Source organism: Diadema antillarum, unplaced genomic scaffold (assembly GCF_040938485.1).
Source record: "Diadema antillarum isolate AM-2024a unplaced genomic scaffold, OU_Dant_1.0 seq00000570_RagTag, whole genome shotgun sequence".
NCBI lineage: Eukaryota > Metazoa > Echinodermata > Echinoidea > Diadematoida > Diadematidae > Diadema > Diadema antillarum.
Window position 1 is genome coordinate 214884 of NW_027271508.1, and position 60948 is coordinate 275831.

The window sequence follows — 60948 nt, forward strand, 5'->3', positions numbered from 1 at the left end:
TTACAAACCAACACAAGTTATTCGGATTATATGGTCTCAACAACAGTGCATTAAACTGTATGATGATTGTTATAAGAAGAGAAATTTTTTCAGCGAAATTAAAAAAGACCGTTCCGTCATTCGAACATATAATATCTGAGATAAAATGTTATTTTGAGATGGAAAAATGTATAAGTCAAATGAATAGTAGAGAAAAAACTTTTGTGAAGAAATGGGCTTTATTTATTAAGTGCTTTTGAATATTAAAATTGCATGATATTCATAGTGTTTTCAGGGTTATTTCTGCCAATAAAATAAAAAAAATGATATAAGTTATATGTTATATGTACAAGTGCAGTAGGCCACTCTTTGTCGATGTTTTGTATTTAAAAAATTATTTGTAAATGTGACTTTCTGAATATGTGTATGAATAAAACACCCTGTGGAAGGGAAAAAAAAAAAAAAAAAAAAAAAAGAAGACACCATCCTTTCAATACGCATCATGACTTACCTTTTCAATTCAATTCAATTCAATTCATGCTTTATTTCATTTTTCGAAAAGAACATAAACATTTCACTTTCTTTGGTAACAGAGAATAAGGTTGCATAGTCAAGACAAAGTAAATTGAGAAAAATAAAATCGAAGAACCTTGGAATAAGAAATACGTTGTAATGAAACTTGACTGAAGTGATAAAGACGACATAATGCGTAAGACATCGAAAAATGGAGGGACCCACTAAAAAGACAATGCTTGTAGAATGTGGGCCCCTCAAGTACAGAATGTCAATAGAAATTGAACTGATGCAAAAAGGGGAAGAAAGACTGGGAATAAAGTAAAAAAGAAAAAAGTCTGGAAGCCCTCTAGGAAGATAGAGTATTAAACAGACATACATACTCAGGCGAGTAAACAGAAAACGAAACTGGGACGGCGAAACTAATAAAGGGGGACTCATAGACAAGACAGAACGAGACAAGACAGAACGAGACAAGACTAATATAACAGGAAGACAATACAACGGACAGAAAGACAGAGCAGATCCAGTGATCCTCGACAGAATTCATTGAAAAAAATGATGGGATGCGTGAAAAGGATACCATTATATAGAAAAGTATAGAGAAATAGATGCAGAAATAATATAAATGAAATCAAACCTACTCTGTAGGTGTCTCAGGACAAGAGAGACGAGAAAATACGGTATATCACTTGTAAGCCAAGTTCTTCGAAAAGGAATTGAAATAAGCCAACAGGCTAATTCAATTCTGTGGGATCATAAAATTGCAATAAAGAAAACTTTAATCTTCTTTTAAATGAATATATAGAGGGGGAATCTTTTATATCATTATTCAGGGAATTCCAGTAAGTTGGGCCAGTGTAAATAAGTGTGTTCTTAGCAAACATCGTTCGTAAAAGAGGTAAATGAAATTCATTGGAGCGTCGAGTGGGATACTCATGGAATGATTGATTTCTTTGAAACATAGAAGCAAAAATGGACGGGAGTGAGTCGTTGCTGTACATGTACATAAATTGCCCCAAATTATATAAAAACAAATCTTTAATTTTTAATAGCTTATTGGAGGAAAATAACAAATTTGAGTGGGAGGGTATGGAAGGATAACAGATGATACGGAGAGCTTTCTTTTGTAGGAGAAACACTCTATCCAGTAGATTCTGATGAGTGTTACCCCATACTAAAACACCATAATTAAGATAAGGCAATATCAATGAAGAATATAACATAAGTAATGATTTTTGTGGAATATACGAATTCATTCTATTTATAACGCCTATATTACGCGAGATTGTGTTGGATATATAATCAATATGTAACTTCCAGGAAAGTTTGTCGTCAACAATAATTCCAAGAAATTTAAGATGTGAAACTCTTTCCAACTGAATATCATTCAAAACTATAGCTGTACTCAGAGTATCAACAGTATTACTGAAAATCATGTATTTCGTTTTTTGGGCATTCAAGGATAATTTGTTGGCTCTTACCCAATTACTCACTTTTTGTAATTCAGAATTAACTTTTTGAACAAGAAAATTAGCATCATTGTGGGCAAAAAATACATTGGTATCGTCAGCAAAATGGATGAAAGAAAGTACTTCAGATGCCTGACAAAAATCATTAATATAAACAATAAATAACAGTGGCCCTAATAAACTTCCCTGCGGAACACCACAATTTACTTCTCTTATCACTGAACAATTATCTTTGATTATAACAAACTGTCTTCTATTTTCCAAATAACTCTTGAACCACTCCAAGGCCTTCCCACGTATTCCGTAATGTGATAACTTGTGGAGTAGAATATCGTGATCAACAGTGTCGAAGGCCTTGGAGAAGTCCAAGAAAATACTAATTAAATGAGAGTGATTATCAATTGCGTGAGCCACTTTATCAATAAAATATAAAAGAGCATGAGTTGTATTATGCTTCTCTCGAAAACCGAATTGCGAATTAGTAAAAATATTATGCAACTTCAAAAAACCAATAGTTCTCTTATAAATGAGTTTCTCTAAAACTTTGGACAACGATGATAATAATGAAATTGGACGATAATTACTGACATCGGATTTATCACCCTTCTTAAATAATGGAATTACTTTGGCCAGTTTCATCTTGTCAGGAAACACACCGTTAGAAATTGACAAATTGAATATATGAACAAGTGGATCAACAACTGAAGATATAACACCTTTTAGAATGAAATTATCTATATCATCATACCCAGAACTCCTCTTGTTCTTAAGAGAAGATACAATATCAATAATCTCATGTCTATTAGTTGGAGTAAAATAAACAGAATTGGAATTGCGCTGGCCTAAATATTCAGTAAAATGATGCTCTGACGCAGGGATATTTTGGGCGTAACTTTCACCTATCTTTGAAAAGTAAGAATTGAAAGCATTTGCAATGTGAACAGGGTCACTGATGATTTCATCATTCAACTTAATGTTGTCGAAACCAGATTTTTTACTCGAGAAATTCATAGCTTGCTTTAACACATTCCAAGTATTTTTCATATCAAACTTGTATCTTTGCAATTGCTTAAAATAGTATCTTTTCTTTTCAGAACGTAAAATCATAGTTAGAGTATTTCTATATAAAGTGTATTTACGTTTTGATCGCTCATTTTTTTCCAATTTGTATCTATAATACAATCGATTTTTCCTGTTAATCGACCGAAGAATTGATTTTGTAATCCACGGCAACCTAGGTGTCTTTTTATAATCTGGTTTATTTTTTTGTTTCGGAATTACATTATCCAAATGATAATTAAATGTTTCCATGAAATAATCAAAAGACAAATTAATATCATCACTTTCAAAAACTCTTGACCAATCAACAGTTTCGAGAACCGCATCAAGACTAGCTAGCTTTTCAGACGAGACTCTACGACTCAATAAAGGAGATGAGAAAAATTTTACATTATTAACTGAGGTTTTAAGCGCAAAATGAGTCATAATTGGATAATGGTCTGTCATATCTGAAAGAATTATATAAGAATTAATAAGGGGTAGGGTATTACAAAACATATTGTCGATCAGAGTAGCAGAGTGATCAGTGACACGCGTAGGTTTCGAAATAAGCGGAAGAAAAGAAGAGGACAAAAATGTTTGAAGAAACTCGTGTGCGGCAGTATCATTTTCCAACTTGAGTAAGTCAATATTGAAGTCGCCGAGGAAGAAACAATCCTTATCTTTAAAAACTGGGGATTTTATCAAATCTGAAAGGTAAGTTAAAAAATCCTTGATATTGGAGTTTGGAGGTCTGTACATAATGCCGACCACAATATTCCTAATTCCTGGGATGTAAATTTCTAAAAATAATGATTCAACAATATTATCCATTCTGGAAATATCATCATGAACAATACATTCAAAAGCATTCGATATGTACAGTGCAACACCTCCACCACTCTTATCGGGCCTGTTATTAGCAAATATATTGTAGCCGTCAATGTTGAAAAAATTTTCAGTGTTGGAATTTAACCAGGTTTCACTTAAACCAATAACAGAAAATGCCTGATTTGCATCAGTCTCTAAAAATAATTTTAACTCATCAAAATGCTTATTCAAACTCCTGATATTTAAATGCAACAAAGAAAATGTATCTTCAGAAAAACTTTCGCAAATATCTTTACATTGATTCACAGTAATATATTTACACAACATATTTTCAGTTAACTCTCCACCAAAATCATAAGGCAATTCATTTACAGATGAATTTAAGTTTTCAGCGACAGCATTGTCATAAAAAATTGCTCGTGAATTAGAAACTCCACGAACCGGATCTGAATCTAACCTTATGTGCCTAAATAACTCAAAAAAGTCATTATTTGAAAGAGAACTAAACGGTGCATTCGGGAAATTAGCCATTATAAATGTGGAACATATCTATGAAAGTTTGTATTACCGATCGAGCCTCAATGACAGGAACGAGTGCATACTGCGAGAAAATAAGAAACCAACAGAGTGAGGTAGGACACTGGAGAAGCCGAAGAACATGGATTCTGTCAAAATCATAATGAGCAGAGGATCGCTGCGAAGAAGTCGAACAGGGAAGAAAAGAGAGCAGTACAAAGTAGACGAGAAAGTTCAGTAACAACGAAGAGAAACATGAAACACACATAACATGTAAACAGGACAAATTGGTTGTCTCCGAGGGCTTCCGAGACGATAACAATGGAATATATACAACACAGAAATCCGAGCGGACATTAGGAATGACAGGCTAATAGTTTTTGACTGGCTCCCGCAATGTAAAGCTGGTGCGCTGTGAGCGCTCGAAAAGGTCCAGTTGTGATGTAGTGGATGGATAAAAGAGAAAAAAGAATCACTATGCTGAAAATAATAACAGGATAGAAAAAATACAACCTGTTTGACGCTTATCAAACAAGGGCATTTGTCCATATAAATTAGATGCATTTAAATATGACATTGCGGGGGCCCATGGAGTTCCTATAATAAACCAGATCACTAACATGAACAGTATCACAAACCAAGGCAGTGTAAAAATAACCACTAAACGCATATGGAAAGCTGTGAGTGGTGCGATGTTTTAGCCAATCGGGTTGCAGGGACTCCCATTATGCATAATCAATATACAAGGAACACATATGGAAAGATTTATAAGCATTACAGGGGTCGGTGACTGAGTGAACCAACTTCAAGTCACTGATGTCTTTCAACGTGGGCTCACTAGAATAAATCAATAGGTGACCGGACAAAAGCCAAACAAACAAAACACAGGCGTGATCGAGAAGGCTAAAAGTAGGGTAAAGCACTTAAGGTATTCAATAGTTTGTCAGACTGTAGAAAACATGAGTGCGCATAGTGATAACACATAATCAACAACTGATGTGTAACAAGAATAATCAGCTGTGGTGCTAAGAACGTAATAAACTATGATAGATTATGCATGACTCAGAGGAGAAGGAATCTGATGGAGCAGGGTTCACGACCACAGAAGACTGTACACTATCAAGCAGACAAAGAGTAATTTGAAATCATTTAAAGGATCAAATTGCCAATTCTAAAGAATTTGGTGGACTAAAAGTAGGCAGGAGCACCTGAGATATCCAACAGTTTGTTTGACTGAAGAGAACATGAATGCTCATGGTGATTACACAAATTATCGGAAACTGATGAGAATAGTCAGCTCTGGGTGTTAAGTGCGTAAATTGACTATAATAGAGGTTATGCATAACCATAAGGAGACGGAATCTGGAACAGGGTTAACGATCACAACAACTTGTGTACAATATTATACAGGCAGGGAGTGATTTAAAAGCGCTTAAAAATCGGTTTGCCTGAGTGAATAAACTCCGTGGATGGTTGAAAAAAAAAAACACCCGGGAATCTGGAACAGAGGAATTTGATTTGTATAGTTTGATTGTGTCTATTACATGCATGGAAAACATCGGTCACCTATTTGGTAGTTGTAACAATCAACTCGAGATTAAGCAGACCTTCAGACCATACACCCCTTCCCAGCTACGTCTTCTCACTAATGATACACAACCCTTGCCTCGGGATAATGGAAATTAAATATCCCAAAATCATTATAGATATAGTTACTGAACAGTTGAAGCGCCATGAGAGCCCTTCAAAGGCCGATACTATAAAAAGGAGCCATCATCATTTTCATTTTCATCATCATCATCATCACATTTTTTTTTCTAGAGCAGGAATGTTAAAAGAGCTGGGCCATGGCCATGACGTCATCAAATCAGCTGAAATCGTAACATATATCACTATTTCGTGGAATAATGTGACCATTGATATGCCCTTTAGGATTCAGTAACTTTTTTATGTCATCAGTCTTTTTTTTTAAAGAGAACTTCTACACTCTATTTTGCTTGATATTACTTTTATCTTTACCGTCAGCCTGAATGTGTGTAGTGGATGGTTACTTTGAATTGTTTGTATAGTTTTGGTTGAGATAGGGGATTCAGATTTCAACGTTTTGCGGGATGATTAGAAACAGCTTATGAAATATGAAAGAACATAATAATTCTAAGAGGAATACAAAATTGATTTGAAGAAAATTTGTTTTGAAATTGCTGATATATGCAAAAACAAAGTAAAACAAAGTGTTCATAATAAAAGGTGGGTCCCACTTTTTATTAGGACTGCTTTGTTTTTTAATATCTAAGGCATTTCAAAACCCATTTTCATCAAATGAACTTTGAATTCCTCTGAGATGATGTGAAACCCCTTATAATATATCAAAGATTATACAGTTCAAAGAGGAGTTTAAAAGCTTATTTGATGAAAATAGATTTTGAATTGGCTGAGATATCCAAAAACTACGAAATCGTAATAAAAGTTGGGACCCACCGTATAGGATAACTTTGTTTTACGTTGCTTTTGGAATGTCTCACCAATTTCAGAACTAATTTTCATGAAAGTTAAACTTTGGATTCCTCTTAGAATTGTATGCTCCTTCATATTTCATGAGTGGTTTCTAATCTCATAAAAAGTTAAAATCTAAATCCCCCATCTCAACCAAAACTGTACCATCTCTTTAAGGCATGAACGTACCCGGCTGTGCAAACAAAATGATGTTTCGGGGTTTTTTCAGTTGGAAATATAAGTAGACGCTAGCTGAGCCTGTCTGCTGGCTGGTTTCCATGAGATGAGAAAAAGATTTAGAAAACTTGCGAAATCACTTCTATTCTGAGCTCTCCACTAGCTATAATTACACGAGGAAAGCAAAATTTGGCTGACTCGCCTACGCTAGGAGGCCACGGCAAGTGTATGAATTTGCACTTTTCCAATACTTGTTGAAAAAAAAAAAAAACCTAGAAAGTATATCGCATGGTGAATCAACATTGACTTTATTACAGAAATGATCTTGAGGTTAGTCGAGGGGTAGAAATAATAGCATTGCTATACGTATGCTATTTTCAAGGTCTGTTTCTGGTTTGGCACGGCCCTGCACCCATGAGATTAACCGCATCCGGGTTAACATGTAGCTTGGGGTAGACATGCAGTGAGTCACGGAGCTGTCCTGGGCTCAGCCTGAACGGAAAGCAGAAGGCGGGAGGGGTCAAGAGGATAATGGGCTGACTTCAGTGCAAAGTTAAGATATAGAACATTATATAAATACAGTGTAAAGTACCCCTATAGCTCATGTGTTGTTATGATATGGTAGTGGAAATTTTGACAGAAATTGGACAAACTGTCGGTTTGATGGGATCTCTTGGCACCTACACTATTCCAAGCATGTCACATTCTTGGACTGAAGTATTGCTGAGCAGGATTATTAAGATTACTTTCTTGCAAGGCAGAGACACCGTTTTCTTTCGTTCATAGGACTCAGTTCGTGATCATTATCTTTTTTTGACTCGATTCATTCAACAGCACTTGGAGGTGTAGATATGTTGAAGTCTACGATTCCTCCTTCGTAATACCACGCAATGGTTGCAAACTTCAGGAGAGATTACTGCAGCTTAATGATTCTGCATCCTCGCACGTCTCTTCTCGCCGGAGCTGCGGCGTTGGGACACCGGGCCTGAGTCAGAATCTATGACGAGCTTTCTGCCGTCTTCAATAGAACTCCTTGACCGGTTGGAGAGATAGGTCTATCATATTCTTTCTAGATATATGAAATGAAGAAAGAAAAAAAAAGAAACTTATAACATGTTTCCAGACAACACTAGAAAATGACAAATTGGTTCAGGCAAACATAATGAACAAACAGGCATATCATTTTTTTTTCAACAAACAGATTGTTGAATGTTTTTAGTCACAGTGTAGTGGCATGAGAATGGAATGAAATTGACAGTGGATTGAAATTGCATTCTGACACAAGTACCAATGATAAAATCATCAATCACGAAACTGAAATTGAAACAAAGTCATCAAGGAAAGGGCATCCCGTCATGCCTGTGAACTCTCTATATCATATGGCTGCCGTCTTGTGAAATTTTCTTAATTTTGTTCCCGATATGATTCGTGGACAAGTTTGCATCACTGACGTCATGTTAGTTGTTATTGATTTACTGGATATATTTACAACATGGCATCATGGAAACCATACACGAAACGTGCCATTATAAGTATTATTAGTGTGCTTTTATAGTCCTGAAAATGTTCTGACGCACGGATAAGTAAGGCTTGTGATGAAGGTTAAAGAATCTTATCTTTTAGAAATGAAATTGATCTATTTGAAGAAGGAGTGATTTGCAACAAACATTGAATTTTGTGGAAGTCCATCTGAGAGTTGTTTTCCCGCGACATTTGGTGTATCAGGCTACATGCGACCATACGATGACAGGCATTTCGAAAAACAATGGGAGGTTCTTAATTTGGGCGAGTGACGTCAGTGGTTGACAGAGACGTCAGTGAGGGGTAAGTCGCGCGTCAGTGAAAGTGATTCGTCATTGTCTTAACATCATTTTGAGCGGCGTTGGCCCCATCCAGGGTTTCAACCCAGCTAACACGGAGCACCCTTGCAGTGAGGACGCAGACATCATCGAGATGAAACCTTGGCAACCTAAATTAAACAGCTCTAAGAATGATTTTAGGCTTAGGAAAAAATAAAACAAGGTGTGTCTCACTCCGTTATGAGATTCTTTCTCCGTCCTTGTTGTCTTCCACATTGCCATTATTGAAGCCTTTTCTCTCTCCTTCTCCTTCTACTTTGAATCTCCTTCTTCTCCCGTTTCTGCTTTGTTTCCTCTCGATTTTCCCCCGAAACTCGTTAAAACCTATTATAGAAGCCATAAAATCGACAGCGCGCTAAGAGTACACAACTCTAAAAGAATTGAGCTTATATGAGACATTATTTAGACTTTGGAAATAAAACGAACAATGTTTGTCAGGAAGGGCAGAGCATAATAATGTTAAAGTGAAGTTAGGACTTTACAGTGCCATTTTAGCATTTATCTTACACAAGATATCTTAGCTATCTTACACAATCTTAGAAGGATAAGGCTGCACCTGTAACTGATCTTATGGACGCTGGTACGTGAACCAAATCTTAATCATAATTACATACTAGTCAGTGAAACTATCACGTTGATCATAATTGTTTTTGAGAGTCTAGGAACCGCACGCTTTGTCATCGCGGTGCTTTGCTGTGGTATACATTGTTACTCCTGACTCATCTTTCCCAGGTCTTCGGCGTCCTCCTTTGCCTTATTCCATGCAGTTGGTTTGTTTGTATCAAGAATTCTAGATCTTATCACAGCTGCTAGCCATGACATGCATTTAAACACTAACCTCAGATCAGGGTTGAGTCTTGCTAGCTCTAGAAACCCTATAGAGGGTACGGTATTAAAGTCAGACGTGGACAAAAGGGATTAAAATATATATTTTTCTGCACTTCACCTTATTCCCACCCGCAAATAATCTTTGCCCGTAGAGGGCGTACATGCGAAATTGCGACAGTGCCTCTAAACTTTCAAACACGAGCGAGGGCGCCGATAATAAGTAGACATTATTAAGACCATGTCCTTACAAATTGAATGATCTTTGAATGACATCGTAAGGATTCTTTGTTTGACTGCTTGCTTACTTGATTGTTTGTTTGTTTGCATATCTTTTTTCTTTGTTCGTTTCTTTGTTTGCTTATCTGATAGCAGTTGAAAATGCTGACATAGGAGTCCCAGAAATTATACACAGATATACATTCATACACACACACACATATACCTCACTCGTTTGTAGCTCCATGGTAGCACTGACACTCCGTGATCGCATAAATCGATTTTTTAAACAAAATAATGAGAGTCGTTCAAGTTTGAAAGTTATGTAAATGTTGCAAGTGTTGTGATTTTGTTCGTTCATTTGCTGTTCCTGTCGTTGACTATAAAGTTTCCACCCTTGATTGCTTGGCTGGAGTGGTTGTGAAAAGAGTCATGTTCCTTTATAAACGTGGGCTCGCAATGCTGTATCAAGCAGTGCAGTCAGGATATCGAGAGGCCCCGATTCTGCTGATTCCGGCTCAGGTTTTGTGCACGAGGCGTCGATTACGTGCACTTCTCCTCGGCCTTCTTTGTAAATTTTGTAAATATATTTAAAGTTTGTAAATATATGAACATTGACAAATCCAAAGCCAAGAGGATTATTCCTTATCATCTACGTTACCTTTAAAAGAGAGATATTTAAATGTTCCATGGTTGTATATGTATATAAATATGCTATATATATATATGATTATACATATATAATTATATATATGTATATATATATATATATATATATAATTATATATATATATATATATATATATATATATATATATATATCGAGATATATGCTTATGAGCTTGATCAAAAACGAGTTAACTCAATCTTTGTCAATTTGAGATATTTCCGATTAGAACCTGCATTAAAAAAGAAATTGATAAGAAAATATGGGCTCTGTTTTAATATAACGTCAAGAATATTTTTTGTCATTTACCAAATGAGCCATCTATATGGGAAGGTTTTCTTTTGCTCTGTCTGATGATGAGCTTTCTTTAAAATGTTTAAAAAGATGAGTGTGTGTGTGTGTGTGTGTGTGTGTGTGTGTGTGTGTGTGTGTGCACATGTGTGCATTCGTGTGTATGTTATGTATTTTGTTAGTAAGTGTTTATTGGCAGGTGTCGAGATATAATTCCTCGTTCATAGAGAAATTGCGAGTTATCAACGTTAACCTCTTTAAACTCATGTTCAAAGCAAGAGAATGTTTGATTTTGTAGCTATTTTTAGACAAACCGCAGAGCAAGGCGCGATGTATAGCGTAAGATGACTGGATAGAAAAAAATGAGAATAAATGAAGTGGCGTCTCAGGAACACGGGAAAAGGAAAACCGTAGAGCGCATGGACGGATCCTGCTGTGTACCTGTATATGGCCCTTCTTTAGATATTATGAGGTTTAAATACGACCCTTTGTGGCGATCCGCAAGTGATTACCTTCTAAGTATAGACAAGTGGGATGCTGAAGCACGCAAGAAAACACGCGATATCTTCTGCCCCTTCAATGAACAAGAAATGCAGCACGCAAAAAAAAACAAAAAAAAAAACACCCTTCCCACACACATGCACAAGCTCACAGTACCACTCAACTGAACAGACGTAAAGCATGCAGTGTGTGTTTTTTGTTAGTCTTGTTTTGTTTTATATTGCTTCCATAATTGTACCATATACGGGAGATGATTTAAATGCTCCTCCTTTTGGTTCAGGGGGAGGCGTGGCAATCAGTGGAAGGTGACTACAAAGCCCGCCTTCTATCACAAACATCCTCTGATGGGCAAAGTAGTGACCTAACTTCCAGTTTTACCTCCCCCCCCCCCCCTCCCCGACATCAGATCTTTAGTAACCAATTATGGAATAATATGGACGGCCGTGTAACTATTTTTGAATTGACTGGAAAAGTTTTTTTGTCAGCGTTCCCGTCTCGCTGTACGCAATTGTGTGTGTGTGTGTGTGTGTGTGTGTGTGTGTGTGTGTGTGTGTGTGTGTGTGTGTGTGTGTGTGTGTGTTGTGTGTGTGTGTGTGTTTTGTGTCGTTTTGATGCTTTCATGTTGCAAAATCCTCACCAAAAAAAAAAAAATACTTTTTTGATGCTTAGTTCATGTTACAATAAGTCCCTGGAATTCCAACACTGTGTTTTGTAATCAGATCACAAACAAAATAATGTATAATAATGATTTGAAACGTCCGTGTCCATCGTAAGCGGAGATACGTGCAAGTCTTCTTAATCGTCCTGTGTAGAATGATTACCTTTGATTTGTGAATTGTGCTTAAAAAATAAAGGTAACTCCATCCTTGATATAAGGGACTGCAGTTTCGTACATTTATTGATACATTCCAAATTGTCATTTATGCCTGATTTGTTTGTCTCATTTCCACTGAAACAAATGATAGCATGATGAAATCTGGTGACATCATTTATAGATGAAACCTTCATAACGTTATCAGAGTTAATCACAGAACACCCCTTGAATACTGTACTCGCAGTGAAATTGCAGCAAACAAGAAAAAAAAATCATATTGGGGAGAAAAGTCAATGTGTGTATTGAATATGCCTGCCCTTCCTTGGTAAAAGGTATCATGTATTATTAAGATTGAAAATCAACAGATGACTTCGGCATTTCTATAATAAGTTGGATGAGCGTTTATGCTCAAAAGTCTAGCTAAAGTAAATGATGGCAATAATAATGATGATGATGATAATAATAATAATAATCATCATCATCATCATAATAATAATCATAATCATAATCATAATATGTATAGATTTATAGCAACACATTTGGATAATCATATTGGGGAGAAAAGTTAATTTACAGATCAGCAGTTGCGATCTTAACCAATTTAATTTGTAGAGGGAGACAAACTGAAGAAACTCACACCTGAACCTTCACCCCTCTGAATAATATCCTTCTTTTATTTAACATTTGGATAACTTGTCACCTGCTAATCACCTGCACTATCATGTCCAAAATTACTCGCGGATTTGTACTATTAGTGTGCTGCAAAATAGATGCAAGGGTGTAAGTCATGACACAACTTGTGTACTGCATATCCTTGCCTTTGGATTGCTGCAATAGATTTTGCATTCTGCATTTCATAAAGAGAGAGACGAGTATCTGAACGGTATGGAACTTTTAATTTCATATATCCGTGCACATACGTGACATTCCAGGACAAAATCTTATATAATCAAATGAGAAATAAAGTTACATATATAAGAACAGGAAATTTCTTCAATGACATGAACCGTCCACGACTTATCTCTAAAAATGTCATTTTATGTTTGATGTGCGTGACACGAAAAGTGTCTCGACAGTTTCGTTGCAATCGGTGACATTATCTTCTTATACTTCCGAATCACGTGTCCACGATAAGGCATAGAGTCCATGCTGCTTGGCGTTTAATGACAGGCACCAACCACATCCATCGCGGCACCTGCTACTTGTAATTGGGCCTCATGCTGTATTGTGAGCACGGACATATACCACCAACAGAGATTCACTATGCACAGATATGAGTGGTTCGAGCCCGAGGAATGAGGTGTTTCTACTATCTGCCCAAATAGCCTTCCTCTCACTCAGCTATCATTTCCTCTACACGGGCTTCGCAACTGCTACATAACTCCGGGAGTCGGTGTAATCCACCGTTTAAGTCTTTGCAAGCCGAGGCAGGGCTGGATAATTATTCGTTTATCTCCTTTTCCTGTCGAAACCGTCGCTTCGTGTAATGTGCAAAGCTGTGTGCATGTGCCATTAAATGTCTCTGTTTTGTGTGTGTGTTTTGTGGGAAATAACGGAGAAAGAAGGAAGAAAGATTGAAAGAATAAGGTGGAAAGAGGGAGATTCCAAGGGAATGATGATTTGAGGAAGAACAGATAAACATAAATCATAATATTCCGTGCAAGAGTGCGATTAGATGTATAACTTTAATAAAAGTTAGACGAATCCGACGTAAAACGAATTCTGTAGAGCTGACCACTTGTTTGCAGTTCGTTAACGAGTTGTTGAACGTACCACACTTTTTGTTAATTCCTTTATTATTGTGCACGGTATACATTATAATGATGCTACAGTCCGGGGACTGTTAAAAAAAAAAAAACAATGTACTGAGTAAATGAAATCATTAGGAAAATAAAATGATAAAAATAATTACATCATACAATGATCATTTTTATAGCTATACTGTACAGATGAAAACAAAGACTAATGAAATAGGGCCTTTAAGTGCGTAGCTTTTTTACAGCGGGGAATAAACCATTAATCATTTATAGATATCTAAATCTCTGGTAATATTCACTTAGCCCACATTAAAATTATGATGATGCACACTTCATAAAAACTTCCTTCATCGATTCATAGTCTGACTTGCGTTCGTATTTCGTCCTTAATTATGTTCGTATGTTCATGAAAATCATGTATGTTCATAGTATGTTCGTATGTTATACCGCCTCCATGAGCTTCGATCGCCGCGAATTACGATTGTCATGTTTTCTGTATGGCAGTTACTGCAAGAAATTTATGTATCCACTTTGAATTACTCATCTTCCTTTCAACGGGATGTATCCTGCCTGCAAGACAGTAAGTAAATCATAAATGGAGCAAGCGTGTCATACAATGGCTCTTCAAAATTTTACTGTACATTATTGGTTATTTCAAGGGATTGCGCATTTGGTATTTTTAGACCCTTTGATGGCTAGATGATGATGATACAGCGTTCGCAGAGGGGGCTAAACCTAAAACAGGGGTATACCACTGATCTCAAATCAGTGGGGTATACACCCCAGAAGAGATACAGCACGCGGGATAAAGGGCTGAAATAGTGTGCTCTGAAAGCGAACCTGGTTGGCGTGACGTTTGAAATCCAGCGATGCCCCTGTCTTGACCCGATTTTATCATACGCGTAATGCATGCTGACAGATGTACCTTAAATCGTACCATCATCACAGTCACTCCCCCAATTTTAGAGGGAGACATCCGCCCTGCTTGAGATTCTATATATCTTTAGTGAAGGGAAATTTATGACCTTCTTTTCTCATGTATATACGCCCAACATACACGAAAGCGACGAGATATGTGCCCTTTGTGACAAATTCCCTGCGCGTACATTGGAGAACAGATAGTATTATGAGCAAAATCAAGAACTTTAGGAAGATTTAAGTCTTTGAATTCAAATCTTGTATTAATGTTCATTATTATCATCAGGTGGTATCTCTTTTTTATTTAGGTTGTTTTGATCTTTGTACAAGGTGTTAGATTCAAGCGATGGAGGCCAACACTACCACCAACAACACTAATATGTTACTCCGAGGTATGATTTGCTATCCATTCACATGGAAATGCAACGCACAGGATAACCAACGTATAAACTTCGAACAAAGTAGCAGAGCGATAGAATTGTTTGATCGTGGATATGAAAAATTAATTAATAATTCGGGAGAAAAAAAAGTAAAAACCCTGTTTCAAAAGAGAAATGTTTATCATAAAGCTTCACAAAACGTTTTTAATGAATGTTGAGCATCCTTTTTACTCATGCATAATTACACACATGCAGGTATGCAACCCACGAAAATGGATTTTACACAAGTAAATCAAACATGAAGATAGAGCAGTACACTGTTTATTGGTATAAAATTGATAAAAACTATAAGAAAATAATGAGAAATGTAAGAGCATGCACTTCACATGTTTAGGATAAATCGCCAATCAAGAGGGCAACTTGCAGTAGTCACGATCCCACAACAATCTACATGCGTTGTAGGCAACATTATGATAGAAAAAAAACCCCAGACAGAAGGTATTCTGCTGATGTTTTCTTTGTGAAGTTATTACTCGCCTTGTCAATGCTTGTGAAGCTAACAAGAAAATATGCAAGAAAACATACTCGTGTTGATAACGAGATGGTTTTTTTGTGGAGCTGATAACGCCATTTACATGTAAGTATTTTCCTTTTCTCCCCTTTTCTTGTTGTAAGCACTATAACTAGTTGAACACTACTTTTCTTCCCCCCCCCCCCATCTCTCCCTCTCTTTCTCTTTCTGCCAAGCCCTTGCCATCTTCTCTCCGGAAGATACCATATCACATGGCGGATTGACGCATTTCCATTCAAAGGATGCGACCGGGGCTATCACCTTGGCGACGCAAATTAAGCAACTCCTTAAAGAGGTATGAGAAATATTACCAACCTACCTCAGACTCAAACCTACCTCAAAGTCTCTGGTGACCTGTAATTAAACGTCAGGATATACCCACGCACGACCACTCTTACTCATTCTTTTGCGATTTCTAGACTATTATGCGGAAATCTCTCCAGTTTTGTTCCATCTTTTTTTAAGGTAGATAGACAGATAAATCGCAAAGATTGGAAGTGGTTGATAATAGTCATTAGCCATCGGATATACACGGACGAAGACTTATTATACAACTCTACACTGAAACTTAAAGGGAAATTCTTCAGCTTAGTCTTGGGTATGAAAATAAATAGAATACTATATATAGTAGAGTGTGATTACAGAAAGAAATTCAATGATGTACATATATTGTTGTAAGACTTTCTAGTCATAACTATATTCACATTCACAGTGACTTGAAGAGAATGATGATAAAAAACAAAACAAAAACAAAATGCAAGAATGCAAGCGCAGTCTTGGTTACGTGGATACAGAGCGATAAATGCCTCCCAGGTCCGGATCCTAAACGACAGTATGTAGATGACTCACTATCATTCAATCTTTACATAATCATTATCTGTTGTTGTTGTTCTTGTTCTTGTTCGGAACCGTCTGCCATTCCTCAGACGTTTACTCTGATTTATCGTTTTCTTCTCCTAAAAGAAAAGAAAATTACCTTCTTTTCAGGGTAATTATAACTCCCTCTTATGATCACCAAATTGATATAAGAAAAAAAATGAAATGAAATGATATAAAACTGTCGAAAACTTGTTGGTGCTAGAACTAATTCGACACAGTCATGAGATGACAGTGTCGGGATACAAACATGTTGAGTCTTAAATGTAGGCAATAAAATGGTATAGGAGAAACGCAACTGTACCAAATAATAGGTTGTGTTTTTTTTTTTTTCAAGCTTGCAGAATCTGTGAAGCGCTAGTTTTATTGGCCCGGTTCGTAATTATGATTTCAATGATTCTGTGTTAACGAAAGTTAAGACTGTATATGATAATCATAAATTAATTGTATACAGATTACTATCCTGTAATGTTTGTCGTTTGTTCTGAGTATTGACTCGCACGACTTGGTATGGATGCAATAAATGGAGGGTAAGATTTAATCGTGTGGACAAGTGCTGTCCTTTGGGAACCGTATGACGCTGAAAATAATTTCATTACGTATTTTCATTCTCTATTGCTTGAAATAAGTTGATTGATATTTAGAACCTTTCTTAAAAAAGAAAGACCTTTGATGATTTATGTCGCTAGACTTCTTTCCCTTGTCATTAGTCGTAAATTGAATTATGAAGTATCCTCTCATCAGTCAAAAATTATTATGGAAGAGTCGACAAAGTTTCCGTCGTTATTACAGAGTTTGGTTTATAATACGTTTGCTTGCTGTTTGCACATTGGCTGTAGACCCTTTATCATATGACTAGACGTGTGTGTATCATCGATGCATTTCTTCGACCTTATTCTTGAAGTTATTGTTACTACTTTTATCATTATTATTATTTATTTATTAATATATTATTATTATTATTATTATTATTATTATTATTATTATTATTATTATTATTGTTATTATTTACTTATTTATCTATTTATCTGCTTATTCATTTATTTGACCAGATAAAGAAAATGCATATTATGATAAACATTACAAACATAAAACAAAAATAATAGAGTGAACATTACAAAAGGATATGTTGTAATGCTATACATGTAAGTATACATGTAACACAGTGGGGAATGATAGAGAGATGGTGACAACGTGTGGGTCAGGGCATACATTAAAAAATAGTAAAGACATAATTGTTTTTGCTATTTTATGTAGGCATGGGCATTGCGTGAGCCCACACATACTGCCCCCAAGGAACATTGATAAAATACATGCATATTCTTTGTTACTTTAATGTCATCTCTTGATTTTGTTTGATTCGTTGTTGTTGTTGTTGTTTAGTTGCTCGTTAGTTCAATTTGTCAATATATAAAAAGATACCCGTTTTCGGCTGTTTCCTTCCCCCACCTTTCTAACAGCCCCCCCCCCCCCCCATCCTACGTGTAACTAATATCAAATATTGTAAAATATTTTGTGCCTTCAGTAAGACCTGGGCCCCATTTCATAAAAGAAGTTAGGATGGCAACTCTTGCTGGAATGGCAACTTCCAATGGCAACAGCCAATCAGGAAGCTGGATTCTTGTCATTACTATGACAATTGCCATTCCAGTAAGAGTTGCTATCATATCAACTTTTTATGAAATAGGGCCCTGCTCCTGCAGATTTTGAAAATGATATTCAACAGGTATACCAAGAAAACTGCATTCAAATTAATAAACTTGTAAAATAAAGGAATCGAGGCTTTAATCGTTTATTTAGACATGTTTGCCAAAGTTCGTCTGAACGGGACAATTGATTAATTTATTTTGAGCTATTATCATTTTGTCGTACAAAATCATATGACAGGATGAGAGGGGCCGGGGAGGAGGTATAAAAGTCTGTACCCACCTCCCCTTCGAGGACAAGTTCTCTTTTTCGCACAACACCTCTTTTTTTTTCCAGCACAGTTATAGGACCCTTTAGTAACCGCATACGGATATTCATAGTTTTATACTCAAGATAGTAAATCAGTGGTTCCTATTTAGCTCTAACAAAATAAATTCTCTAGTTAGCGCTTTTTACTTTGAGATGTGTTTTTGACCTATAGAGTATTGTAATAACAGTATTATATACTCTTGGGTTTTTGATAACATCTCTTTAAAATCCTTGCATTTCATAAATAGAAAATACAACTTTTTCTTTGATCACATCAATTGGAACATTGAAAGACTTGTCTACTAAACAATTGAAATAGTCGTTTTCCTCCGTGAAGTTAAATTGAAACGTCTCATGCAGATAGGATGAACGTATAAAATACGTTGGAAAATTTTATGGTAATCACATGCACTGTATCCGAGTAGACGCCAGTGACAATGGGGGTATTCCTTACCTAATGTTGTTTTTTGTCTAACCAATAGCTGGCGCTATGCGATGTCAGTCGTGGGAAGTCAAAGGAAAATGGCGGAACACATGGCGGTTAATTTAGGTGAGCAGTGAGTAATTGATATGGTGTCGTTTTGTGGAGCATGATGAGTCGGAAATTACAATGTTTGAGAGGGAATAACACTTACAATAGCTTTTGATTCAAATGCTGATGATCGAGTGTGGTGAAGTGAATGTGCATTTCCTATGTGGTATTACGAGAGATAACCCCGGCGCGGGGCGCTGTAGCCAGACGTGTTGGGGTCGCTGCTGCGGTTAGAGAGATGGTAGCCACAGCACAGTGCCAGTGGACACAGTCCATACGCATGTGTCTTAATTGAGTTGAGGGGAATATACCGTGTCTTGACCATTCATATAATACCTCATACCTGTACGCTGTAGCATACAATGTAAGGAGAAAAAACGATGAGAATGTTTTATGAAGTGGAGAGTGCGAGACCATTTTAAGAAGATGAAGTTGTCTAGGATTTTTCCACTAGAATGGAAGAAAAACTAACGTTACATGTATGATGGGGGGTTGTGTTTCCGGACACTTAACCTCTACTCTTAAGTTCGCGCGTGAAAACTAATCTATTTTACATAGAATATGCACCCTTCTTTACCTCAAAGACTTGATATAGACTCCTCATATACTAGACAACACACTGTAAAAACGGCGTGAGAATTCCTGGGTGCATCATTTTCATTACAGACGCACTTACAATACGCCTCCGGTCTCACAACCTGTCGCTGTCCGGTCCCACAACGCTTGGTCATACATGTAGAGTCAGTGACTTTTTTGGTTTATGAACACTTTGATGAATATGACAATGTCAATGATTGATGGTGGTGATGTGATAAATGTCAGGAGCCTAGGGCCTACATAATTTCCATGATGTTGATGTGGCTGTTACTGGTTACTAACTGACTGACTGCCACTTGCACCCCAACAGCACGTTCTGCGGGGTTAGGACAAGGGGCGGGGTCCGGGGAGCTGTGCACGTACGATACATCAACATGGAGCATATATGCATTGTAACGTTAATAGTATTGTAGTGCACAGCTCCCCTTTGTCCTAACCCTGGGGCGCTGCCACCAAATTTGCGGCTGACATGCAAGTGTACACCTGAATTGATTACTAGCTCTGTTCGTGTTGAGATCTTGCAGGCGCAGGCTTAGCATCAGGTCTATGTTGTGCTACATACATGTAGCTCTCCAGCCTTCCCGGCTTGCGGCTCCCATCGAGCAAACCATATCTATACATTGTATATGTGACCCTGCATCACAAAACCAAGAAAAGTCACCAGACATGGATTTTTGATTACGGAAAGATTCTGTAAGACTAAGAGCAGACTCTTAAGCTTTAAAATGGTGTAAAACTCAATTCAAATGGACTCTCCTAACCTATCTGAATATTGGGAAGACAGCACACACTCTGGAAAAGTGTGAACTGAGAAAAGAGGCTCTGAAGTACAGGGTGTATTCAAGCGCCTCATCTTTACTAAGCCATCCGAGCTGTGCGATGAACAGGACATAACACAGGACGTAAACCACTGGAGCAACAACAATGAAGGGATTGTCAGATTAAACTGAAATTAAGCATGCTCTATTAACACATTCTGTCCATGATTAGTGCCAAAATGTGCAAAGGATATTCAAGAAATGAAAAGGGGCCTCTAAGAAGTACCTGACCACACTACCAAAAAAAAAAAAAAAAAAAAAAAAAGGTTGTAGAAGAACTGCTGAAAACACACTTTACCCTTCATTTTATGATTCCAAACTTGGGAATAATGTAGAAGAAGAACAGCTCTTACAGAAAACATGAAAAACTTAAGATTGACTTGGTTGACCCTTTTCACCCTTTTTGAGTCCTCACATAAAATCAAGGGGTTCGACTTTTTGGTGGTTTTGTGATACACGGTCACATATGATATGTCTACTAGTGAGTACTACTGATTCTCTGTGTTTTGCAGGCTCTAGATTATGGGGACCATACAAGGAGTTATATCACACCATCTCGTTGATTGTCTCAAAGCGCTGCCCAGACCCGTACCAGGAGCTTGAGGCTGTCCTCCGAAAACATAAGCCAGATCTTGTATCTCTCCTGAAGAATCCGGTATGGCCAAGACTCTATTTCTCCCTCAAATTGGCAATATTCAAAACATTTCATTTTGTTTTTGTGCAGATTTTATAACTTAATCTAGTTCCATCTAATCTTTCCTTAGTTATGAGATACACAGCCAAATTCAGGGGTGCCAATTTAAATGTTTTATGACATACAAATGCATGTTGATTTGTATTGATTCATGATACCTTCACTTCAACATTACTTTTGCGGTGACACAAATATGTACAAACAATCCATATATTTTTGAATAATTTTTCTTCTATTTTTCTTCAGATTACTTGAATACGCCAACCAAAAAAAACAAAAAAAAACACACACACAAAACAAACCTTCCAAACCAAGATTCTGGTTGTGACCTCATCTGTCAATCATTGCTAAAGTACTAATATGATTAACAAAAGACATTGGAATGCACCCTCCCCGAGACCGAGCATAACTTGGATGTTCCCTCATCATGTCTTTCGTTAGTCGCTTTGATATCACAGAAATATGCAAGTTATGCTGAGTCGTAAAACCTTTAAACTAAGGCATAATTTACCATTTGCAGATGAAATAAAAACTCAGCATTAGTGCTTCAAAGTAGTTCTTAAATGTGAGTTAGGGGTAAAAACAACCAATGTACAAATTTGAATAAGTATAATCAATGTAATAGATACATGTATTGTTAAATATACAAAATGTGAACAATAGTTATAATAAAAATGTTTCCTGACTAAACCATCTACAGTTATATGGTTTATGGAGAAGAATAGGAATTGATCTCCTTATATTTTAGGTTTAATTGCACAATTTTTATATGGTAGGATGTTTTGTGATACAACTGACCTATATCAAATGTGATATCTTGAACATTTTTTTTTAAATCACTGCTCCCAATGGTAAACAGGACCTGTAGGGGTGATCAGTGAATTTCCACCAGAACTTGATGGGTGAGATCTTATGTTCCAATTGTTCTCTTCAGGCCAAGAATGCCCAGCACAGAGAACAGGTCAAGAAGGCAGATGTGGAGGGCATCGTGGTATTGGGTCAGGCCACGAGTCGTCTCCTGCCCAGGCAACTCATCAAGGAATCTCTCATTGTGAGCGACCTGTTTGACTTGAATGAATATGCTGCAGTTGAACTTCTTCTCGCCGGTAAGTCATCAACATTATGCTGCATGGTTTTCAGATCTTCTTCGGCCCTTTATTGATCATACGTGTCAAAGACTACCTTTGTGCATATATGACAGAAAGAAATTCACAAACCAGCCAGAAATATACAAGACGGCTGTCAGATTGTTCATATGTTTCGTGAGTAAAGTGTTGCCACATCCATTTTTCATTCATTTACCAATGTGATTAGTGTATTTCCGTGAAAAACATATATTACTAGCTTTGTAAGCTAATGATTAATGGTGTGAATAGTTTTTACACTAAGTGTATTGTGAGATACTAAAATCGTAATACTCGTTGGATATTTAGTACAGTGTACTGTGTGTAATGTAAAATAGTACTGTGATGACATGATGCCAGAATAATTTTCATTGTAAAAATAATGGCTATGTTCTTAATGTGATGCCGTATTTCATTTTCACATGTTCTTCAACTAAATCATAAATTTTCAACACAAACTATGCAATGTTTAGCAGGAATAGAAAACAAGATAGTACCAACAAAGCCACAGGGTTGAAATAGACAGTTGTAATCAAGATGTAAAGCACCTCATGATGCCTTGTAGCTATGCTTCATGGAAAAATTGACCACCAAAATGTAAACCAAATCATGTTTGTGCCAAATTTCCCCATTTTACCAGGTGACCAGCAGCAGCCCCATTTCCCAGGGCTGACCCGTGGTCGTGTGGCTGTTGTGCTTTACTACGACGGCCGATGCAGCTTGATCAACGCTCTCCAGCTCCTGATCCAGGCCAGGCAGGGACGGACGTGGACCTTTGACCTGGAAGCAGAAGTGGTTACCCTGGCAACCTCATTTACCAATGACCTTATTTCCGAGGGCCTAGTTAGGAAGGTGCTGGACTTTCTGAAGGAGGTGGACATTAACAAGGAGGTGAATGAATTGGCCAAAGAGAGGACGACCCTAGGTGACTCCACACACAAACATGATGTAAGTTCATAGTAACACATTCCAATACCCATTCTAATATCTTTGCGAGTATATCCTGTTGTATCTAAAACATAAGTCTCAGATGGGCCACAGATTCATCTTCCACCATTTGGAATTTGCTTGCAATATATCGAAAGGCTCTGCCTAAAAGCCTGTCTGGCTGACGCGATTTTCTAGAATGATGAGTTAGTTTGAAGCATTTTGACATCAAAATAGTGAAATAATGAAAATCATTGTAGGGTCAATCCACGTCAAATCAACCATTGGTGTTAACCCGACCCCCTTCAATTTTCTTTAAACTCGCACCAAATGTGCCCCCAAGTGTCTGACGGAAGATTCTACAATATTTTGCCCCAAGGTCAAACGGTTGCTAAGATAATGCCTCCCATAGCATCCAATGCGTGGCCAAACAACCGAGTTTAAATAAAATTTGCTATTTTTGATTGACTGCTGCAGTCAAGTTATATAAGATACATTGCTCATTTTCTGTAAACTTGAAGAACTTTATGATGCTAACATGCACAATATGTTACGGCACGGATCTGACATTCGGTTATTGCGCAAGAGGTCACCGAAAATGGTGTTAAGCGTCAACGTTAATGTTTTTGGGTGCATGTTTGGAAGCTGATAACTTCAAAATTCAATTATCTTAGAACCCAATATTATGCATATATAGAGACTCTCACTTGCTCTACACACCTACCAAAAATCGGCTAAAAAGTATGCTCCGTTTTCTTGAAGGGCGCCCTCAAAGTTGGCTTTTTTCAAAAAGTTGCCAAGTTCAAGGTCACAAATCACCACTCGTCCCATCGAGGAGTGACACCAATTTTTGTGTATTGATAGACAGTTACCTATATTTTCATGGGTTATCAAAAAACTTTTGTAACCGGAATGTTTAATAGCTTTTTTATGCATTCGAAAATAGTCGTAAACACCCAAAAATCGACGTAAATTGACATATAGGGTTTTCAGCATATTTCAAATGGTGATAAATCAGAGATGAAGTGTCAAGACACAATGGTATCTTCTGTGATGATGGTCTGTAACTAGTACCAAAAGGACATACATCACAAATTGTTTTGTCTTATTGGCAATGACCTTGAGAATGCAGCTGAAAATCACAAAAAACAGTAAATTGCTCAATTTTCCGTGACCATAATGGTGCTAAAGTGTGTTTACATCAATTTTTAGTTGTGTGCCATTTCAGTACTCATGGTGACTTTAAGCTGAAAACTGCTAATCATGTTCCATTTCTATTCTATTTCAAGCTACAAATAATATTTGAAGTCATCTCCAGATATTTTGACCTTGACATTGTTCTAAACACAGAGCCAATTCCTTAATATTAGCATTATTCCCAACACATAGTGATTTACAACTTTGCACACCATTTCAAACTTGAATTTCTCTCAGACAGACTGCCTGATCATATTTATATTTACAGTACTGGTAGTCTGTAATGAGCATTTAGAGGATGTAGTATCAACTGATTTGTCTCAAATGACATTGACCTTGAAAATACAGCTGAAAATCATAAAAATCAATAATCGTTCAAAATATTTTGCAATACACATTATTAGAGCCTGGTGTTTACAGTGACTCTGAATTGTGTATGATTTTTATATTGATGATGAGTTACAGCTGATAATTGCAAATTATTTCTTCCTTTTGTTCCATTTTGAGCCAAAAATAATATCAAAAATCATATGACCTTGACATTATTCTAAAAACTGTCATAAATGCCTTTGAGCATAAGAATATATTCACAACACCATAAGATACTGCTCTACAACATTATTTCGAAATTGATTTTCTCATCGACAGAATGCCTAGTGTATGAAATTCAGAACCAGAAATTCGAAGTAAATGACATTATTAGGATGGAAGTAGTCTTGAAATTTGTTCTTTTGGTCATTCTATTTTTATGGCTAAAATGTTAATGGTGATTATGCATCCATTTTCTATAGGCATACAACTTGGATAAATTGGACACTACTGTAAGTGTGTGCACTGAGCATCATAAATCCTCAAAGTACCCATTACAGACTACCTTTATGCAAATATCAACATGACTAGGCATTCTGTCTATGAGAAAATCAATTTTGAAATGTGCTGTAGTGCTCAATGTGTGGTGAATATGCTCATTTTGAGGCATTATGGCTATTCTAAAATAAGGTCAAGGTCAAATGATATGTACATATGACTTTTGATATTATTTGCAGCTCAAGTGGAACAAAAGGGAAAATAATTAGCAATTATAGGCTGTAACACATCATTGATATATAACAATTACACACAATTCAAAGTCGCTGTAAACACCATTTTTAATTAAAGTGTGTATTGCAAATTTGAACGAATATTGATTTTATGATTTTAAGCTGTATTTTCAAGGTCAATGTCTTTGAGACAAATAAGTTGATACTACATCCTCTAAATTCTCATTACAGACTACCAGTACTGTAAATATAAATATGATCAGGCATTCTGTCTGAGAGAAATTCAAGTTTGAAATGGTGTACAAAGTTGTAAATCACTATGTGTTGGGAATAATGCTAATATTATGGAATTTACAGCTGTGTTCAGAACAATGTCAAGGTCAAAATATCTGGAGATGACTTCAAATATTATTTGTAGCTTGAAATAGAATAGAAATGGAACATGGTTAGCAGTTTTCAGCTTAAAGTCACCATGAGTACTGAAATGGCACACAACTAAAAATTGATGTAAACACAATTTAGCACCATTATGGTCACGGAAAATTGAGCAATTTACTGTTGTTTGTGATTTTCAGCTGCATTCTCAAGGTCATTGCCAATAAGACAAAACAATTTGTGATGTATGTCCTTTTGGTACTAGTTACAGACCATCATCACAGAAGATACCATTGTGTCTTGGCACTTCATCTCTGATTTATCACCATTTGAAATTTGCTTAAAACCCTATTATGTCAATTTACGTCGATTTTTGGGTGTTTACGACCATTTTCAAATGCATAAAACAGCTGTTAAACATTCCGGTTACAAAAGTTTTTTGATAACCCATGAAAATATAGGTAACTGTCTATCAATACACAAAAATTGGTGTCACTCCTCGATGGGACGAGTGGTGATTTGTGACCTTGAACTTGGCAACTTTTTGAAAAAAAGCCAACTTTGAGGGCGCCCTTCAAGAAAACGGAGCATACTTTTTGGCCGAATTTTGGTAGGTGTGTAGAGCAAGTGAGAGTCTCTATATATGCATAATATTGGGTTCTAAGCTAATTGAATTTTGAAGTTATCAGCTTCCAAACATGCACCCAAAAACATTAACGTTGACGCTTAACGCCATTTTCGGTGACCTCTTGCACAATAACCGAATGTCAGATTCGTGCCGTAACATATTGTGCATGTTAGCATCATAATGTTCTTCAAGTTTACAGAAAATGAGCAATGTATCTCATCTAACTTGGCTGCAGCAGTCAATCAAAAATAGCAAATTTTATTTAAACTCGGTTATTTGGCCACGCATTGGTTGCTATGGGAGGCCGTATCTTAGCAACCGTTTGACCTTGGGGCAAAATATTGTAGAATCTTCCGTCAGACACTTGGGGGCACATTTGGTGCGAGTTTAAAGAAAATTGAAGGGGGTCGGGTTACAAATTGTCTGAAAATTGGTTGATTTGACGTGGATTGACCCTGTAATCAATTTTGAAAAATCACATAGCAACCACGATCGGGAATGCTCTGAGATTGCAATACTACTGGTGTACCTTTTGTGGTAATATTTCGTATTATCGTCATTACCCAAATGAAGTTGTGTTATCATGGTGTTATTTCACACATTTCTTTTTCATAGATCTTCATTTTAGATCAGAAATCAATAGTTTCTGCAGTCATATGGAAACTATGTTTTACATCTAAACAGGAACGAGCACTGTCCTCTGTTAGTAAAATAAAACAAAAGAGTTTGAAGGAGACTTTATCTCGAACTGAAGGGCCTCCAATTTCTGGAAAAAGTATCTGACAATTGATAGCCTTGCTAAGATATTTTTTCTTTGAATAGCTTGTAATTTGATAGTCAAAATGTAAATAATAATTTTGCTTTTGCTTTTGTTTTGTTATCTGCTCTGCTTTGCAGAGATTTCCCATTGTCAGTCTTAATCTAATTGTTTTTTTCTCCCCTTCCCACACTGGATAGTCGCAAATACAAGAGTTTCTTCGGGGTCTGCGTGTGTCGTTGGCAGACTGCCTGTACTGTCTCGCCTGCCAGACGCCGCTGAATCGCAGAGACACAATCCTCCTCGCGAAACACCTTATGGGACATGTTGAGCTAACGGCTGAAGGTACCCTCGACGAGGCTTCCATTGCACTGCTCATGGCCTTCCTCTACAGCATCGACATCGGCAACATCGAGCAGCGGCCAGAGGACAGGGACGGTGAGCCTGAAAGTTTGTGACCAGGAATCTAGTAAAACACCCACTTTGAAAACATCATAGTATCTTCCTGATGATCAAGTATTTAGTCCCAAGATATATCTCTCTCATTAATTTTTCTGCTTCAGGGAGCATGTACTGAGCGTAAGGACCTAGGCTGAATTTCATACATAAACACGAGATAGACTCTCATAGTGAATAAAGCACATCTATTAAATCAACTGCACCCCTTGACTGTTCAATGCCTAAAGAGTTTTCAACTATTTTTTTTTTTCAGAATTCTTACGTAGTTCACATACAAATGCTGAAATAGAGCTAAATTATATGACAAGCCCACCCCTTGCACGAAGAGATTGGTTTGGAATAAAATGAAGTCAAGGAGAAATTATTGCAGCTACAAGCAGAATTTTCATTCATAGAGCGTGTTTCTACTGGGAACACCTCGCATCGGCTCGCATCACCTAGAATTTTCATCGCTCAGTAGAAACACGCTCATAGATAACAACCCAATAAACAGCTTAGACAACCACCCATATGAATGTCTTTGTGCTTACCATGTCTGAATCATTCATTAATATTTCAGTCCTGGAGAGAAAGCTTCCCATTGTGACTGACAACCAGTACCTACCAGACATCCACAGACTCATGACCTCACAGGATGAGGATCAGTGGAAAGTGGGCGGGATCAAGGGAGTCTTGCAGCTGGCTTGGGCCCTGACGCTACGCAGTGCTGCACAGATACCAGAACTGGCAGGTAGGCTGATACTGGATTTTACACCAGAGTAGGACAGAGTACAAGTTACATGTATTTGCTTTGTTCTTGTAATCTAATCTGGGTCTTAAAACACCTACACCCTGTAGAGACAAATGCACAGTGTTGTTTGATGTTTGGGAAATAGACCTTGTTCCCTCAAAATATGTCAAATTGTTGGGCATGAGAACAGATGAAATTAACCATCATCAAAGCACAAGTATCAACTTATATTGTACAAAATTTTTTGTTGACTCACTTGATCAAGGTAATGAAGAAACTCACATTTCTTTGATGTGATGTAACTGTAGCTGTCATGATAAATGTACATTTAATTTTTCAGTGTTCTTAGTTGAGTGTATTCTACTTGCATGGGCAATCTCTCCAGTCGTCCAGTTTCATGTGGTATAGGAGAAAAAAGTAAAACAGCTTGCCCTTCTCCTTATCAGAATTTAGCACAATGGCTCACATTTGATTTTGTGTGAGATAACATAAAAGACACATTATCCCTGAATGAGGAAGAAAAGGAATATGTGGCATCTGCCATTATGGAGGCCAGTTATTTTGTAGTAAGGTTTGGATGTACAGTCAAACCTGTCTGTAGTGGCCACCCAAGGGAGATGAAGAAAAGAGTGGCTGTTATAGACGAGTGACCACTATAGACAGGTTTTCCCACATTTCTGTGTATCGCATACACATGCATGTATTATCATTGTATACAAGTGCTTGAATGCACTTGTATGCATAAACGTATACTCATGTTTCATGCATTGAACAATGCCATTGTTGATCAAATTGTTCCATGGAGCTTTACTAGCTCCATGTTAATCCAAATGAGCGTGCAAGCAAGCTTTTCATGAGTTCATTACTATTCCTGAATACATGACCGACACCGCTGCAAAGCAAAACATGCTGCATTGTTGACTGTCCTGAGGCTCCATGTCAGCCTATGGCGGCTGTATACAGGTTAAAATTTACCGCAGGAAACAAAATTGGTGGCTGCTATGCATAGGGTCTTTAACGTGGCTTTTCTCTTGGGGGGAGGGGGGATTTTTTAGTGTTCGTATATGGCAGGTGGCCCCTATAGACAGGTAGTCGCTAAGTCTGCATTGTGTAAGTTGGCATGGTTGTGTGTTTTCTCTTACGGCAGGATTCCAAGACCTAGTGGAGGAGGATGAGATCTTAGTGGACAGAGCGATGCAGGCCAACGCCTTCTCCTTCCTCCTCAGATCAGTCGTCTCAAACAAGGTCTTCCATCAAAATGTGAGTGTTGCAAATATTGTGGCTTTTGTAGATTGTTTTTGTCTTCATTAACATGCAACTATTTCTAATCCCTTATCCCTTGTCGGCTGACTATACGACAGTATGGACATTTTGGCGGAGGCTCTGCAGTGCCGTTCTTTCAACTTTCATAGTGAGGTTGTCAGGGCGTCTATTTTGCTCACACCGTCTATTTCATTCTGTGTACATGTCACACTTAACATCATCTACAAATACATTAGACTGAGAGTACTTTACAGGGTGGTATCCACTTGCCTCTTAGGTGGAGTCATTGAATTTCTCAAGTGATGGATCTACATTCCACATCAGTCGAGGTGGCTGCAAGGTTTTTTTTTTTGGGGGGGGGGGGATTTGGTAAACTACGTGTATAAGAGAAAGTGATCACATTGCCTTTGAGAGGATGTCAATCATGGTGTCTTACTGTGATTCCCACTTAATGTAACTTGTGACCAAAAAGACTCTACAGCATATGATCATATGATGTGATGCCCAAATGATGCTAATATTGTAATGCTAGGACAATTTCTCTCTCAATCTCCTCACAGGAATTCTACGTACGGAGGATCCATGGCTTACTCACCGACTTCATCGTCCAAATGCCTCTCAAAGTAAGAACATTCAAAACTTTTTTTTTTCTAATGTCTTCTCTTATCAGTCATCATTAACCTGCTTAAGTTCAAGAGTTTTCCCCTATTTTATGACTTATGAAATAAACTAAGACTAACAGTACTTGGATATTGGTTGTGCTGAATGAAGTAAATGATTGGAAGTTTGAGTATTCTATGTGGCATCAGTTTGTTCATCATCAAATGCAGAAAAAATTACTTGGCAGTTGATTCTTACATAATTCAGTTACTGATTTGTAATGCATTTAGTTGGCTCTTTCCAGACCCCGGCTGCCCAACCTGGTGCACCCATAACTCTCCATTCTGTGTTTTGATTTTGAAAATTGTAATATTGATATTTGTGACTGAAAGCCAAATATAAAATGATAATAATGCATGCCAATGTCAGATGTATCTTCAATTGTCCTGCCAGTGTGAGATAATTTTATGAATTTCCATATCAGTCAAATCTGTGTACAATTTAAGAAAAATTTAGTAGAATTTTAGTAGTTTTTTAGTAGAATTCATGAAAAGTAGGTATGTATCATTCTGTGCCCTTTAGCCAGGACGGTCAATTTTGGCCTTACTATCTTTGATCGCTTTGAATAGTCTCTTCATTTTTGTGAATTTCTGCTCAGGTGAAAGAGATCCGTAACCGTGGTGATGAAGCAGGGAGGCTCATCATGTCTTACGAGAGGGAGGGACTGGAGGTTTCAGCTGACCTGCCTCGCCACTTTGAAGACTTCATGCATCTGGTATTTTCATTATGTTGCCATTGTCTTTATAACCACCATCAGTATTATAAAAAGCTTTAGTATGGATGACTCTGCCTCCATGTGATATATCTGCTATGAGATGTAGGTACACGCTGTATGGTTGAAATTTGAACCACGGATTTAGAGTGTTTGCCATCTGATGGTATAAGAGGAGGGTAACAAAGCAAAAACTTGAAGAAAAAAAAAGTTAGGTCATTTGAGATAAAGACCCTTTCCGTTAACAAGTGTCAATGCAAAGGACTTGAACCTGACTTTATTGGTGACTTGGTCTCTTCTTTATTGTTTATAGAATGTATAGTGTGTATTAAATTCCAAGCTTGCAAGATATTGGTCTTGTAATTATCTCAATTCAATAAGTGTTATTTAGTTGTCATCCAGAGCCAATTTTGCCACACTTTTGAATTGGAATGTTTCTTTATTCATGAATCAATTCTGTCACGAAGCCTAGATATAAACTATAGACCAACTTATTTTCATCACTGTTTTGAAGTATAACAGTGTAAGCATAACTGTTGGATGAATATCTTGTTCATTCTTTGGTAGTGTAGAATGTCTGTCGAGTGGATGTTTAATATTATGTCCTTTTCTGTGTTGTCTAGCTTGGAGTGCTCTATGAGAATGACCCTTTGCAGCTGGAGCTGTCTCTAGACTTCTGGAATCCACCAGAGAGAACGGGCAGCCCTGGAATTGGAGGCGCCTCCTATCTGAGTGTCTATTATCACAAACAATCCCAGAGACAAGTGAGTATTTCTACTTAAAGCCGGGTTGATGGGAAGACAGATAGATAGTGTGTGTGTTTGTATGTTTGTGTAAGTGTGTCAAAGATTAGAATCAGAGCGCCTTCTGTAAAGATGTATTATGTATTTCGATGAATATTTGAACATATATCAGGGCTTGACACAATAAACATTTTTCTTCATGGCCTGTTTTGGTCACTAAAATCTTTGAATTTGAAATATAGGTGGCTCTAAAAAGAAATGAAGTGGCTCGAAATGAAATGAAGTATTGTAAAACGAGGAATTTTCGCGTGCACTTTAATTTCGCGAATTTCGCAAGCGCCAACATTCGCGAAATTAAAATGCACGTGAAAGTCCTTGTTTACACTATATGCATTGAATGCCAGTGGCACTTCGCGAGAATTTCATGCCACAAAAAAGGCTGTCAGCTCCAATTCGCGAAAAATTCATGCCGCGAATATATCATGTTTTACAGTATATAATTTCATTTTGAATTTTAGTTGCCCAATCAGGCCACCAAAGGATAACGTTTTTGGATACTTGGTGGCCCGACATCATATTTTAGTGGCCTGGATCTTTGGGCCACCGCTAATGTCGAGCTGTGCATGTATAGTTTTATCAGGTTGGGAAGTGAAATGAAAAAGAAATTTGTGTCTTGGCAATATTTTCTAATCATGTTGTTATGTATGCCTCCATTCATGGAATGCCCTATGGAAATCATATGCAGAACACGTTTCATCCATTGATTGGTTATTTGCTGCTGTACTTCGATTGTTTCATCATGTTTATTTGTTTGATGATGTGGTACATGGTGTTATTGATGTTGTTTGTGGATAAAAGATAATAAATGGGGCCCTACTAAAAAATAATTTGCCCCAGACAATACTGAGATTTAATAAAGCAATATTATAAGCAGCTCAAATGTTATTGTTATTTAAGTTATTATGTTGCTATGTTATTTAAATTATATATCACCTTATTATCAATTATTGTTTTGTCCTTTGTCTTACTACTACCAGGTGAGTCTCTTCAAGTTTGTGAGGATGGCAGGTGATCTCCTCCCACCCTCCCTCTACATCCCCTACCTCCACCTACTGACTGGCCTAGCCAACGGTCCACAGAGTGCTCATCAGTGCTTCAACCTGCTCAAGGCCAATGGGATGGGTGCAGGTAGGTCCTATCTCAGCTCCAACTTGACATAACCTGAAGGGTTGTACAGCTCAGAATTTAATTGGTTCTTGATGCTGATCTTGGCCCAATACTGTAGCATATTCCGGTCAATTCAAGGAGTGAAAGTGATTGTAAAGATGCAAGCTTGTGGTGGTGCTGTAAATACATTAATGTGGTGACCACCTTATATCTGTCTGCAGTGCTCAGAGTTTTCCAGTTGCTGGATTTACTCTACATTTCTGGTGTGATCCATGTCAGAAGTTGTAAAGGTAAAGGTAAAACATACTTTCTGTATGCCAGCAGAAACTGTTAATTTTTGCTCTAAAATTGACACATATGCATAAGAGATGTGTGCAATAACACTGTGATAAGGTGATTTCACTTGGATAAAAAAAAAATCAAAAATCAAAATATTAGCATGCAGACAATATTGCAATCGGGAGACATTTCATGAAGGAACTTGTCAGATAGAATATCTGACAAGTCAATTCTATCCGACAAGTTTTGAGAAATTCTTTAGTCTGATTGGCTGATTTCTCTGAACTTGTCAGATATGATTGACTTGTCGGACATTTTATCCAACAAGTTCCTTCATGAAATGCCCCCCCCGATAACATTTCTGATTGTGGTTCCTAGGCAAGGTTTTGTAATCGATCATCGATAGTCGACAAATCAGACCATAGCAGTAGCAGTTGTTCTTCCGCACTAGAGTGAATCACAATCAGCTTGTCTAGAAATACAGTTGCTGAGGCACAATCAATCATCACATAATATTCTGCCTATCCACTTCTAAATTGGGAGAGCTCTTCAGGAAGAAAAGTTGTGTGCATGCAATCAAAATGATTTCACTCTCTTGATCTCAAAACGCTCCCAATCAAGTCATTATCTTGGCAAATCGTATCAGCCAGACAAGTTTCTTGGTAGACCCTTTCCATGTATTGCAAGCAAATTGCAGATGGTTGAAGATGAATTTTGAGCATTTCTTAAAACTATGTTTTTCCTTTGATCATGAGTAACCAATGTGTGATCTGTGACTTTATTTTCCCTCTCAGCAGGAGGCAGTGTGGGCAGTGTGTCTTGGGATCACTTCTTTCTCTCCCTCAATCGCTACTACTCGTCCCTCAGACAGGAGGTCAGGTTGCCCTCCCCATTCCAGGAATTGGGCCAGACCGCCCAGGCCTACAGACTGGGCTCCAAAGGGATCACTCCACATGAGCTGGAGGGGTTGATCAATGTTCTCAAGCTGGTGCAAGCAGTGGCCAGAAAGGTTGGAATTCCCTTCACAGTGTAGAAATTTCTAAAGGGATGATGACATGACTCCATTAGCTGTTTTTTTTATTGTCAAAATTCATCGTAATGCAGCAGCAAAATGAATTCAGCTGCTATGTGAGTTGCATTTCAGAGTATTGTAAACTTCCTCTAAACTGCCTGTTGACACCACTCTTAATCGAACATGTATGTCTATAATCTTGTCTAGAATGTGAAGTGCAACCTGGACATATTCGTATAGCAACGATAGACTTTGCAGGGACATTGGAATATATGTATAAGTTTAATGTACTACTCAGCAATAAACTTGATCATGTGATATTGGAATATCAAGTTTATTTGTGTGTTTTTCTGTTAAGCTCCCTTTGAAGAAAATATGTGTGGTGTCAAATAATACCAAAAGAGGGAACAATATGTTACAAGCAATGAATAGAATGATTTTTTGTATGCTGAACAAGTCAAAGGACTGAAGGATAGTTATGGTGCATACCATGTACCTTGATATATGTTTAGATATTTTTACCATTTCTATACTCTTTGAAGAAGGGCTATGTGACATTTTGTTTTTGATTCATACTTTATATATCATTCTACCATTTAAGAAAGTTTCAAAGACCTATTTCATTAATGTCATAGATTTAGTTTATTTGTGCTCAAAATAGCAATTTATATGTGCATGTCAGTAATGTTGCAGGTATTATTGTGTCTGTTGATGTAGGTATATTTGTAGTTAAGTATTCATAGTCAAGTTATGTAATTTTAACTACTAATTTTAAAGCTCTATGAAACTTTTTATTAAGTATTTAGTGCTATGTAGATAACCATGTTATTGTTATTATTATTATTGTTATTATTGTAATTATTATTGTTATTATTAGATATCGTTTTTCCCAGTCTACTTTCTTCCATCTACCCCTTTGCCCAATTTCAAATTTATTCTTTACTTATTTCACAAGCATTACAAAACATTCTCTGCGTGTGACCTCCCCCCTTTACCCAGGATGAGGAAGCGAGGCTTGCCATGGTTGAGAACCAGTCCTGGTTACCCTCTGTCCTCCTATTTGGCCTCATAACCTGTAGCATCCCTCCAGTCCTGAAGGGAGAGTGCCTCAAGACGCTGGCTGTCTTTTCCCAGTCTCCCGAGATTGCCGCCACCCTCTGGCAGTCTTTGGAGGTGTCTCAGGTATTCTATTGATTGATATTCATCGATTTTTATTTGATACATGTAGCTGTCAGCTTTTTTTGTGCCAACGTACTCATGGTGGCATGGTGCCATGTGAGCCATACTCAAATGATGGCAAGAACTAAGTTGACCATACTCGGTTCCAAATGATTGAATTGTTGCGTCAAGTGGTTTTTGTTGGAACTTGGTAACAAACTGCACTTTATTGACCTAAATAAGCACCATCTATTCATCCGGAATCCAACCTAAGTGTGTGTGATTTTTTACATCATTACTACTACTAAAACACTATATAATTGGTATTTATTTTCATCAATTAGGGGCAATTTGTCAACCAGTTGCATGCTTAGATTGTTGTGAAAACAAATCTGTATATAGTAATATATGCTGTATCCAGCAGTCTTCTTGTGTTTGCGGTGCCATGATTTTCAACAGTAGAAAACACATGTCATGTGAGATGCAGATTACTACTTTTAATTCTTTGTTGTATAGTTTCTGTGGTGATATAAAAGTATCCACTTTTCTTGTGCAAAGAAAGTACCTGGTAATAAACATAAGAGTGGCTTTTTGAATATTCATAAGATTTTTCATTTCCTATGCATTGTTCTCAAAAGAATTTGGCCATTATTTTTGTAATCAGGTATTGATACTTTCATTAAAGCAGGGTCCTAGACTTAAAAAGACTGCTTCTTTATGATTACACCTGACATTGATTGATTGATACATTAATTGATTGGAATCTTGCCAGGTGATACCCACAGTCCATCAGGCTGGCAACCCGCCAGCCGGCATTCTCCTGGAGCTAGAGGAGATTGAGTCCAACAATGAGGAGTACCCCCTGACTCGGGGCTTCCTCACTCTTCTGGATGCCCTGACAGACATCCCGGTCCCCATCATGCTTGGAGTGGGATATCGGCCCCCAGGATTTGACCCCTACCTGGCATTCCTCAGGGATTCTGTCTTCCTCAAGTTCCAGTCGAGAGCATACAGAGACCCAGCAGAAAAAGTGAGCAGGCATCCCCTTCTGTATCATATCTTTTTCAAGTCAGAGTAAAACTTGGCATATATGACTTTAGAATGCAGACTTATGGACCAGCCAAACTTCTCATGCATAACAGTAGTTTACAAGTGTAAGTATATTTCTCTGCATAGACACTTTGTCTCAACATTGTGAGATATATTGATTCTCAAATCACAATTTGACCTATGTATTGGCAGCAGAGACTATACTATGCTGAGGTATTTAACTATTTTCGATTTGCATCTTCTTCATTCAGGCATGTTCATTTCCTGTGCTTGTCCAGGGCTGTGTTTATAACTTATCTTATAATAGCATAGAAATTGCGTGATCATTGTTCTTGGCATGTAGAATACATGTTACTGAGGTTAGATGCAGTGAATTCAAATCTGTTCATGCGGTCTTCTTAAGTTTGTGATTTTCCTCATCATTAAGAGATTTCCATTTGACTTCACCAAAAAAAGAAATTATAAAGACTTGCCCCGCTGTGTCTTCATCAGATGAATATTTCAGGAATAAGCAACATACTCTCTAGCTTTGGAATGCAACTTCCATCAGGTTCACTGAATACAGATGATTATGTCTTTCATGACTCGTACCAATGGCACATTATAAATCTAGTATATTTCCTTAAGATCCTGTAGCGTGGGGAGACATTGATGGCTGATTGAATTGACCTTCATTCGCTATCCACTGGGGTACACTTAAATACTTCTCATAGCGCACATCAGTGACTTAAGTGCATTGGAATATAAACTCACTGGTAACGGTCTACTCTGGTCAAGATTCTTAAACTGTGTTTGTATTACATAGAGATCTGCAGTGATAAAGCTGTACACAGTTCGATACAGGAATTGACAATTCTCAAAGAAATGTACATCTGAGCTGAGCCAGTCTTCCCTTTTCATAGTATCCCCTTGAAGGTCTTTAAGTGTGATAAACTGTCCTGAAAGTTGTTGTAGAAGTCTCATGTGTGATGATTCTTAATTTTAAAAAGGAAGCTGAGTATGACTGCGAAGTTCCTGCAGCATCTATTTTCTTAAAAGGAAAAAAAAAAGTTATTGTTCCAAAGTGTTTGCATCGATATGTTATGTTGGAGGCATAAAATACTTTAAGGTCCTTGCTAGTATCAAGTCATCTTGAACTGTGCACATTTTTATGCAAACTCAGTGGGAGGTTGCCGCCATGGTAACCAAGATCTTGGCCAAGCTCCTGGCCAAGCATGAGCCACAGCCCGAGGACTTCCTGGACCAGCTTGTGGAGCTCCAGGGTGGTGGGACGGCCGTGGCCAACAAGTCTCCGGGACACCACCTCTTGGTCCACATGCTGAACGACAGCTCCATGCTGCAGCTGGTAAGATGCATTGTTGCCGAGTTTCCCTGATTCTGCAGGTGGCTCCTGAAAACAATTTCCAATGTTGAGGTCGAGTTGGGAGTTTTCTTTAATTTGTCTCCCTCTACAAATGAAATTTGCAAGATCGCAACTGCTGATCTATAATGTTAACAAACATGTTGGAAAAACAGAACCACGGGACTGTCATCTACTACTTTCTGAGCAGCGATACTACCACCAGGCTATCCCTGGTTGCTGGCAGTGACACAATGAACTTGGAACAAATACCTTAGCTCCGAAAGGGAGAAATTGAAGAAAACTCACACCTCAACCTTCACCCCTCTGCTTAATAGTCTCTTGCTTTAACTTCCGTTGTCTCTTCATGTCCTGACAAGAGTGACCCTGCATTACAAAACCCCCAAAAAGTTGCCAGACATGGATTTTAAGTGAAGGGCAGATTCTGAAAGAGAAGACTCCAAGTTTTATAATGATGTATAACTCAATATGAATGCTCTTTCATAACCTGTCGAAATAAATGAAAAGAAAGTACACACTCTTGAAAAGTGTTTTTTTGAGAGAAAAGAGGCTGTGAAGTTTAGGATATATTCAAATGTTTAATCTGACCAAGCCGTGCTCTATGCAATGAATGGGACAAACACCAGGATGTAAATCCCTGTAGCAATCACAATGAAGGAATAATTACTGCAAAACACGATGTACTTGCAGCATAAAATTTTCACAAAGTGGTGCCGGTCTTTTTCGCGTGCATTGTAATTTCGCGAATCTTGACTCTCACGAAATTCACAAAATTAAACTTCACACGAACATTCCTTGTTATACAGTAGAATAAGCTGAAATTGTGCATACTCTATTACATTTCATGCCTAATACCAACCTTTCAAAGCAGTAGCATAATCCTTTCAAAATTTCTTAGCATTGAAGGTGGAGAGTGTGAATTACAAGGGTTTTTGAGGAAATGAAAAGGGGCCTCTGAGCCGTACCTAATCACACTACTCTACAAAACAAGACCAGTGTTCTAGAAAAACTGCAAAAACACAGTTTCCCATCCATATTATTATCTTAAACTTTAGAATGAATAGTAGAAGAGTTGCTCTTTCAAAAAATTACAAAGGAATTAAAGATTGACTTGGTCGACCCATTTCACCTTGTTTGAGTCTTCACATAAAATCAGGGTGTGCAGTTTTTTGTTGGGTTTGTGATGCATGGTCACGTATCCTGCACACAGTTTTTAAATCAAATTCATCTTGTCATTTGTGTTGTCAGATTCTGAGTATTCTGGACCAGTCAACCAAGCTCCTGTCCAAGTACAAAACTTTCCCTGGTAAAAGAGGCCATGGAGGACTGCGCCCTCGCTTGTCTGACGATGCTGGATCTGTCCTTGGAGAAGCAAGACGGGTTCCTGGACCTGCTGAGAAACCAGGCTCTGGTCTGATGGTGACACCACTGGACCAGTTCCTGATCTTAGAAGAGCAATGCCACAAAACTGTAGGTATGATTTTCATTTTCATGACTTCAAACTATCAAAGAAGTCACTTCGTGATGAATAGATCATACAGTGGATTTCAGTTTTATGATGAAAATATTACATTGATGTCTATCTTACATGATTTCTATGATGACATCTTACTTTTATTTCAATTTTTTTTTTTAATGAGAAGTGGATAATAGACTTGGAACTTGAACTTTAGTTCCAACATTTTCCCACAATGCACTGTTTTGTTTTGGGCCTCATACTGGCAGCACTATTCTTAGTTTAAATACAAAAATGGAATTATTCTCATATAACCTCCATGAGGGATAGCTGATATAGATTTCAATACTTGTATACAATGACTGCTAACACTAACATGGTTTTATTTTTTTTCTCCTAAACAAATGTAGCTAGCTATGCAGTGTCTAATCTGAATTTCTGAATAGTAGCCACTTTCGTGATTTTTCCAATATGTCTTTGTATTGTCTTGACTGTAGCACTTACATGTATTGTTGTACAATGTATCTGGCAGACACAATTAACTTCGATTTATCACTTGCCCTGTTCTTTCACTAATTTTAAGTATTCATCCAAACATACAATAGTGAACAGGTGTGGTTAATCAAGCCTTCTAGTGTAAGGTTAGGAAAACAGGACAATAGTGTATCAAAACCTTGTTTGTACTATGTATTATGTTGTACCTCTTGGCCTAAAGGTTTGTCAGCTTCAATGTGGCTCTACCAAAGCATGCCCTGGCTGCTGTCAAGGTGCTATACAGGATGGTCCGGTCATCAAATGTCCAGCCTGAAATCGTCAACCTCTTTTCCATCAACAAGGTAAAGCTGGTATTTTATCAAAGTGGCTTGAAGCAATCGTTTTAGCTGATTTGCAGCAAACCCTTTTCTTTGCTAGAATACATACCTTGCGATTTGTTACAGGGTGTTGACTCAAGATTGTACTGCACTATCACATGGGCATTGCCCTTTCATGTTCCTTATTTGTTACCTGAATTGTTTCGCAAGAAATGATATCTGTATTTCGTTTGTGTTGCAGTTCTAATATCAAATGTTCCAAACAATTCATTGAAGGAAAGGAGTATGTTGTTTGTCTATCTGTCTGTGCTCACGTATATTTACTGTAGAATATGTTTTATTTGTGAGTTTGTCTGTTGTACCAGTAGATACCCATTTTTGTTTGTTTTTAACTGCTCCATTCCCTGAAAAAAATTACTGGACCATCAGAGATTCTTACTGGTCCTCGATTGTCGACCAGTGCCAGTGTGCAGTGCTGCAAGTGTATATATAAAATAAACAAAGACAGAGGCTTCTTCTTCAACAACACTTGATAGCTCATGTGCTACTGAACATGTTATCCTTATTGCAAAGAAGAAAAGAGAGGGAAAAAAACATGTTAGCTAGAGAGGCAGTGTTTTACCTGGTTTCCATGGTGCATATGGAAACAGTACTCCCTTTAAAGACTGACAAATTTCGATTGTACCTCTGTGAAATTCTCTCCCTTCTAGGAGTCTAGGCATCTCCTGCATGGCTTTGTGGAATGCCTGGAGGTTGAGGATCTGGAGGAAGTGGACCAAGGAGGCTTCCAGGATGAAGAGATTGGTAGGTAATGGTTCCTACATCTAATCTGTCACTGTTTTGTTGATGTTTTTGCAATATTTATGCTTGTAGGGGTCTGCCATGTGGTTCAATGACATTTGCTCCTGAAGCAATTGTTCCCATGAAATATCTGCATGCTAAGCCAAACATAAATTCTATCCACAAACATAATCCTAACCCTAATCCTAATCCTTACCCTAACCCTAAGTTCTTAGAGATAATAAGACTGGAGCTATTGTCACAGGAGCAAATGTTGTGTCACCCTGCCCTGAACTGGTACAGGATATGTTATATTCTCCTCGTCTATTTATCTGTCTGAGCTGTCTATCCATTCCGTTGATGTGTGCCCCAAACTCTTTGCTTGTTGTTTTTCTCAACATTCTTTGTTATGGTATTGGTAACATAAGGCTATCCATTGTATTCTAGCTTGTTGCATGCTGGACATAAGCTCCAATCAAAATGTCAGTAATTGGAGGGGTTTGGTTGTGTAAAGAAGTGTGTGAAATAAATGTTCATTTTCATTTGAATGTTATTGTATACTTGAGAATGAGAATACCATCGCATGAAGTCATAGAAACACTGAAATCATTTCCTCAATGTGGTCGCTGTGAAAGTATGGATTTTTTTTTTTAATGGAGACAAGATATGATTAAAAGGTAGTTCATTAAGTATTTGAATCTAGATATTGGGCATATATATCCTCAAGAGCAAAGATGTGTGTAATGACAAATTCATCATCTTTCCTTTCCAGATGATGGATCAGACGAAAACAGCCGAATTCACAGCCAGACCCGTCTCTACGTGATGCGACTGCTGCTGTTCTCCCTCTCTCAGACGGGACCCAATCTGGCCCACTACCTCCTGGGATTCAACCTCAGGAAACCTGTCAGCAAGACTGAGCTGCAGGATCCAGGTATGTATATTGTTCATCCACGTGCCTTGTTCCACACCTTATTTGTGTATGCTTTCATGCTGATGTGGCATGTCCTTGGGGAAACAGAAGAAGAGATGTTACAGTGGAATTCAAGTAGACTCATGCTTTACAAGTTACTGTCCTTTATTCACCAATATCTTTACCCTTTTACATGCTTTATTTACAAGTTTGCATGGTTGTTTTGAAACTAATTTTCAGTGGATACCAATGATATTCCTCTTAGCCTTTTCCTATGTTTGTCACCTTTTTGTAAGACCTTCACATTGGTAGTTGTCGGTAGGTTTTTGTAATTGAAAGAAAGGTACTGTATATGCCATATATTTAGCGAGTCTAAATTTTCGCGGGACGAGACCTCCCGACGATTTCGCAAGTGGTTAAATTGGCGATCGTGGAGTCCTGTACTGAACGGAGCAATGTTTACACGTGCGTCACATTCATATCGGGATCAGAGTCAATATTTTCGCGCGTCTTAAATTTCGCGAATAGCAGCTGACTCGCGAAATTCGCGAAAGTAAAAACCTCGCGTAATATTCGGCGTATACAGTAAATGAGGGGATGGGGTAAGTAAATGCATAGCAAGTTAGGTGGATACGTGAAGGATTTGCGATTCAATGATTTTGAACATCACGTTGACCATTATGGAATTGTGGTATTTCGTGATTTATGTGTGATCAGAGATAGTTAAGAAACCTTTGTAGTCTTTTGACTGCTGGAGGTCCCAGCGTGATGCCAGAGTGACAGCGAATGCATTCTTGATCCAAACAGGCGTGCTTGGTTCACCCCGCACCTGTCTTCACTCCGTCCTGGCTGTCTTGGAGCGAGGTCTCACCATGCGCACCGGTCCCTCAGCCATCCACAACACCCCCCAACTCGCTGAGCTGGCGTACGAACTCATCTACAGACTGTGCGCCAACCGAGAAACCAGTGCGCCTGTGATGAGATATCTCAGAACCACCCAAGATTTCTTCTTCAAACACCTCCGACATGCTCCATTTGTGAATAGGCCAGGAGGTGAGGATCTATCAAAATCGAGTAAAGTACTTCCCAGTTTGCATTCCCGTATATCATTTTTCTTGTGACTAAGAAAAAAGGAAGAGAAGGTAATCTAATGAAAAGTTGAAAGGTACTTTGGGTTTTAATGCATGAAAACAAAACACCTGTGCAATCTTAATTATGTGTGAAGGGCAAGTTTAATGTTTTGGCAATGCTGGATTTCCTATGAGAAATTTGTCTTTCACAGGGCCCTGGAGGAAAAAGCACTCCCGACAAATCCTGCTCTAGAGACCAAAACAAGCTGCTGTTTTCTCGTTCAGTTAAGAGCTGTTCAGATATATACAAATTGTATCTAACAAGCCTTTTTCATATTACACACACACACACACACACACACACAAAAGTCTCTTTCAAATATAAGTTGAGAGCACACCCCTGACTCTCATTAAAAGCTGCCTCCTTTACCATGCTCAAGCAGTAACAAAAAGATTTGATACTTTCCATTTTTGTTGTTTTGTTCTCGCTCTGCCAGAAAAACACTGATGAGCGACTCCTCCTCAAACCAGGAGGCGTGGCTGCTGAAAAGCTGTTGCCATAGAGCTGAGGACTGGACCACGGTCAATCGTCAACGTTCCCACAGCCCAGCGGCTACTAAGGCTCCTTTTGGAGGACACACCAGCTGTGGTCCAATGATGACGGTATGGACGGTCCCATCGTTACCCCCATTCAGGCTTACAAAGTCAATGCTTCTCCGACGCTTTTTCTGCTTCCAAAACTGGCCTTGTGAATACTCTCAAGGTTTTGAGTCTCCAACCATTTAAAAGAAACTCCAGTGAAGTTTGCTCATTTTCATGTTAAAGTGTTTTTCACCATTATTGTGCCCTCAGCCATGAAGTGTTTGCCATTGACATTATTTTTAATGACCTTTCAATGTGTAGTGGCCAGTAAATGTACAATGGCTATTCTTGGGGAGTCATTATGAAAAGTACAGGAAAAAACCTCAGGTTGGCAAGCAGTGAAACAAATGGCCTCTGATTACAATTAGTGCACTCAGGGATGAAAAATGAAAGTCATTTTTCTAAACCATAGTTTTGAAGCAGAAAAAGAAAAAGAAAAACCTACAGAATTTTCCGGATCATACTTATTCATATGACACAGATACAAATCTCCACAGACATCACCTACAAGTATGCTTTAGAAACTGTGTCAGGATTGATATTTTTTAGGACTTTATCCATACTGTTTCAGTTTAGTGAAGCATTTATTATGAATGGTGTTTTCAGAATTTTTGATTTTGCATTTGATGGTAAAATATGTCGAGTCAGACATAGCAGTAGAGCAGTAATTGTCACTGTAATGCCATCATTGTGGACTATATTGTGCCAGACTAGTGTGGTATTACTTTTTGGCCAAGTAGGTATTTTGGTTGATATGAAATTATAACTGGGGCCTTATGCAGTGGTCAGTAAATTTCCCAGACATCACCAAATTTTTAGCTATCATGCCTGTTTGCTAGCACTGACAGTTGTGAGCAAAGAGCTTGAGGAACGAAGTGAAGCACTTTTAGGGTGAGGGACATTTTTGAGATTTTTTTTTGTCATTAGTCACGATTAAGAGAAAAGCCTAAACCTGCCCCACCACTCCTACTGACTAATCCAGTTAGTCCACTTTGACCAATGGCATTTGCACAATTCGCCCGTTGGCCATCAGTGTTTTAAACTTCTATTTCCTGCAGCTTCTTGGGGACAACACTGTTTGAGTAGTCGTGATTTTTTGCTACCAAACTGGCTGTAGTGAAAATTCAGTAAATTCAAGGGCGAAAAGTTACAAATGTCAAAACAGATCTTGAGAGGGCCCCTCGAGCTGGGGTCCACTGACTAGTCCTTGTGTAAAGACCTTCTGCTTGCTTCTCATGCAATCAGTAGAATAAGAGTATTTTTTGGACAAAGACTGCTCTCCACTCAGCTTAAAAAGTTTTGATTGGCCTGCTAGAGGGATTTTTTGCCATTGCTACTGACAAGTAGTTTAAGTGGACAGTGTGGGGGGTTTTGCCATCATGCTCTGTTTTATGAAGGTGAAGCCATGAAAAGGCGCACAGTGTGAATGGACCTGACGCTTGACATTTGTTTCCATCTGGTTTTTGTTTACAATGATCAGGAGATGTGTCAGTAGAGGGGCGACAGACCTTGGGGAAAACAACGTTTGCAGAGGAGGGCTAGTGCCCTGGGTTTCAAACCTTGCTGCATTCACAGAATGAAAGCAGGAATCACAAGTAAGAATAATATCAGATCTATCTGTCTTGCAACATCACGACTCAATCATACCTTTTTAATGTGTCCCTGCTCATCTGTAGATACCATTTGCTATTCCTGGTTTGTCCCTGCATGTGGACATGGCTTTGCATAAATCAGAGTAAACCTATTACATGTTTTGGATGTGGGACACTGGTCCACTCTGTTTTTGTTAAGAATGGAAAATATGGTAACATTACTCTGTAAACTTTTGTGAGGTCCTTCATGAGGCTTAGATTAAGTTTTTTACTTTTGTTTTTGCCCCGTTGTGTCATGGTGCAGTGGGGAAGAAAGCACTGAAAGATCCATATCCACATAGAGGAGTTTATCCAACTTTTCTAATCTCTCATTCCTAGGAAATACAGGGAATTGGTTTAATTTTGTTTACACTCTCCTCAGTCGCTGTACTGAGTAAACAGTTTTTACAAGAAGGAAAACCATCAGCTGGCTCTTTCATCCTTACTTGTGATGCAGCTCCCTGACATAAGCTTCTTGTCCCCCCCCCCCCCCTTTGTGGTCAGTTTGTCCCAGATGAGGCGCAAGATTCCTCCAGCTGCTAGACCTCCGTCCCACTTCTCCCAAGAGGTGCCAGCCCCCGCTTCGCCTGGGGGACACCTTTTGAGCCAGCGGGCGTGGAGGGAGACCATCGTCCACTGCCAGCAGAAAAAACGAGTTACGGGGGTGGTGCTCTGCAAACCTCCGCCTCCTACACTCCATCCTCATGGGACCAGCTCAATCGCCACGGCAGCTCGGGAATCGGTTTGTGGGCCAAAGGTCAAGGGTCGAGCAGGTATTGACACTTTTTATGGAGGATGCCTTTGACTGGAAATATGTTTTCATTAATGACTTGCTGATCATAATGGTTTGCCTGCTGTGCTTTGTAATATGCTGCTTGGTGCTTTAAAATGAATTGTAGTTTTGCAAGTTTTAATACAAATATGATTTTTCTAATGTATTTCATTTTTCCTTTCTCCAGCTTTGACCAGAATTCAATGGAAATTTCAATTTTTTTTTTTTAATGAATATGACAGGGAAGACTTGTGATGAAACCAGGTTGTCTCACATTTTCAAGATTGATCAAGATTTTTGAAGGGGAAAAATTTTTATCTAAATCTGAGTACACACAGTCATGAAAAATACCTGGGTGGGACTTGTTTTTGGTCCCCCACACGGATGCTCTGTAAGTTTCAGTGGTGTTTTACTGCCTACCTTCATGTAGGAAAATCCGTGAAATTTCTGCGAACTGTTGTGACGAGGAAACAGCGTGCGTCAAGTGATGGCGGGCCAAAACGTCCACGCCTTTGATGCCTGGAGGCAAAGTCCCTTGAGGTTTCTGCTGACGTCCTCCCCCTCAGGAAATCGTTGCCCCTGGAAAACGAGACAGAAAAGTCACTGTAGAGCTTCTCCAAGAGCTCCTGGCAAAAGGTTAGTAGTGGACCCAAGAAGAAGCAGATAGGCAATTGCACAGTAATCTTGAAGGCTATACTTATTGTAAGAGGATTTTTACAAGTGATAGAGCTTCCTCTGCTACAATTGGGATTATGTTTTATTGTTTATTACCTCCGCCAAGGGTAGAAGTTATGTTTTTTCGTCGGCGTTTGGTTTTGTTTTTGTGTGTCCTGTTTTGTCCTGTGTGCCCAAATAACTCAAAAAAAGTTGTGAACAGATTTGGATGAAAACTTACATAAAAGGTTTTAGAATGGCACAAGGAAGGAATGATTAAATTTTTGTTTAGTGATTGGGAATTTTTTTATGGGTTTTTTGTGAAGAAATTTTTTCGATATTTTTGGCAGGTAGGGTCCACTGAAACTTGAGAGTTTCAAAGCTGCACATTTTTTGAGGTTTTCCATACGTCTACTAGGGTGAGGCACGCTACACAGCTGGAATTTGATAAACGTAAACAGAAGTGCTCTATATTGGGAAATCGGGTGATTTTTCAGCATGCATATGTATGGGTAGGAATCACCGATCTCTGTGGAACAACAAGATCAGCAGTGGAAATGAGCTGCTTGACTTCGTTGGAAAAGGGTTTTCATTGTAAATGTAAAGTAGGGCCCACAATATTTGTAATGTTTTCTGGAGTTGGGATTTTACTCTGTGGTATTATTGATCAACTTCACTTGTAGATACTAATGTGTTTACTCCCCATATCAAAAGGGAAAAAAAAAAATAACAGAAAATAAATTGAAACTCGAATCACTGAGCAACATATAACCTGCATCAAAAATATTGCGGGTAGTACCCTTTTAGTTTTGTTTAGACAACTCAAACTCCAATCTGGTCCACTAGATTTAAACAAGTAAAAAAAAAACATAGAGGGAACAGTTTTCATGATTGCCAAAGCACTTCTACTGGCCCTGAGGACTTTGGACAGTGGTTGGATAAAGGGGGCAATGCTAATACCTCTATTGCTGAGGTATTGCATGTTTACACAGGGCTCAACACTAACCTTTTTCTCTCCAATGGGCCTGTTTCAGGCCACTAAAAATCTTTGAATTTGACATTTTTGGTGTCCCCAAAAAAAGAAATGTAATAGCTGGAAAAATGAAAAGAAAACACCTAAAAACATTCATTTTTGAATTTTCAGCTTCTTGATCAAGCCCACCAAAAAGATATCCTTCTTTAATAAAAAATTTTGGTGGCCTGACAAAAAAATTTTTAGTGGCCCTGGGGGCATCGGGCCCACTGCTTATGTTTGAGCCCTGCATTACATCACCCTGTCCACTCAATAATTTCCCCTGGCTGTCACTCATAGCTGAAGGAATAAGCCAGGTGAGGGTTTATGATAACTTTTCAATGGACCGTAGGCAGGCTCATACGAGTTTACAGATAATTGGACCTCTGACATTACTCATACAGGTGAACGATGAGGACTCTGTGGCTGAAACTGGACCTCCCAGGCTGCCGGCGCCTTCCTCCTACTGACCATGGACCCTACGTCAGTGCACTCTGTCCGACCAATCGCAGTCGGTCCTCCAGTCTGATGTCCGTCGCAGTACGTCCGGTGTGCTGGACGGCTCCCATGATTTCAGACGTGGGGCGAGTGATTGCCCTCGTCGGTCCCAGGGAGGAAGCGGTGTCCAAGATTTCCTGTCGTTTTCTCTTACGGCCATCTTGAAAAGAACTCATCGCCTTCATTTTTGTCAACCAGTAATATTCTCTCTTCATTCTTTTTCTTTTTTAGTGGTGTTTAGGCTGTCTGCTATCAAACCTTCAGTAATCATAAAGTGGATGAAGTATATTTTTGCAAAAAGTCAAGCTTAGCTGTCATGAGCAAATTTCTTAAAAATGTGTAAATTTTCTTGAAGGCATCACTTATAAAATCTGTAGTTCCATTTCTGTATGCACTCTTGAAGAAAATTAGTGGTAGAGCAAGGGAAAATGCGTGATTAAGACAGTCTTGGGTCCCACTACATTTTTCTTGCTGCAGACTAAATATATTCAAAAAATATCAGTTTTATCCTCTTTTTTAGAATAAGCATGTATTTTGCGCACTGTTTTTAAACTATTGTGATACTATTAAAGCCATAGAGTAGTCCTCCAAAACATGTTTTAAGATCTGTACGTCCACTTTGATTTTTTGTCATAGTATCCATGTATGCAAATTAGCTGAGATTTTTTCTTATGAAAACTTTAAGCACGCACCTGTTTAATGATGTCTCTTGTGTGGTTCAGGTGGGGTGCAGCAGCGAGTGCGGACCAACCTGTACGGCTCCCTGCTGAAACTACCTCCAGATCCCTCAGAGGGCCCAGGGAAAATCCCCCACCCCTGCAGGGGGCCCCCGCCCTCAACTCCGCGCTCCTCGAGGAGTACGAGAGGGTGACCCTCGGCCCAACATGGCCGTCATTCAGGAGTTTTGGCGAGGCTTTCTGTGACCTGGTGTGCAGGGATGCGTGTGATGGCCATGAGCTTGGCAGGGTAGGATGCTATTATTGCATGTATAATTGTGTGTCTGTGTGTGTGTGTCTGTCTCACATGATATTTTAAAAACCCATGTATGTCTGAGCTCTTAGCTGTAGCTATGCTATTTTTTTTTTCTTTCACTATCAAGTTGAATTATAAAAAAAAAGAGCAAAAAACAAGACCAAAAAAAAAAAACGTTGCTGTTGTATAAGTTTACATTAACCCACTGAAGAGGTTTACAGTGCGCCAGACCTACACAAAAAGCTACTTTGGAATGATAGGAATGCGAGGATTACCTTAAATCCTTCCTAAATATCAATCAGTTTGTGGCAAACATACCATGTATATAAGCTCATCTGCAAGTATGAATGTGAAAAATCAGTGAAACAGAGGGCAGAAAAGGATGGAGCAAGATTCCCCACATATCACAAATCAAAAATACTTACGGAGATGTCAGAGCCTAAAAATTGTCAGAGATGTGATTAGAATATGAGTTTCATGAACTTGTCTGCATGAATGTTTTGTAAGCTATCTATCAACTTTTGTAATGAAATGTTGTTTCTACATGCATTTTAGTTTGTATAAGAGTGGTCACAGTGTCCAAATGATTTTCAACTACATTGTAGTAGATTTCCAAACAACTCACAGTTTTAGTATGAGCTTAACAACCATTTTGAGATATAGATCAGAGCTGCCAAAGCTTTTTACGTTACTTGATGTTTCCTACTCACCCATTTGCCCGATGACATTCCAGACTTTGGCCCTCTCTGTGATTGATGCCGTTAACACCATTGACCACCGGGGTCATTGGCTGACCTTCCTGGCTGCCAAGGGGTACCTGAGGAATTTTGTGGAGGGCCTCCTACACATGGACGCCGCCCTCCAGCAGTGCTTGCAGCCAACCCCTGAACCCATGAAGGCCCTCTACATCTATGAGTCTACCATGGTGAGTGTGTATGCCATATCTACTCAGATGCAGTGGAAGAATGTGATTCTGGTGCATGGATTATCTGTTTTAAAGACAGTGCAGATATGGTTTTACTTTTTATTAGACTTCCTTCACTTGTGGTCAAGCTAGCTACACAAGTATGTGGTGGTAGCTGTGAAACTATGATCGGATACATTGTACATTCCCATTCCGGATATCAAGTTCATACATATAGCAGACAGGACACCCTTACTTTTCGATTGTTTGTTTGTTCGTGTATTTGCTTGTTTGTTTGCTTGTTTGTTTCCATTCTCTCTGCCTTTCTTTAAATTTTCTAAAGTCAAAGGAGTGCCTCAAGTGTCCTGTAGGATGGCATTTAAAATGGCATTGACATTTTGTTTGGTTCTTTCCTAGTCACTTCTGACAAGGGTAGCAGAGAGTGTGTCAGGAGCCCAAGCCCTTCTACAAATGGGTCTGATGGCGAGACTAGCCCAGTGCAGGTTCCTTGACCTTCGACCTGATCAAAGCAGGTAAGTGCTGTGTGACCTCATGCAACTGTTTCCGAACCTCCTGTCATGAAAGGTATTGCAAGGAACTCTGGACATAAGTGATCTTGGGTAACTTTTAAGGACAACACATGTTATTGTATAAAGAACGAATTATTGATTTGAACTTCCAGTGCTTGCAAAAAGAGGGATGGGATTTAGTTTGTGCTAAGTCATGACAAATCAAGGTTTACCTTTTTACCTGAACATTGGTATTAGCGCTTTACTTGAACATTGCAACAGTGACATTATCAGTGCATTGAATAGTGTCATATTGATATAGTTAGGGTGGGGAAGCTTTGAATGTGTTGGGGAAATCTCTATCTAGAGGTGTATGATATATCTAGTAGAAGCAGCATTGGTGGGAGTGTATGTTTTACCATGTGCTGAGTGCTTCACTCGCTGTATTAATGACTATATGGTTTCCTTCAATGATATCCTTCCGTTGTCCCTTTTTAGTTTATTATTTTCATCTGTTCTGCATCTGATCATCAGAATTTCTTTAATATGAGAATGTAAAAAAAATACTCAAATTACTTTTACTGGCATGGGGCTATTGTGCAATTACCTCAGTGAAAATCACCTGTTCAAGAACACTTTGCTTTCCACAGAAACAGAATGTCAGTCAGATATCTTACTACTGCATTTCTCTCCCTTGTCATGCACGTGTGCAAATAAAGGCTTAAATTCACCAGTCCTAAACATTTCTATCCATTTCAGTAATTTGAAAGTCACAATAATCGCATAACGATCTCATCTATCTAAACCTTTGGTATTTTGTAGATGAAGCCACTCTCCTTGCTAGAACCAACATTGAAAGTCTCTGCTTTTGTTTCCGATCATTACAATTGCAACAAAAAAATCATTATGAAGTGATTACAGATGGAGCCTAACTTTAAGCATAAGAATATAACTTTGTTATAGTGATTAGACATGTTTCAATGACACCTTTTTTGGCCTGCAGTCATCCCATCATGACAGATGGTATTGAAGCTGTCTCTGTCGATTCCTTCTTGCCCGATGTGATGAGTCGCTATCGGCAACTCCTCTTCCCTGTTCTCCGGCTCAGCATGACAATTCTCACCTCCCTAGGCTGTCAGCACAAGGAGGCAACCAGTCAGGTGAGTCTCTTCAATGGCTTGACTGCCTAGTGAAGCAAAAATTGATGTCTGCAAAACCGATAAGTATGAATGTTTCAGTACAAAGTGAGAGGTATGTTCTTGTTCCTTGCTGTGATCTGGAAAAAGTCTCAAATTCACAAAGGTGATACTAGTATATGGGCAGCAGCCCTTCAGGAGAAATGGTCTGAAATGACATGATAGGCTATGCACAGTTACAATCACAGTCTGAAATCACGATCTCTTGTAGCCACAATAATGAAAGACCTTGATATACTGTACGTGGTAGTCTCATCACAAAGGGTCTCCCCCTCAGCATTCCCTTCAAACTTCAATATGTTTGTGAAAGATAAATATTATTGTAGTATCCTAGTGTCATGCAGATGCCAGTGAATAATTTCAGTCAATGAAATAAATCTGTTGAAATACAGAGACGAATGAAATATTGAAGTAGGTTTCTGTGCATTGGCATGATATGTGAGTTCTATTTGTTTGATTGATATGTGAGTTATTTTGTGAGATTGATATGTCAGTTACATTTGCGAGATTGATATGTGAGTTATATTTGTGAGATGAACATGTATCATCAGTTTAAGTACGTCTGCTTACCTTGCAATAGGTTCTCCACTTCATCGTCTCTCACTCCGACACATTCACACTCATTCTGAGGGAACAGCACCAGCGCCCTCACAAGGAATCACTGGAAGAGTTGGCACTGGTGACGGGGGTTGTGTGCTCCGTAATGGGAGAAGGTAAAGTACTGTACATGGATGGGCATTACGATTGCTTACCAAATTAAAATCTGTTGCTCAGGAGAGTGATGTTGGTAACCACAAGATTGTAGACTCTTGGCCTCGTCCATCCCCTGACTGCTTCTTACAAAGATCAAAATTGTCTGCATTTACGTTTGAATCTACTCGTAAAACAATCAGAAGCGTAAGCATACAATATGTGACATTTTGTACACAGTATGTTTAGTGTACTAGCAGTATGCCCATTTTGTAACTAAAACGATTGTTGATTGCAAGGATGATACACTGTTAATTTTATTCTGCCATATACTTCAGCCTTATGCATTGTGTCGGCTCTATACTGCACTTTTGCCATAATCATTTAAGGAAGAATAAAAACAGAACAAAACAAACATCTCTTAACTTCCTTTTCCTTTTCCTCTTTTTATTTCCTTGTGCTCCTAGTCATCTGTATCTTGTACACTTTCCCTTTACTGTTCTGCTTTTGTCTTTTTACTCCCCCCCCCCCCCCTTCCGTTGGAGTACTATAATTTGATTGTGGATTTAATTTTCTTTGTATGAATAAATGGTGTTCCTGAGAAATGACCCATGTTTTTTTGTGCTGTTGTCTGGTGGTGGTTAATTGGTTGGTTGATTGTGATATTGTTAAGCATGCTTACTCTGTCCTTCATTATGTTTATTTATCAGTGGACTACTTTGATCCAACCCTCTTGGAGCTCTCGGGTCCCTCCAACGTTCCCCTCCAGACCCACCTCACCCGTCTCCACAGGCAGGTGGTGGCCCTGGTGCCCCGCTTCAGCTCCTTGGACCAGTGCCTCAAGGAGCTGGGCACCAGCGAGGCACGGCACCACGGCAGGGCGGGGCAGTCAGAGGACAGGGGAGGGGTGGCGGGAGGTGATGAAGGCGGCAGAGGGCAGAGTGGACGGTCAGCACTGCTGGAGATCATCAGTCACGTCATCGGCTACTGCCGGACGGTCGTGGTGAGATCAGGTTGGTAGAGCATTCTTGCCTTTGCAGGGCATGGTCATGCTATCTCCTTACCCACCATATATCATGCTGTGATTTACTAGACAGAGAACATGAGTGATAGCCCTCATTTGGGAAGTATTGTGGGGATGTGGAACAGATATAAACTCATTTTGACTAACATCATATGTAGGGCTTCAGAGCTTTGCCATCATTATAACTTCAAAAATATTGCAGTTACCATGGCAACAACTTACATGCCCACAAGTTATTTGTTGTTTGTTTTTTCAAATATCTGATGGTGTTGGTAAGTAACTAAAAAAAAAGTGACCTTTGCTTTCTGAAAATGAATGATTCCATTTATTCAGTACAACCACTTCAGTGATGCTTACTTGCCTGAGCAAAAAGGTTCTTTGGATCTGTGACATACTTCAGATGGGTGATTAAAAAACATTTGTGGTGTCAGGAGCGTCATACAGTTGGCAGTTTATAAAACTGAGTTTATGTGTGATTAGCTCAGTTTGTTCATTGGGGGAGGGGAATATGCATGAGTCTGTGTTCGAACAGACTTTGTATGGACAATGATTGGCCAAAGCTATGTTGTATTGCAATATCTATGTTTCTCCAAATATTGGTTTTTCACACTTTAGGAAACACTGCTGATGAATGCCAGATTCTCTTCACACCATCTCTCCAGGAGGCTGTTGCAAGAGACTATCAAAGATTAGAAGGTAGGAAGCCAGTGCTTGAAAGCTTTTGGCATTTCTTTCTGTGTGTCTGTGTGGTTTGGCATGGCTTTACTTTATTAGATGTTTAGTTCATTTTGTTGCTCCTATGGAAAGATATAACCTGAACAATATCTTCAGTGGGGTCAGTGAAATTGACTACTTTATCAGTAGAAACATCAACACTGTCAGTCAGACACAAAATAGGACATGTCTAATATGGCATTCATTGGAGATATTTTCTAACTGATCCTCATAGTTCAGGGTACCTGTACTCTGTGTTCAAACCAAAAGTGATGGAATGTGATATAATGTGGTATTTGCGTTATATAAATGTGACAACACACTTTTTGATCCACGTAACTTTGATTCTCGTCATATTCCTCACTGTTGTGGCATCAGCAGTAGAGACCATGCAAACTCGCTGTGACTTCATAAGACGGGAAAAAAGAAATGCATTGCTTTTGCTGTCATGTCCTCTTACTAATCAGAGCACTAATGAGTAGGGTTGTCTATAGACGAGGTTCTGTGATGTCAAATGACGCGTTGCCAGAGGGGCAAACCCAAATGTACACTGTATAATAAGCGCGTAGCTCTAGTGAGCAGTACATGTGCCACATACGTACCCGTCTGCCTGTCATGGGACGTAGTTTGTAACATTTACATGCTTGCCATTGCATATGAGGGCCTACATACGCACTTTTTGCCCCTCAGCATTGCTGATGTCATTGGAATCTAGTCTATAGAAGGTCTAATTGTTGTTATAAAAAGCTGATACCCATCACAGCTTCAGGGTTCTCATGCACTTCTCTTCTATCTTCCCAGCTTCCTCGATGGCTTCCCGGGACCTTTCAAGGCCTCCGAGCCTAGGGCTGATTGTACGCCATCTCCGCCAGGCTTCAGCTGAATTTCTCGTTGCCATGGAGACTCATCAGCAGTCCCTCCACAAACTCCAGAATGTGGCAGATCTTCCAGCAGAGGAACTGAAAGAGGTCAGTTGGGGGGAAAAAAATAATGTCTTTTTGAGATGTAGTCATAAAAAAGTATCTTGAATGTCTGTTTTGTGTTTTAAGTAGTGTCTATTAGTGACCTTATTTTGTGAAGTCTCTGTGTGTGGTGTGTTTACAGCAAGTGTGACGATATATTACTGTAATCACCAGCACTTTGGGGCACTCACTGCTTTATTTCAATTGATATGTTGACTTCGAGTGATATTTATGCTTTACTGTTTCTCTACATAATTTCATGCCGCTATCCTGGAGCTGTAGCATTCTGAAAGTTAATGCATACTGTGTGATAGAAAGCATTCTTAGAGGAGAAACTAGGCAGATTTTGTTCTAAATCTCTCATGTATTCATACATGGAAATGGGGTGCTTCTGAATTGCTGTATTGACTTCTGGTGATTTAGACTGTTCATTGTTTCTGTACATCATTCCTTGTAGCCTGAGGAGGGGGTGGGGAAATAGCTGTCCTAGAGCTGCGGTATTCTTCAGCTTATCACGCAATTGCAATTTGTGTAATAGAAATGTATTTCTTGAGGAGGAACGTGGCAGATTTTAAGTTGTTCTGAATCTCTCACATGTTTACACAGAAAATTCTGAAGTGCCTCTTACTTCATAAGGATTTTCTTTCGAACTATTTCGTTTATGTCGCAAATGATTGTGCTAAGCTCATGTTCAAGAAGAAGAGCAAAAGGCAGAGGCAAAGTTTGTGGGTTCTGTAAAGATCTGTCTTGTTTGTTAGAAGTTTTCAGTTGAGTTACCCTTAAACTTTTCCTGTGATAAAAGCAGTATGCATGGAATGGGCAAACAAGTAAAATGACGCCCTGGGTTTGTGGTGTTTAAATTTCTCTGGCTCAGCTCTCCAAGCTTTGGGTGGGGCCAGGCACCAAGCTCTCCTCCCAACAGCGGCTCCACCTAGCAACCAGACAGCTCACACACGAGGTCAGGAACAGAGTGCAGGAGCTGTCTCTTCTCTTTTGTATCCTTGACAATCACCAGCCCACCACTGAATCAGCCACTATGTGTAGGCTGTAGCCACTATATAAATGCTGGAAATGATATTACTTATCCTCTCCACAAACTTGTGTCTATAGGCCAATGTAATATGTATCTGAATGGATTCAAATTTGTGCACACTTTATTGTTACATTTTATCTTGTAATGTATGGTACAAAAAGTTGCTCGTAGCCCCATTGGTTGAATGTGCATAATGTCAGGGCGTGTATGATTATAAAAGCATCTGGTATCAAGTCAGAGCTTTTCATGACTAGATCTGCAATCACCTCCTTTGACAAGAGGAATAAACTCCACTTAGCAGACATGCTTCACCATGCCAGGTGGAAAAATCCACTGTCCAAAGGGCCTCAGTCCCGCAGGCAGTGATGGGATAGTATAATTTGTAAACTCCAAATCATCAGTTACCTCCAGCTTTACAAGCAGAATTCTTTAACAGCTGTCCCTAAATAAAAACACTGCTTGTTATGTTCCTTTGTGCATAATTACTACTGTCAGCCAGTAGCCAAGCACAGCCAATGGCTGAATTTTCATACCATACATTATGGGATGAAATAGAAAGTGAAATGAAAAATAGATGAAATTAAATGTATGTTTTAAGAATAACGGGAGGTTAGAGAACTCATCACTCTGCGCTCCCTCCCTTACTCATGATAGTGTTGAATTATTATTCTATCTCAGTGGTACTTTCCCCACAGTAGTCATCAGCTTTCAAATATGCCGATTGCATACGGACAGTGTCTCATATTACACAAATTTAGCCAAGGGCTCTGTGCAGCCGGTGGCTGAGTTCTGTACACTTCCATTACTCATAATGTACAAATTGAATTTCAAATAGTTTTTCATTTAATTTTGTATCAACATGATGATTTTTCTGCGAATGCGGAGTATGAGGGTTGTGTTATATTGTATTAATTCCATTAGACAGAGTTGATAAGATTGTAAATCAGTAGATCAATTTGATATGCTTATGAATCATGTTATTGCAAATTAGTATGCCATAAAGAGTATCAGTTCTTAGAGTGCCCCCTATAATTTATGTTTGGTGCACATAGCAAATGCTTCATGGGAAGAGTATTCTGGAGTTTCTAGAAGGGACATAATGGCATTTTGCATTTTTAGTCTTGATAGTCCTGTTTTGAATGAGTCACAAAAGGGAAAGAAAGGATATCTTGTCAATGTGTTGTATTCCTGAATTAGTCGTTCATCAGATGCAATCGAGTGTGACATGTTTTTAGTCTGGCGCCATCTGGAGTACTACTTCTTGCACTGTCGGCCAAGTAGGAGTGGCTCTACCCCCTTTTCAGCCTCCTTTGCACTCCGCCAACCTCCCAGAAACCTTGCAGGTGAGCCTCTACGTCAAGTGATAGGATGTTGTAGTGTGGATGCAGATAAGTCACACTTCTGGGAATGAATACTAGGATGACTGCTCACTTTGCTTTTAAGGTATCAAGGGAGGTCAGAGAATCTGTCTTGTGAACACATGGGCCCAAATTCACAAAGGTGGTTTAAATTTAGACCATGGTTTAAAGGCATGATTTAAATTCGCAGACAAAACAAAAACCCAGCATTAGTGCTTTAAAATAGTTCCAAAATGTTAGTTTGGGATAGAAACAATCACTATAAATATTTGAATCCGTATAATCAATGTTAAGTATTGTTAAATACACAAAATGTGAACAATAGTTATAATAAAACTGTTGCCAGACTAAACCATCTACAGTTATAGTTTAATGAGAACTAGATATATCGCTACGGCTACTGATATGCCTCCGCCATAATGCATGGTTCTCCTAATAGGTCTATAGTACAATGTCTTGACAATGTGTGATGACAGTTTCACACAATTGGCAAAATATTAAAATGACAGGTTTGACACAAATGTGCTGAATGTTCACTTTCCTAGAACTAGGTTCAATTGGATGAATGATTAAAATGTCAGAGTGCAGGTATTTGGGGAACTGATGATTTTTACTTGACATTTGACCCTTTTATAAGTTTATGCATTGAGTAATTTTCAAGGTATTGAGAAAAAGTATAATTTCAGTATTAAATGCGAAAATAGCATTATCTAAACCTGGCCTTTGACCTTTGACCTCACAGTTCGAAAGAGAATCACTGTTAGGTTGAACATGCATAAATATGTAAGTTTCATGATGATACCTTGAGTTACTTTCGAGATATGGAGGAAAAAGTGCAATTTAGCACTTTCACTTGACCTTTACCTTTTGACCTTTGACCTTTTGGCAAGAAACTTCCCCAAAAATATATATTGGGTAATACATGCCATACATCAAGTTAAAGAAAAAAAAAATTCAGGCATATTGCATTTTAAGGAAAGTAGTGATATTTTGAGGAGTTGATCTTGACCTTTGACCCCCTGACCTTTGACCCATGACCCCCAACTTCCCTAGATAATCACTGCCCATCGGTACAAGCATATATACTAAGTTCCATGAAGATACCTTGAACCATTTGCGAGATATGGAGAAAAACATGAAATTTCATTTTTTTCCACAAAATAACCTGTGACCTTTGACCTTTGACCCTGTGACCCTAAAATCCACACAAAGTATTATCCCCCAAGGATATACCCTCATACCAAGTTTGATGTAAAACCACCACACGGTTCTTGAGATATCGACAAAAACAAAACGGGACGGACGGACGTACGGACGGACGGACGGACGGACGGACGGACGACCCGAAAACATAATGCCTCCGGCCACTTCGTTGCGGAGGCATAAAAATACTGGTATCTCCTTATATTTAAGGCTTTATTGCAAAAATTTTATACGGTAGGGTGTTTTGTGATACAATAGACCTACACATATGCATCAAATGTGATATCTTGAACATTTTTAAAATCACTCTTCCCAAAGGTAAATAGGACCTTGAAATCTAGTCCATAGACTAAAATAAGCATGAAATAGGTGTACCTTTGACATGCCCGCATCAACACGCATTTACTACTGGACGTCTGTTGATGTACGCAATCTGTCACATGTATTTACTTAGAAGAAATTTGCAAAAATCACAATCTAAACTTCAACCACCTTCATGAATTCAAGCCATGATGGTATTTATACTGATTGCCCATTAAAAGGTTAGGACCAGACATACTTTTCATCACAGTTTGGGTCTTGAATGAATGAGACGGACAAATATGTTATAGAGTAGCACAAAAGTTACCCAAGATATCATGATAGTTTCATAGCGCATGAACAAGGTCATTGTGCTAAATTGTCCACTATTTTTTGTAGTCATACAGTAAATATGTTGGTATTATCCATATGTGGGTATTAGTAATAGTTTTGCACACTTATTGTACATAGGACTGCCATATGCCTGATAATATTATCATTTATGTGCTAAGATATAGCTTGTGTTATTGTGAGAGAAACTCTGTTGATGGGTACACTACAGTCATATTCCCACTTGCCTTTATTGTGTAGGTTGGTGAAGTATGTTGACTCTAATAATATTTACTCATTCTTGATAATTCCATTCAGACATGTCAAGCCCAGCTCTGAATGAGTCTGATCTATACCGCCAGTCCCTCTTCCCCGCCACCAGCCCAGAGGCTTTGGGCATCACCCAGGAGGATCTCAAGCAGGTAAAACTCTCTCTTCTCTCACTCAATTAGCATATCGCCTCAGTAAACTCTGTCAAAGTTACAACATGTATTGCTCAATGCTTGCAAGCCTTTCTCTCATGCCACAGAATTTCTTTGGGTGTAAAGAAAGTGAAACCTTTCGTAGCTGTTCCAAGATATTTCCATACATGTTGAATAAATTTTGAATCAACAAATTGTATGCGATGTTAAGCTGTAGAATTGTCATTCTTTAATTGGAGGACATTGATAAAAGGCTAAAGATAGTTGGTCAAGGCATGATTTCTCGCCCAAGTTAAAAACTTGCTTATATTATAGAGGCACATAATTGGTTTGCTTTCAGCACACAGTTTTTTGCTTGTTTGACATATGAGTCCCTTCACTAAATTGCAAGCATCTTTTTAACAGCAGAACATGACCTTTTCTTTCTGCTTTGTTCACAATATAGGTAAAACAAAAGGGGACTATCAAAGCTTCGTGGAAAAAATTGTTCCCTAACTAAACCAATCTTTCCTCCTCTGCTTTAACTGTCTTTTTACCCTTAAGTTGCGTGTGGATGCCACCAAGTGCCTGAGTGAATCCCTACTGAAGAAGACTCAGGAGATTGAGGCCCTGTTTGGAGCCCAGCGACGCTCGACTCGACACTCATTTGTGGCCGCTCTGGCCCGCCGCATCAGGCGCCTGATAACGTTGGATGCACCCAGATGATCACGTGATGTGTGCGCGTCTCCAAAAAAAGACAGTAAATGACTGCCTTTTATGCAGGTTTTCTCATCAATTGACAAGTGTCGGCGAATCAACATTATCGCATCAGTTTGATGCCTGCTTAGTTCTGTTTTGTGTTAAGTTCAGTGTCTGTGAGTCAACATATATGTGCACAAGAATGCTGTTTAGAGCAAGATAACTTGTTGATAATGATTTGCCAGAGGAGAATGTGATTCAGTGTTGTCATTCTGTAGTCTTCAGAAGACTCAAGTGAAGCCCAGAGCCAGATGTGTGCGTCATGTTTGTACAGTCTCCTTCGAGGTTACATACAAATCAACAGTAAAAGTTGATGCAAGACACTACTACTCAACATACAATACGTAGAGCTCATGTACTCGTATGTGAAATGTTAGGCCAAAAATCATTGCAGGTATTTGTACTACTTAATGAAAAA

At 38.5% G+C, this 60948-nt stretch overlaps 1 protein-coding gene across 1 annotated transcript; it reads left to right on the forward strand.

Annotated features, from left to right (window-relative positions):
- The first annotated feature begins 19175 nt into the window (after positions 1-19175).
- On the forward strand, positions 19176-60497 carry LOC139735354 (nuclear pore complex protein Nup205-like). The gene is made up of 36 exons (XM_071646100.1): positions 19176-19203; positions 21113-21255; positions 22229-22400; positions 23059-23366; positions 27543-27780; positions 28361-28531; positions 29679-29791; positions 30355-30417; positions 31053-31169; positions 31790-31930; positions 32947-33097; positions 34153-34364; positions 35367-35549; positions 36298-36555; positions 37738-37920; positions 39184-39389; positions 40107-40227; positions 40914-41007; positions 41756-41917; positions 42704-42842; positions 43464-43629; positions 45285-45343; positions 45744-45981; positions 46578-46647; positions 48123-48300; positions 48898-49141; positions 49881-50072; positions 50469-50584; positions 51564-51720; positions 52337-52469; positions 53157-53459; positions 54086-54166; positions 54986-55152; positions 56021-56186; positions 59689-59792; positions 60336-60497. Exons 1-36 carry the CDS (start codon positions 19176-19178, stop codon positions 60495-60497), a joined length of 5739 nt encoding a protein of 1912 aa, XP_071502201.1.
- The last annotated feature ends 451 nt before the right edge of the window (positions 60498-60948 follow it).

What these genes read in the sequence shown, in the direction of transcription:
- LOC139735354 (XM_071646100.1), top strand. Translation starts at nt 19,176, where the DNA reads ATGGCGGAACACATGGCGGTTAATTTAG. An exon ending in AGTTGAACTTCTTCTCGCCG is followed by an intron (nt 22,401 to 23,058) that starts GTAAGTCATCAA and finishes CCATTTTACCAG; the next exon opens with GTGACCAGCAGCAGCCCCAT. An exon ending in CCAAGAGCTCCTGGCAAAAG is followed by an intron (nt 46,648 to 48,122) that starts GTTAGTAGTGGA and finishes TGGACCTCCCAG; the next exon opens with GCTGCCGGCGCCTTCCTCCT.